This window comes from Myodes glareolus, chromosome 3, assembly GCF_982192425.1.
Source record: "Myodes glareolus chromosome 3, mMyoGla1.1, whole genome shotgun sequence".
NCBI lineage: Eukaryota > Metazoa > Chordata > Mammalia > Rodentia > Cricetidae > Myodes > Myodes glareolus.
Window position 1 is genome coordinate 74,528,612 of NC_142028.1, and position 72,089 is coordinate 74,600,700.

The following is a 72,089-nucleotide window of genomic DNA, read 5'->3' on the forward strand; positions in this document are numbered from 1 at the left end:
CAGTTTTTCAAATATATTTTATATCCAGGGTGTTATTTTTCACCTAAATAACAAATTCCCCAATTAGAAGCTTTTGGATTGTGACTGGAAGTATACCAAAGCTACCAATCACTTTTTCATCATTATCTTGTTTATGACATGTCCCATCATTTGTAGAGGTCTTCAATAATTTATTCAAAGTTTTTTATCTTCATGTCTTTTACTGGATTTATTTCTATATATTTAATTAATTTATTTCATTTGTTATTGCTGTGTGTGTGTGTGTGTGTGAGAGAGAGAGAGAGAGAGAGAGAGAGAAGAGAGAGAGAGAGGAGAGATAGAGAGAGAGAGAGGAGGTGATGCTGTAAAAGTGAGGAGGTCTGAGGACAACTTCCCTGGTGATAGATTTCTCCTTCAACATTTATGTGAGTTCTGGAGATTGAATTCAGAGGTTGGGATTATATGATAAATGCCCTTGTCTGCTGGGTTATCACACCAGCCCATTTTTATTATTTTCTTTTATTTTTAAAAATTTAATGTTGAATTCTTTTTACTTATAGACACTTGCTTATTCATTTCAATTTTTCTTTGTATTCATTTTTTCACCTACACCAACAAAGAATCTACAGATGATGGATTTCTAACATTTAACATTTTATTTCTTTCTAGTGATGTATTTCATTAAGTAAGAACTCTTGTGGAATGTAAATTTATGTTTCTTGATTCATTTCAATATTTGCTGTCGTCTGTTTTGATGAGACAAAATTGTGATCACATCAAGAGAGCATCAGATGTCCTGTAAACAGAGATACAGATGGTCATGAGCTGCCATGTGGGTACTGAGAATTGAACCCAGGTCTTCTGGAAGAGCAGCCAGGGCACTTAACCACTCAACAATTTCTCTAGTTCTGAGTTCAACTAGTATTGTATTTTCCAGTTTTCCAATATGCTTATATGTATAACTGTGTATGGTTTTTGTAATGTTCTTGACATTTTCTGATATCAAATTTATTTTATCACATGGAATGAATTTTTTTCAATATTTTTCCTATTCTTTTGAAAATGTGCTATACTGAGCAATTTTGCTTTTGTAAGCATTGGAAAATTTTACTAAACTACCAAAGAGTTTTCTTTTCATGAAAATTTAAACTTACAGTCTTATTTTAAATGCAGCACTGGGCTCTTCTTTTTTCCCTTCCTCTTTGTCAGTTTTGGTAATTTGTGTTTTGTGAGGACACCTTTTTTTTTTCATTTAAACTGCTCAGCTTGCCAATATTAAGATTTTCTTTTAAAAAAATCATCTTTATTTTTTTTATGTGTGTTGGTGTTTTTCCTGCATGTATGCCTGTGGAAGTGCTGGGTCCCCAGGGACCAGAGTGACAGACCTTTGTGAGCCACCTTGTGACTGCTGAGTATTGAACCTCAGTCTTCAGAAAGAGCAGTCAGTGCTTTTAACTGCTGAGTCATCTCTCCAGCCCCCACCAAAAGCTTTTTGTAGCATTTAATTCATCTTTTAAATGACGGCCAGTTTAATTTTTCATTCTTTGGTTTTGTTCCATTTTTCATTCTTGATGTTGGCAAGTTTAATTTACTTTTTTCTTTGGTATTTGTTGACTATTTCAAAAAACACTTAAAAATCTTACATTGTGAAAAACTGCTTAAAATTTTGAATTACAGGCCATAAAAGTGAATATTAAATGATATCTATATATAAAATATATGATTTTACAACACATGAACATGGGTATAAAAACAACACAGAATACGTGCTAAAGCTAGAAGTGACTAAAGAGGCTAGCCAGTTGTAATAGTGTGTGCTTGTGATACCAGACTTTGGAGCCTAAGGTGGGAGTATCCTGAAATTAAAGACAGTCTGGGATACATAGTCAAGACTCTTATCTCAAAAATACAAACAAAAACTTAAGATACACAAGACCTGTGAGTACAACTTTGAATTTTACAGGAATCATTAGACTGAGACTATATTTCCTTTTAACTACATTAAGAAACCACATCCCACACTTCTTAAACAAAACATGGCAGCAAAATATATCAAGGACAGAAAACTTATTTATAGTATTTTTCAAGAATGTGAAACCAAGTCTGAGACCCCGAAATACAAACTTTGTAGTGAGTTGGTAAAATAAATGCATGCCCTGATAATGATGGTAACATAGAGATGCCCATTTTTTATTCTCTTTGTGAGCATCCATTTGTCTCACGACCATGTTTGAGAACTCTACGTTTTCTTCACTGAATGATCTGTATGTCCTTGACTAAAATGATTGATTTGTTTTGAGCTGTCAGTTGTAGTCTCCTAACTTCCATGTTAGTCTTTATTGCCAATACCATAACTTCCTGGTTTTTGTAGCTCTGTGATAGGTTTGAACTTGGCAGGCAGAAGTCCTCCCACTTTGTCTTTCTTTTTCAAGAATGTTTGGCCTCTTCTGAGTCCCTTGCACTTTCCATTGAACTTTAAGATCCACTTGGGAACCTCAGTAAAGGGGGAACTAGGACTACAATAGAAGCTCATCAAATTAGTTTAGGATGTGTTGGTATTTTAACAAACAAAAGTCTTCTGATACAGGAACCACAAGGCTCCAAAATTCTATGAGTCCTCAATTCCCACAGTGACCTAGGTGTTATCTGATATACTGGGTCACAGAGTGCATGCATAGCAAACATGCACCATCTAATATGAATGTGCACCCAAATATGTCTCTATCAATCCGTGAAAGAACAAGTAGATTAAAAAAGGAAGTGGCCCAAATAGTCTACTCCATACACATTCCTTCCACGACCTGAGTCTGTGGTCCCCATGGACAGTTTCCTATTCTGTGTGGAGGAAGAGGAGCAAACTCATGATGTTTACATATGGCTTTGAGTGACATGCCTGATCCACTTGAAAGTGGACAATGGAGCACAGTGTCCTGTTTCTGGGATGTGCCTGAAAACAGTGGGGAGGAGAAACCCTTTCAGGGAACAGAATACTGTGTATGACATATGTTGTTCCTTTGGTTTAGAAAGAGAAATGTCTTCCAGGAAAGAGTCTATATTGATGAGTGCATTGTGGTCCATGGGTTGGTAACATGGTCATGAACATCCATGAATATAATTTTAAAATTGGATAGAACGAGTATGGAGGAAATTGTGGGTATTCTTAGAAATGAAAAAGAATGTTATGATGTTTTTGTTTCATGTGAATTACCATCAAAAATGTCCTCAACAGGAAAGGATGTGAAGAATGAAGTGAATGGGATCATATTCTCTTTAGACATCTCTCAGCCCCTTCCTGTGCCATATCCTCTCACTGCTTGTCATGGTGATTGTCACTTCCATCTCTAGATACAAAACCTGGAAACTTTTTGCAGTACGCATCTCACCAAATGAACTAATTCTCACATGGTCCATTAATGAGGCATTGCTATCTGGGGGCCAATTAAGGCATCCCTGTTGTGAAAGCTGTGGATCTGTTGTCTTCTCTTCTTGAAACTCATAATCTTCTCCTTAGGTGTGTGGGTCCATCAGGTGCAGAATGAAACCTCTAGAATTGACTTTTCCTTCATGTTGACCTCTGGAGTGACCCCATGACGTTTGAGGAACTGAATGAGCTCTGAGCAGTAGGAACAATTTTGGTTAGAGCAGAAGTACAGCCATTAGCTTGAATTCACACAATAAATCATATAGACTTGGCAGATTCCACCTCAATCAAAAGCAAATAACCAAGCCCTGGAGTTGGTTCTACCACGCACTATCTGGTTGACCATTTTCAAATCACTCATATCTTCTGGGTCACTCTTCATTTACCTGTGCAATGAACAGATGGGACCATGCTTGACAATTTCTTGTTGCTAGAGTCATTTTAAAAAGCAGGATGTGAAGGCACTTGGGGAAATAATAAGGCTCTGTAATATGCCTACCTTTTTGAATCCTCACACAGAAAGATGTAACAATCCTCTACTTTGGTTTATATTTTTTTCTCTTCTGTCTTTGTCTTTTGTCAAATTCCAAATGCCCTTTCTGTGGGACATTGGACTAGTGCACGTCTTCCAAGTTCTGTCCCCATCAGGAACTGCTTTTCTGCCATGTTGCTGACATACATGCCTAACTCAAATGGTGTGGGGTTTGTGGGGTTTGGGTGTCTTCTCTTGTCCTTCTCCCTATGAATCCATAATAAAATCTCCATGAATAAAACAAACGGAGCCAAAGTGACACTATCATTCTATATGTGACTCAGTTTTGTCTGCTTCTCCCTGAACCTGCTTCCTTATCTATCCTGGTGGAGAAGAATCTCTGTCTGGACTCAACTGCCCCACAGAAAAGATGTGGATCAACAACATGAGTGAGGAGAGTCAGAGTCAGAGCTGTGGAACTAGGCTTAAAAACAGCACTGGAGGGGCTAAGGTGCTGCTGATTAGTGCTGATTGCCAATTACTTAGGTGTAAATACACCCATGATGGCCAATGTCATGGTTGCAATACATGCCACTGAGCAACAGTTGCAATTACATGTCATTATATAGTGTTTCAGCCAGCAAATGCACCACCCTAAACAACTGCCAGAACACAGAGCACAGGAAAATGGAGTTACTCTTCAGGATTTGCAGAGTTCAGAGTTTGTGCTGCATTTATGGTGTGGAAGGTCCTTTTGTCTGTGTGTTGATTTTCTTGGTTAATGAATAAAGATACTGCCTTGGCCTGTTGATAGGGAAGACTTAATGTATGCTGGGGAAAAGAAGGGCAGAATTAGGGAGATTCCATGGATTCGCAGCCAGAGATAGACATGCTAAAACTTTGCTGGTAGGTCACAGCCACATTGTGATACACAGATTAATAGGAATGTATTAAATTAAGATGTAAGAGTTAGCCAATAAGATTCTAGAGCTAATGGGCCAAGCAGTGGTTTAATTAATAGTTTCTGTGTGGTTATTTTGGGGCTAAGCTAGCCTGATGGCTAGGAACTAGGCAGCGGGACAAACAAGAAACCTCTCCTCCTACATATGTACATTGTTTAATGCTATGATTCAACACTAGCTCCAATCATTCTACTCAGGTGCTATACAGCTGAGTCACATTCCTAGACACTCTAGTTTGCTTCTAATACAATTTAATTGTCATTTTATAATTAACATTTGCTATGGGCTTGTTTAAGGAGCAGCTAACAGGAATTCTAATCCCTTATCAATCAATCACTATCAGTAGGAAGCCTTTATAGTCCAGCCTTCTCACTTTTAATCCTTAGGAAACCAAAGTTCAGACAGAAGGCAGGAATAGAGATGAGAGGTCATGAAACACTGGTCAGGACTCGTGAGAGGGGACTGACATCCACACATTTTATTCCTCTGGACAGCTGAGAAAGGAAGAGGTTACTATTGGAATTGTACAGAAGAGGCAACCAAGACAGAATAACATCAAGTTCAAGAGAACATGCTCCAGAGTTTGATATATTTGGATTCAAGTGCTGATTTATATCCAAGAGACACAAGCTCCTCAGAGAGTGACATCATGGGGATGTCACTGCTGACTTCCGTGTTACAATTTCATGGTTGACTGCTTTTGTTTGTTTGCTTATGTGTATCAGTATATTGCCTACATTTATGTCCATATATGCATACATACACACGTACACTCATATGCACGTACACCATATCTATGTCTGGTCCCTGGTAGCTCAGGAGAGGATCCTAGATCCTCTAGAACTGGACATAAAGATGGTTGTGAGCTGCCATGTATGCTCTAGCAAGCAAAGTTAGTGTTCTGTAAGAGCAGTAAACGCTCTTTTTCTCATAAGCATCCTCCAGTTCTCATTATTGTTATATCTTCATTAGCACTAGAGGTTCTGGGTGACTTGCTCAGATATTACATGGCAGAGAAGGGAGGACTATGATTTCCCTAAACTAGTTGAGAAAGGAGGAGGACTATGACTCTAACATGGTCTCACTAAGTGTCAGGGTTCAGGGTTTGTGCAGTGAATGAGGAGTCAGAATGAGAACTTACATCCCTGACCTGTGTATCAGGTGACACGGACACACCTTCTCTTCTTTGAGCACCTATTATTGCCCAATTATTCTAGAAAAGGGAACAGGTAGATCATCACTCCACCTCCTGTGGGTTGTTTCCTCCTGCTCTTCTCCCCAGGGTCTCCCTGTAGTGCTCTTGTTGACAACATCCAGGAATCATTCCTACTGGGAACAGAAATGGCCCCTTCTCAGCTCTCCTGAGGAATCTCAGAGAAGAGGCAGGCTTATCAAATCCTCAGAATCTGGTCCCACTGGGAAGAGGAGAAGATGTCTGAGCTTGCCTTTGTTAAGCAGATTTAATAGGTTTCTGTCTTCAGGAGCCAAGACTGCCCTACTTACAGAGAAAATGAAGATTCAGTTGCTCAAACACTACAGCAGCTTGGAATTCTTTTGGAGACTGAGCTGCCTAGATTTCCATCCCTTTGAACTCAGTTGCGTTAGGACACTGAGAAGATAAAGAAATGGTCACTTGGTAACACATTCCTTATCTTTACAAGTGGTAAGATACTGATATTTGATTGTGCACGGGACTGAGGTATCTTTGGTACTAGAAATGAGAAGTAGACAAGCCAACCATCTCCAGGTCCTCTGTGCATACATCTCAAACTCCCCAGACCTCTTCCCTCATTGCCTCCTCTTCTTCCCTCTTGTTTTCAACCTTATGTTTTTGTTTCCATCTATTTATTAATTTAATAAATACTCACAGGCAGTTTTTTGCTTCCAATCATGTTGACACATAAAGATATGGAGTCCTAAGTCAAATGATCCCAAGTAAACAGAAATCCATATACCTGAGAGCAGTGATGGCCAATGTCTTTGAAGAAGTCTTCCCAAACAGTCACAGCTTCATACACTTTGTTGGAGAGAACCATAATTTTTTGTTTCATTTTGTTTATCCTGGTTAGTCCTCTGTAGCCTAGCTTGGCTTAATCTTGTTACATAGTTAAATATATCCTAGAACCCTGAAACCTAAACTCTCTAGATTCAGGCATTTTAGGTTGTGGCTTTTTGTAGCCTGGAACTCCATCCTGGTGTCTTTATCTGTGAGTCCTAGGCTCATAGAATTGGGTCACCAACCTGCTGGCACATGGTAAGCAAAATCTTAGGTCACTGAGCTGGGAAAATGTAACAGACCATGGATCAATAAATGGTGTCCCCATGCCATATATATCATAGAACAAATATTCTTTACTTGGCTCTTTCCACATTCAGTACATCCTAGGGCCTCCCACATTCAGATAGGAGGGGAAATCTCAGCAGGGGAGCTGTTTTTGGATAGTCATTCAGCTCAGTCCTAGGAGGGCTCTGGCCTATTCTAAATCTCAATAAGTTCAGCTTGATGAACAATGAGCTTTGCCTTCTTCACCTCCCCTCCTCAGAGCCTATGTGACAGGAGAAGAGAAGGTGACTGAGAGGCAGGCTCTGATGTCTCACCCCTAACTCACTTCCCCCATCCTGAACTTGTAATCTGAAACACACTGCCTATTCCATGCCTTAGGTTTTCACATATAACATACAGGCAAAATCACATCCTACAGTAAACTGTTGTGATGTTGAATTAAAGGTAGTGAGATATTGTTTGGAATAATTAAATTATCTAAAATAAATACTAGCTGATTTTATTATTAGATAGTTCAAGATATCATGTATGCAGCCTTACTCCATCAGAGATTATTTTTCCTTAGTGGTTGGGGTTTCAGTTAACAAGAGAGAAATAAAGGGTTTGTCCAAGTGTTTGGGGGAGTCAAAATTGATATCAGAACCTCCAAGGTTCTTCAGATTGCAATCACCCAGTGAACAAGAAATGCAAGTTATATCTTTTGTGTGTTAAAGTGAGAAGTTGTAGCACAACAGGGAAAGCTCCCTGGAATATCTGAGTCCTGATGTGGCCACTATTTGGGCAATACTGTGGAGATAGCAGATCACCCTCCATGATAAGAAGCTTGGGACTTCTTAGTGTATGAGAGCAGCAGAGTCATGCAGAATACTGGGAGGGCTTAAATGAGAGTATGTGTGTATAGAGAGGAGAAGGAATAGATGGTTCTATGCTGAGACAATTCTGCATGGGGCAAGGGTTTAGTAATGACCATCCAACTCAAATGACAGGCATGAGAGATCATAAAAGTCTTTCAGGAGGGGCCAGGAAAGAAGAGTGTAAAAACTTTGTAAAACCACTGCAGCAGTCACATGATGAGCAAGCTGAGGAAGACAAACACATAGCACTGAGAAAGGGAAATGGACATAAGGTTCTGCCCCTAAACAAGAACTTATTGGTGAAATAAACCAGTTTCCTTCAATAAACTGTCACAGTGCCTATCAACTATAGTCTGTGATGGTTATATGCTCAGGAGTAGTTGGCCAACAGGAGACTGACTCTAAGGCTTTGTTTTTGGTTTGGTATTATTTTTCTTTGATTATCTTTCTTCAAGCTTTTTAAAAATTCTGTAGTTTTGTTTTAAAAGCCAATGTGAGAGGAAAAAGAACATAAAGTTGGGTGGAGAAGGCCTGTGATAAGTTTGGGGAGGGCAAGGATATGATCAAAGTATATTGTATGATAATACATTTTAAATATTAAAGAAAAAGAAAAGACTGTATTTAGGAGGAAAATGTAAAGGCAAGGTACACATAGAGACACTGATGAAGAAATGCCAGGAGAAATGGTGGACTCCTGACCTGGGTGGAAAGGAAGGGCAGCTGTGAGGTTCTGAGCAGTAGACTGGTCAGGAGAGGGGATGGGAACAGGGAAAGAGAAGACTGAGGATGTCTAGGAGTCTCTTTCATATTTCTACTCCCATCAGAGCAATTCCTGCCTTAACCATTGCCTTGCTGATTAACATGTTTTTGCTGAAGTTCAGACTCTTTTGAGCAGTGTTAGGAAATTTCCTTTACATGTCTTTCCTTGAGCCTATGTTTGTAGGAACCTTTGTGTTACATATTGTTTCAGAAATACGGTTTAAATTTGCATTGCTGGGCAGTGCATCAACAGTTAGGAACATTACAGAACAAGACAGACACACAGTAAAGGGATCGTTTTAATTCACTCTCCCACTGGATCCAGTTGCTCTTGTCAGCACTAGAATCTGTTATTGTACCCAGGCTGGTAGGTGTGTGGTGATGTGAGACTGAGAAGAGTAGGTGGGCACTGGTGCTGTGCTGTTCTTTTGTAGTTTACAGATGTGTAATGGTGCTGAGAACCAGCACAGCCTCCTCAGGGCTCACTAGACAGCTGCCTGTGAAATGCCCTTTAAATGTGGTTCACTATTGTATGGGAGCATATGCTGCTATGCTTTTGGTTTTTTTAGTTCTCTCTATAAGTATATTTGAGTCCTCTATTTGCTCATTCTAGTTTACCATTATTTTTCCCTTCAAGGAAAGTGGTATTTTAAAGAAATCTTACCTTTGCTTCTCCTAAAATGATAGATACATAGATTAATCGGGTTTGAATCTAAAAAGTTGGTTGCCTTAAATTTACCACTTAAAGTTATATTGCACATGGAATTGATTGTTTATGTACATCAGAAGGTAAGTGTAAAAAAAGAAAGAAATTACTTTTCTGCTTACAGGTACACATGATCCATCCTTGTTCCCTGAGTCAGTGCATTGTATGCATGAACTTCTGTCGTTACTCATAGGAACATATTTGGGGATGTGTATCACTGACATTTGTTCTCTTTTCTTCATCTACTTGTTTATCCTCTTTTGCATGTATCTGGTGCCCCCCACCACCACGTGTGTCTCAGGTCACAAATTGACATGGGTTCTTCTTCAGCTGCACTCACCTTATTCCTTGAGGCAGGGTCTTTCAGTTGAATTCAGTGCCCCTCATTTCATCTTGTGTAGCTAGCTTTCTTAAGCTGGGGATGCCATGTTTCTGCCTTTCAGAAATGGAATGAGAGTCTGAGGACTGCACATAACGTGTCAAGTTTTTTTCTGGTTCCACTAGTTTTGTGAAATGCTTTAGATATTCATCATACTCCAGAGACATTTTCTTTTCATCAGCCTCATTTGATAGATGAAGAGACTGAGACAGTGGGAGGTTCTGTAGCTTTGGAAGATTCACAGAAACTGAACAGTTTGCTTAGAACCCACATCTCAGGTTTTTTTTCTTAATTAAAATTATTATTTTTTTATTTTATGCGTATGGGGTTTTGCCTACATACATACAGGTGCCCATGTGTGTGTGTGTGTGTGTGTGGCCTGTGGAGGTGAGAGCAGGGAATAACATTGCCAGGAAATGGAAGCGCAGAAATCTGTGAGCAATCCATCCACAACATAGAAGTGTTCTTAAACTTTGTGTCATCTCACTAGACTGTTTCTCTCCTTTCTGCCCATATAGCTGGCATGTCTCAGGTGACACGTAGATGAATATGATTCTCTTACAGGGACCATCATGTGGATGATTCCAGGACAGAACCAAACAAGGGTTTCTGAGTTTATACTGCTTGGCTTCTCCAGAGACCCCTCAACCAACAGCATCCTCTTCACTGTGTTTCTTCTCATTTATCTGTGCTCAGTCATGGGAAATGGACTCATCATCCTGCTGATCTGCCTGGACTCACATCTGCACACTCCCATGTACTTCTTCCTCTGTATACTTGCCCTGTTGGATATGGGCTATGTCACTACCACTATGCCCCAGATGTTGGTGCATCTTCTTGCTCACTCCCAGACCATCTCCTTTGCTGGCTGCTGGATGCAGATGTATGTGTTTGATGCCCTTGCTGCTTCTGAGAGCATGTTGTTTGTTGTCGTGGCTTATGACAGATATGTGGCCATTTGCTACCCACTGCATTATACTGTCATTCTCAACTGGGGACTGTGCATTCAGTTGGCAGCTGGTCCTTGTGTCTGTGGTTTTTTCTCTGCTTTGTTACATACTTTCTTCACCATGAGTCTGCCATATTGTGGGCCTAACAGGGTTAACCACTACTTCTGTGAAGGTCCTTCAGTTCTTAGCCTGGCCTGCATGGATACCCACATCATTGACGTAGTAGACCAGATCTTGATTGTTCTTATGTGTCTTATTCCAATTTCCCTCATTGTGGCCTCCTATGCTCATATTGCCAAGGCTATTCTCAAGATCAAATCCACCCAAGCCCGTTGCAAGGCTTTCTCTACCTGCGCCTCCCACCTGACTGTGGTCTCTTTCTTCTATGGTCCAGGCACTTACATCTACATGAGACCCAACTCTAGCTACTCTCCTGAGAGAGACAAGCAAATATCGCTCTTTTACAATTCATTCACAGCCTTGCTCAATCCCTTGGTCTACAGTCTGAGGAACAAAGATATCAAGAGGGCATTACTCAAAGTGATGAAGCATGGTAGGATGTAATAGTAAACAAGGATCCAGGAGATGTTGGAGTATATTATCACTTTTTGATAAAGGATATGATTTTTATTTTATTTTGGTAATTTGGTATTTTATTTAGCTATTCTATGCATTTGACCAACATAGTACTTGGTGACTGAGACAAACCACTGTGAAATCAATGTGACTGTCTTGATTGACAGCTACTACCAAAACTCCAGAAGCACCCGGGCTATCTCCACTGTGGGTTGTGGGCTCTCCCTGAAGAACCCCGTTCTCTGTTTGCTGCCAAACTAGGTAGCTGCCTTGAAATCCAGTCAGACATTTACTGTTCTATGCAGCATCAATAAACCTCAAGATCATTGGTAGATTTGGTAAGAGATTCGTGAATTCTTAAAGGGACGAATTAGTTAAAAGAGAAGTTTTTTTCCCCACATTAAAAAAAAATGAGAAAAACATTACAATGGAGAGATTTGGGTCTCTGTATGAAACATGCCTAGACAGTTTGAAAATGGAGTGATTAAATGAGAGAATATCTAATTTCCATGGGATTTATGTAATGTAATTGTAAACATTATCAGCTTTGACATATTTGCGTTATCACTAAATACATTGGTTAATCTGAGTGCTAAGATACAGGCCTTAGAATAACCTAATAAAATAGATCACAGAGATATTCATATCCAAACAGGAATTTAGTGGAGAGTCAATTTCTACATTGCATTGTAAGAATAGAGAGGAACAGTATAAGGTTTTCAGACAATTAAACTTAATATGTCCAGTAACCTTACAGGAATTGTCAAATGGCAGAAGCATGTTTTGAGATCACTGGACTCCTGTGCTAATGTTATATTTAAAGAGATTCAAGGAAGCAATAGTCTCATATGTCATACATTCACCTTTTGTGAAGTAAATGCTAAACTTGTGGCCAGTTTGTAATAGAATTAAACCCAATGCATGGACAGAATTGGTTAAAGGTGGTTTAGAACCTGTTCCACAACTACAATGGAGTACCTCATTCAGAAAAGAGACTAAGATTATTGAACAACAGAGTAAAGGTAGAGGTAGGGACATCTCCCAAGAGCAATCTCTTTGAAAAATAGACTATACCACAATAGAAAGGCAAACTGTATATGATGACCTCACCCCAAATTCATGCCAAGCAGCAGCTTTGAATGCTTGGGACAAAATTGGAGAAATAGGAAAGAAAATTGAGTCATTTACTAAAGCTATATGGGGCCCAAAGGAAGTCTTTACAGATTTCTTACAAATATTGACTTCAGCAATAAATAGAACTGTTGTAGGAGGTAACTTACTTGTTCCCAGTTGCTTGGCCCTTTAATAACTACAAGGAAGTGTATAAATTAAATCCCTCTTTGGCCTATTATCTCTAGCTTCTTATTGGTTACCTCTTACATCTTAATTTAGCCCATGTATATTAATCTGTGTATAGCCATATGGCTGTGACTTACTGGCAAGGTTTTAGCTGGCAGCTCATGTCTTTCCCCACTGGTGGCTACATGGCATCTCTCTGGCTCCACCTTCTTTCTGCCAGCATTCAGATTCATTTCCCCTACCTAGCTCTATTCTATTCTATCCCAGGCCAAGCAGATTCTTTGTTAATTAGCCACTATAAGAAACACACAAACAGAAGGACCTCCCACACCATTTCCCCTTCTCTGTTTAAGTAAGAAGTGGTTTAACTTAATATAGTAAAATTACATATAACAAAACAGATATCAAGCAAGAAGTAAAGTTACATTTATATCTACTTTATCTTTTATTATATCTAAGGAAAGCTATAATTATAACTATATATTCTTCAACTTCATCAAAGACTCCAGAAGAATATAGTATTACCTAAGCCAACAGTAAGTGCATTGTAAGCAACTTGCAAAACTCTAGAATTGATAGAGACATCTTGCTGCCTAGACAGTTACCAAAAGTTCTTCTGTATCATTGTGGGCACCCATCTTTAGCCTACTAGCCCATAGTATCTGGCAGACTTTTCCATCAATCAGGAAATTTCAAAGACAGTTCTGCTTATAATTGGTAGTTTGTTAGTCATTTTCTTCTGTGTCCTTAAGAATTTCTGGCAGTCTCTTTCATGAAGCAGGAACCCAGAAGGATCACCTCACCTTTAGGCAAATTGAATAGTCATCTCTCCATGGGTCCTGCATGTCTAGCTCATACAGTGTAACATCAAGCAATCCAGGAATGAGTAGTTTCTTGCTCAAATGGCTAACAAACTCCACAAGGAGCCTCTTTGATGTTAATCATCCTCTTGAAGTTGATTGGTGCTGCCAGGAGCATGTGTGCCTCATGTCATGGAAAGTACTATGTTCTTAAAACATTTTAAATGGCATATTATGAAGGTCTCTGAAAGATTTGAAGAATACATCTCTAACTGAAATATATCTCTATATATCTAGAAAACCTAACTAACATGACTAAAAGCTTGACTATTATAGATGATCATCTATGACCCTGTATTTCTTAATTATACATTATATTTTCAAATGAGCTGCACAAACACAATACCTTAATCAAGAGCAGATATATAATAGAATTGACCTAAAATTTGTATCAATAAACCAAGACTCATACCAAGGAAAATTATTCATCTCTGTGGAATATCCCCCTTTAAATATAAACAAACATTTATAAACAATATGTGAGAATTTGGGCATATTTCTTATCTAACTACTTCCTGCTTTTTCTTGGGTGAAATATTTTTGGGAGTGTACATGGCAACCTTTTGTGGGATCTTGGTTCATCAAACGACATTAGACTAGAATTAATCCATAGGTTCTTATCTTCTGTGGAAACAAAAGAAGAATCTCTTTTCCTAAGCAACATATTCTTAGACCCAAATTCTAAGGTAAAGATACCTTTATGTTGTTTGATCTAAGCAGCCCATACACTGAAATATCTCTCTGTACTTAGCTCCTTCACAGTTAAAAAAAGTCAAAGAAATCACAATAATATACCTAATCCAGACTCTAGGTATATTCCATCTTTACATGGCTTGTTTTTACTCTATTACTTTTTAATGTTCATTTTATTATCTTTATTGCTTTAATATATGACTGCCTGTACTCTGTCTCTTTAAAGACTTTGTTTAATAATTTTTTAAATGGTTTGTTTCTTTTTGTAACTCTATAATCTCTTTTTTGTTCTCTTTCTCATGATTATGTACATTTATCCAAAACTCTGACCAATTTAGAGGTCTTTTTCATATGTATTTGTTTCATTGGTTATATGTAATCCTTTTCTGACCTGAACTACTTTTTTAATGCTAAACAGGCATGGCTGGGGCCAACTGAACCCTGCCTACTTGCTCTACCCAGTCCAGCATGGTGGAGGCATGTTCAATACCTCTGCAAGCCGTACATACCACCCCAGTCCCAAGTATGCAACAGGTCTACATTGAGCCATTAAACAGTTTGTAACATGTTGTTCACAGACCACATCTAAATGCTCTGTAACCAGACCTCCCAAAAGAGTCAGAGCTGCTCATGCTGGTGAACCAGCAAGCTGCTGGTTTAAAACCAACAGTTTTTGGTTCCTTTTTTGTTTTTGTTTTGCTACCATTGAATCAGAAAGACCTCACTTAAAGGAGTCACATCTCTGCTTGCCACCAGCAAACATAGCAAGAAGCTGCATTAAACTCTGTTTTTGTGTGTGTGTCTAGAATTCCTTTCGAAGCTTTTTCAGCTTTTATGTGGATTTAGCTAGAACACATTGGCATGCCAATCTATTGTAGGAAGTCACTTGTTTGTTCCTGACTGTTTGGTCCCGAAATAACCACACAGAAACTATATTAATTAAATCACTGCTTGGACTATTAGATCTAGCTTCCAATTGGCTGGCTCCTACATCTTAATTTAACCCATTTCTATTAATCTGTGTATTGCCACATGGCTGTGGCTTACCAGCAAGGTTCCAGCTGGCAGCTTGCAGCTTTCCCCTCTGGCAACTACATGGTGTCTTTCCAACTCTACCTTCTTTCTCTCAACATTCAGTTTAGTTTTCCCCACCTAGCTCTATTCTACTCTATCACAGGCCAAGACAGATTCTTTATTAACTAACAAATAAAAGCAACCCATATACAGAAGGACTTCCCATACCATAGAATGATACCAAATTCAGAAGTGAGACAAATAATGATTGAATCTCTGGACTTTGAAAATATCAATTCTCAGTGCAAAAGGATAACTAGGGCATGAGACAAGCCCTGCACTTTCCCATTACACATAAACTAGACAAAAAATGATACAGCTACCTCTCCCAGGACTTGACAAATAACCCAAATTTTTCTTTTCAGGATTTCCTAAATATACCATCATCCCCAGGCAGCAGAAGTGTGGTGGGTGGTTTTTGGTTCTTCAGTGGATTATGGATATTTGTCATTATTTAGAGGGGTTGGTTACAAGTTATTATTGGTAATGGTCAAGTTAAACAAAGAAAATTAGATTCAAGTTTCTTGTTTTGAAAAGAAAAAAGAGGGATGTAGATATGATAGAATAAATGGGTAGACTATTGAATCTGCTCTGAAAAGAAAAAAGGGAGGATATAGATAAGATAATAAGGTAGATTATTGAATCTACTTTTAAAAAGCGACTACTAGTTTTAAATGTTTTATATTGGATTAGACTTTTGTATATTGTATACAGATTTTGTATATTGATACAAATTTGAGATTAATTTTGTTAAAACATACTATACATATGTTTCTAATCTTGTTCAAGATATTGTATCTATACAGCTCATTTAAAAATGTAATGCAAATTTCTAGTCTTTGAAAGTTATTATTATCAGCTGTCTAGGATAATAAGAAAATGCAGGTTAGTAACTAATCACCTACTATAATTGAACTTGTTGTCACATTAGGTATGTTTTCAAAGATATATTTTAGATAGACAGGTCATCTTCAAAAACTTCAGAGATATATGGCATTCAAGATGTTTTAGTAACATAGGCTATTTTTTTATGACAATGAGGCATGTCTGCTACTGGCAGCACCATTCTACTTCAGAGAAAATAATGGACTTTGAATAAACTCCATATGGAGTTTATCTTTTTGTGGCAAAAGTAAGACACTGGGCAAGAAAATGCTCTTGCCTTAGCTGCTGACAGTATGCTGTCCTAATAGGATGAGCAGGACACAAAAGAAAGTGACTGCTAAACCTTGTCAGCACAAGGAAGGCCAAGTCCCTCAGAATATCCTGCTTCACAGAAAAGTCTGTTGGATATTTTGAAGATGGATGACCCAATGTTGCAGAGGAACATTGAGTGACAGTCTAGGAAGCCAGTTGTTTTTGTAATTTCTTACATGTTTTTGGAAGTTGCTTGCTTTCACTTTCTACCTACCTAGTTAATATTATTTCCTTCTTGGATCTCTGAGGGAGATGAAGACTAGATAGTTATAGTTTTCCTTGTTTATCTGACACAGAAAGCAAGTTATGATAGAAAGTAAATTAGGTACAAAACTTTGGACTCACTAAGATAGAATAGATAGGGAGTATTTTCTCTGAATTTGTCAAATGCAAATGGACTAGACATTGTTGATATATGTATTACCTGTATATGTTATATATAGTCATTGTACTTATCATATATAGCTTTTCTTATATTAGTTATACCTTCTTTTTATTTTAGACAAAAAGTGGAAATGTAATGAAATTTAATTTCTACTTAAATAAATGAAGCTTGCCTGAATATCAGAGAGCAAAACAGATGTACAGGGCAGTCTTACAGACCAGACAAAGGAGACATACACATTTAATCCCAGTAACAATGTTAGTCATAGAAATCAGGTGGTAGTGGTGTACGCCTTTAATCCTAGTACTAGAGAGGAATATAAGACAGGAGGAGACAGCTTTCAGGCAGTCTTATTCTGAGGATTTCTGGAAGCAAGGTCACCATTTTGTACTGAGGTATAGCAAAGAACCAGTGGCTGGCTCTTCTGCTTTTCTGGCCTTCAGGTTGAACTCCAACATCTGTCTCTAGGTTTTTATTACTCATTCAACAGCACTGCATCCTGTTTCTGGAAATCCCTGAAGACTGAGGTAATAAGAAACCCTTCCAGGGAATAGAACACTGTCCATGACATTTGGTTTGGAAGGAGAAATGTCTTCCAGGTAAGAGACTATAATGATGAGTGCATTGTGGCCCATAGGTTGGTTACATGGTCATAAACATCAATGGAATATAATAGTAAATTGTATAGACGCAATGTGGAGAGATCTGTGGGTAGCCTTCTTAGAAATGGAGATAATGTTAAGATGTTTCTGTCTCATGTGGATCCCCATCAAAGGTGTCCTCTACAGAATAGGATATGAAGAATTAAGTGGATAGGATGGCATTCTCTGCAGACACCTGCATGTCCCTTTTGCTGTCCACCCCCTCACTGATTGTCATGGTCATCATCACTTCTGTCTCCAAATACACAACCAGAAAACTTTCTGAAGTATTCATTTTACCAAATGAGCCAAATCTCACATGGTACTTTAATGAGGTACATGAGTGATGGCTCTGTGGTTAAGAGTATTGCCTGTTTTTCCAAAGGCCTCAGTTCAATTCCCAGCACTCAGATGGTGGTTCACAACCATCTCTAATGAGATCTGGTGCCCTCTTGAGAAAGAGACCTGATCAATCGTCCTCATCAACTTAGGTCCTGAAACCCAATATGGATAAGTTCAACAAAACCACCATATATGGGCTACCCATGCATGCTTCAGCATTGCCAGGGCATAAATTTCAATTTCTTTTTTTCAATCCATTAATAAGGTATAGTAGGAGGCTGCTTGTTTTTTCCCAGCTGTTCAGACCCAAAATAATCACTCAGACACCATATTATTTTGATACTCTTTGGCCAATAACTTAAGCTTATTGCTAGCTAGCTCTTACATCTAGAATTAACCCATTTCCATTATTTTATATTCTATCATGAGGCTCATGGACTACCAGCAAGGTTCCAGATGGCTTCTCATGTCTTTCCCCTCTGGGGGCTACATGGTATCTCTCAACTCTGCATTCTTTCTTCCAGCATTCAGTTTACCCCCTGCTTCACCCGCCTAGCTCTACTCTGCCCTATCACAGGCTAAGCCAGCTTCCTTATTTGTTAACCAATGAAAGCAACACATATACAGAGAAACTTTCCACACCAATGAGGCATTGTCAGCTGGGAGCCAATTAAGGATTCCCTGCTTGTGGGAGCTGTGGATCTGCTGCCTTCTTTCTCTAAGCTCACCGTCTTCTTCTTTAGGCCTGTGAGTCCTTCTGGTGTTGAAAGAAATCTCCAGAGTTTGACTTTTACTTCCTGCTGTCCTCTGGGGTAGTCCCATGACAATTATGGAGTAGGCTTGGCTCTAAGCAGCAGAAACAGTTTTGGTTAAGGGAGAAGGACAGTCATTACCTTGAACTCACACACTAAGCATGTGATAGACATGGGTGATTCAGCCTCACCCAAGAGGTAAGTGGCCAGGCCATGGGATTGGTTCTACCAATTACTAGCTTGGTAACCTTTGCCAAAAGTTAATGTCTTCTGTGTCATTGTTCATTTTCCTGTGCAATCATCAGGTAGGACCATGTTTGACAATCTCTTGGGGCTATATTTACTTAAAAAACCAAGACGTATAGTCATGAGACTTGAATATTTCTGCCTATATTTTGTGTCCACACTCAAAAAGTATAATGTTCTCCTCACCCTCATACATTTTTTTTATCTCCTCTGTGCTTTTTTCTTTTGACAGATCCCAAATATGCCTTCTGTGGTGCTACGGACCAGCTCAGGGGAGCCACTCAGACCGTGGGGGAATCAGGGAGAAGGCACAGGAGAAATCAGAATACAGTGAGGAAAGTGACAAACAGACCACTCTCAATGTATTTGAGACATGCTGTTGCAACTATACTTTTTCAGTGCGAGGTTTTTATATTTTTACAAAGAACTTGGCAAAGGCATACATCATCAGATCATAAAAATGTATAAAACAGTTTATAAAAAGAATCTTTGAAAATGCTTTGACTTGGGCACAAGGACTTTCACCCAGTCTGTACCAGGTGGCTGGCTGGGCTAAGTGACCTTGTGTCCAGAATATCTTGGGGTGTGAGAGGAGAAGGCCACTATCTTCCTGGGAGAACTTTCTGCTAGGAAATTTTAAAGATATGATCTCAAACTTGTCTGAAACCATAAATCTCAACTTTCTTCCCTCCCTGACTCTCAGGGTCAGGTGCTGTAATTAGCCTAGGTTTATTCTGGCCATAATGAAGGCTGCCTCCTGCACGTAATTCTCAGGCAAACATCTAGTGTTGCTGCAGCTGTTTTCCTACAGAAGGCTTCTAAGGTTTTTCCTAGTAAAATTAACTCCTTTTGTTCCACATCATCAAGGAATTGTCCTATTGATGACCTTGCCAATTCCCAGAACTGGCTACTTCTTTTAAGGCTTTAATTAATAGTGGAGCAGAATTCAAAAGTGTCCTCAGCAGTCTTGTTTGTATCCGCAACTGCCTGGAATAGTTTGATCTGTTAGCAATATGCAAGGATCACAAAGAACACAAAGACAAAGAAAAAGACACACATATGGCTTCCAAGGACAGTCAGGTCGAGTCAATACAAATGGCGACTCAGGTGGCATTATACCACAACTGATTGCCAAGGGACAGCCTGGGACACATCTCCGTGGAGCGCGGATCCCAATCCTCCAGCAATATTTGCCTGCCTAGTCAGCATTTCTGCTACACTGGCGAGACAGCCATGGATGTAGCACTGTGGAACTTTGGTCTTTTTCACTTTCCCTAAGATCTGCCCTAAACATATGAATGCTTTTCTGCCAGGATATCCATGCCTAACTCAAATAGTGTGTGTGTGTGTGTGTGTGTGTGTGTGTGTGTGTGTGTGTGTGTGTTCTGAGTTTCAATCAATAAATCTGTAATAAAATATCCAAGACTAAACCCAAAAGAGCCACTGTGTCATTATACATGTGACACTCAATGGGTTCTGTCTGCTTCTCTCTGAACCCCTTTCCCAACCAATCCCGGTGGAGAAGAATCTCAGACTCAACTGCCTTTTAGACATGATGAGGATCAACAACAGGAGTGAGAATAGATGGAGTCAGAGCCATAGATCAATACTTAGCAACAGTGCTGCAGGACCCAAGATTAGTACTGACTGCCAATCACTAAGATGCAAATACACCCAAGATGGCCAATGTCATGGTTGCAGCACATGCCACTGAACATCAATTGAGATTGTATGTCATTATATAGTTTTCCAGCCAGCAAATACATCACACTAAACACTGCTGGAGCATAGAGCCCAGGAAAATGGGGTTGTTCACTAGGATGGGAAGAATTCAGAGATTTTGTTGTCTTTATTTATTTACTTATTTATTTATTATGTATACAATATTCTGTCTTTGTGTATGTCTGTAGGCCAGAAGAGGGCACCAGATGTCATTACAGATGGTTGTGAGCCACCATGTGATTGCAGGAATTGAACTCAGGACCTTTGGAAGAGCAGGCAATACTCTTAACCACTGAGCCATCCCTCCAGCCCTGTCTTAAATTTTTTAATGCTATGATTCAACTCTAGCCTTAAACATTCTATTTACTCAGGTGCTATACAGCTGAACCACATTCCTAGGCACTCTGTCTTTGTTTCCAATACAATTTATTTAATAGTCATTTTTTAATTAACCTTTACTATTGGCCTTATTTAAGGGGCAGCTCACAGGAATTCTAAACCTTTATCAATCAATCACTCTCAGGAGGAAGACTTTATTGTCCAGTCTTCTTCTTCTGAATCCTTAAAAGATCAAGACAGAGACAGAGGCAGGGATGGAGATACAAGGTCAGGAAACACTGGCAATTATTTATTGTAGGGGCTGACATCATCACATTTATTTTCTGGCCAACCAAGAAGGGAAGAGGTGACTGATTATTGTAATTCAACAGAAGATGTAACTGAAGCACAATGACAAGTTCAAGTGAACAAGCACAGAGCTTGATATGTTTGGACCCAAATTCTTGCTTGCATCTATAAGGCAGGAGCCCCATGGAGAGTTTTCTCACTACACTTTCATGGAGATGTCACTGCTGATTTCCATGTTACTATGTCACTGTTGACTCTGTTTGTTTCACCTGTGTATCATCAGAAGGAGGCACCAGAACCTCTAAACCTGGAGATATAGATTGTTACGAGCTGCCATTTTGTGTGATGGAAACAAAACTAGCTCTTAACTTAACCCATGTCTTTCTGTCTATGTGCTGCCACATGGCTCATAGCTGTCACCTCTCCTCTTGTATATCTTGCTTGTTCTCCATTTCTCAACATCTCTGCCCTTCTTTATCCCAGTGTCCTCTCTGCCCTAAAAATTCTTCCTAGATGGTGGCTGGTGAGCTTTTTATTAAATCAATCCAAGTGACACACCTTCACAGTGTAAATATGGTTGTTCCACAACAGATAACTTGCTCAGATATTACAGAGCAGATTAGGGAGGACTTTGATTTACCCTGAGGTAGTTAAAGAAGGAAGAGGACTGTGACTCAAATATGATCTTATGAGTGTCAGGGATCTGGGTTTTGGGAGTAAAAGAAGTATTAGAAAGAGAACTTAAGTCCTTGACCTGTGTATCAGGTGAGCATGTTCCAGCTCCTCTTCCCTGAGCTGCTCTTACTTGCAAATTAGTCTAGAAAAGGGAACAGGTCACCACTCCCCCACCTGTGGGTTGCTTCTTACTTTTCTGACTCCAAGGGTCTCCCTGTAGTGCTTTTGTTGACAGCATCCTGGGATCAACTTTGCATCCCTACTGGGAACAGAAATGGCCCTTTCCCAGTTCTCTTGGGGAGATTAAGAAAGGAGGCAAGATCATAAAACCTCAGCTTCTGGTCCCACTGGGAAGAGGTGAAGATGTCTGAACTTGCCTTTGTTAAGTAGGATTTTATGGGTAAACTCTTCAGGAGCTGGACCTGGCCTATTTCAGAGGAAGTGAAAGATTCAGTCCTTCAAACTCTACAGCACCTTGGAATTTTTCTGGAGATTGAGCTACATGAAATCCCAACTCTCTGAATTCAGTTGCTTTATGGGGCTTCCTCATAAGAGCCACTCAGTGATACATTCCCTGAATTTACAAGTGGTAAGGTGGTCACTGGTGTTTGGCCTGTGGGTATGGTTCAGGCAGCTGTGGATCTAGAGATTATCATTAGTCAAGCCATCCATCTACAAGTCCTCTGCCTATATATCTCAAACTCCCCAGATCTCTCCCATCATTGTCTTCTCTTCTTTCTTCTTTTTCTCAATATTGTGTCATTTCTTTCTTTTTCCTTTCTTTGTTTATTAATTTAAGGAATATTTGCATAGAGTTAGTCTGTTTCAAATTGTGTTTAGAAATAAAAATCTATGGAGTCCTGAGCTCAAAAGTCTCAAGTGAAGCAGAAGCCCATATCCCTGAAAGAGCAGTGATGGTGTCTTTGAAGGAGCCTTCCTACACAAAGAGTCACAGCTTGTTGTACTTTGTGGGCAGAGAAATCATGGTTTTGATTAGGTGTTTCCTTTTGGAAAGGGTGTAAGACTGCTGTAGGATAGCTTGGCCTCAAACTCACTATAAAGTGGACTCCTCACCCTCAACCTCCCAGATGCTGGCTTTCTATGTTGGGGCTATACTGTCTAGGTTTTTCTGGCTTGGACGTTGTTTGTGGTGTTGGGTTCACAGAGCTCGGCCAGCAGGCCTCGTGGAACACTGTGAACAAAATCAGAGGCCACTGTGCCGGGAAAACATAACAGGCTGTGGATCGCTAAATGGTTTCCCTGTGCCGTAGCTCTAATCCTCTTTCTTTGGATTCTTCTAATTTTAGTCCAGCCCAGGGCCTCCCACATTTATCCAGGAGGGGAAATTTCCTCAGCAGAGCTAGTCTTGGGCTAGGCTTCAGGCTCTCTTCTAGGAGGACTCTGGCCTGTGCTGAATCTCAGCAAGTTCGAACTGACGGACAATGTGAAGACTTTGCTTTCCTCACCTCCCCACTTCAGAGTCTGTGTGCCAGAAGCAGAGAAGCTGACTAAGAGACGGGCTCTGGTGTCACACCACCTAAACTCACATGTCCTCTATGCCTTGTAATCTGGAACAAGGGCCCTATCCAGGCATTAGGTGCTCACTTATAACACACAGGTAAGAATACTTCCTTCAACGAATTGTGATGTTGTACTAAAGTTAGGGGAACGATGACAGGAACATAAAAACTACTCAGTAAAGGTTAGTTGATCTTGTTATTACAAAGGCTAGGAAATCACCTATACAGCCACACTCTATTAGAGATATTTCTTTCTTAGTTGTGTCGAGTCTCAGTGAACAGGAGAATAAAGTTTTTTCCACGTTGTTTGCTCTCCAAACTGATATCAGACCCCTCTGGGATTCTGGAAAACTACACCAGTACTGTTCTGTAGGCTTCACACTACATGCTACGGGAATTGGCTTAAGATTTAAAAACACACAATGATAGACAGAGACAGACAGACAGACAGATACACAGAGAGACAGACAGACAGACAGAGATGGGGATATCTTTGCAACAAGAATGACAAGAATGCCCACTTTATTGTGCTCAGGGGCAGCTTATATAGGGCTCTGACCACACTCCAGCTCTCGGATCTTTCAGTTGCAGGCTCACCAGAAACCACTCGCCTGTCATCAGAGTCTCAGGCTCATAGAAATTGCAGGCTGCCCAGAGCAGGGGGGGAAAGCTGTTTACAAGAAATTTAGGGTCTGGGGGTCCACAGCCCCCAACAGGATTCTTCAGATTGTAACTGACAACTGTGTTAGGGCAGATAGTAGTAGCATAACAGGGAAGGCTTCCAGGCTGAGCTGAGTCCTGCTGTGGCCTCAGTGTGGGCAACACAGTGCAGGTGGTGTTTCCCCTTTTATGGTGATGATAAAAAACAAGACGATTTCTTAGCATATGAGAGAGGCAGAGGCATGCAAGATACCAGGAGTGTTTTCATGGATATTTGTGAATGGGAAGAGGAGATGGAGGTGACAGTTTTGTACTGAGGCTTAGTGTCCACAGAGCAAGCAGGTTAGGAATGACCTCTGCACCCTCCTCAAAGGACAGGGCACAGGAGGTCTTAATTGGTCCAGATAGCACCAATGTGAAATTTTTGAAAAATTCCAGCAACAGTCCCATAGAAAATGTGTAGATGCAGACAAAGGACCAGACAGCACTCTCTTTATTGCATGTATCAGAGGTGTGTGTGTGTGTGTGTGAGTGTGTGTGTGTATTTAGAAACTGATGTAATCCTTCCTCAGTTGCTCTCACATTATTCATTGAGGCAGGGTCTCACAGTTGACCAGGTGCCCATTATTTCATCTAGTATTACTAGCCTTCTTATTCTGGAGAACTCCTGTCTCTGATTTCCCAGACCTGAAATGAGACTGTGAGACTACATATGACATATCATGTGTTACATGTTATTTCCAGGAGTTCTGTGAGATGCTTTTATATACTCATCATAATCCTGAGATATGAGTGTCATCAGCCTTATTTGATAGATGAAGAAACTGAGGCATTAGGAGGTTTAGTACTTTGAGAAGGTTACATAGAAACTGAATAGTGTGCTCAGAGCCCACACCCCAGCTTTTCTTTTCTTAATTAAAAAGAACTTTTATTTTATGTGTATGGTTTGTGGCTACATACATGTTTGTGTACCATGTGTATGTCTTGCCTGTGGGTGTGAGAGGATAGAATCAGATCCCCTGGAACTGGAGTCACACAGCCCTGCGATGTCTGGTCCACTTCGAAAGGAACAACAGCAGTCAGCCTTCTTAACCTTTGAGCCATCTCACCAGCATTTGTCTTCCCTTGCTGCCTCTATAGCTGGCATGTGTCAGGTGACACACAGACACATGTGATTCTCTTACAGGCCCCACCATGTGGATGGTTCCAGAGCAGAACCAAACTTGGGTTTCTGAGTTTATGCTGCTTGGCTTCTCCAGTGACCCCACAACTAATAGCATCCTCTTCATTGTGTTTCTTTTTATCTACCTGAGCTCAGTCATGGGAAATGGGCTCATCATCCTGCTGATATCCATGGACACATATCTGCACACTCCCATGTACTTCTTCCTCTGTATACTTGCCCTGTTGGATATGGGCTATGTCACCACCACCATGCCCCAGATGTTGGTGCATCTTCTTGCTCACTCTAAGACCATTTCCTTTGCTTGCTGTTGGCTGCAGATGTATGCGTTTAGTGCTCTGGGTATAACAGAGGGCATCTTTTTTGTTGTCATGGCTTATGACAGATATGTGGCCATTTGCCACCCACTTCATTATACTGTCATCCTCAACTGGAGACTGTGCATATATTTGGCAGCTGGGTCTTGTGTCTGTGGTTTCCTCTCTGCTTTCTTACATACCTTCTTCATCATGAGTCTGCCATATTGTGGGCCCAACAAGGTCAACCACTATTTCTGTGAAGGTCCTACAGTGCGCAGCCTGGCTTGCATGGATACCCACAACATTGAGATGGTGAGTCAGATCTTGAATGTTTTTATGGATCTTATTCCAATTTCCCTCATTGTGGCCTCCTATGTTCATATTGCCAAGGCTATTCTCAAGATCAAGTCCACCAAGGCACGTTGCAAGACTTTCTCTACCTGTGCCTCCCACCTGACTGTGGTCTCATTCTTCTATGGTCCATCCTCTTATATCTACATGAGGCCCAGTTCCAGCTACTCCCCTGAGCTAGACAAGCAGGTCTCACTATTTTACAATGCCTTTACCGCCTTACTCAACCCTGTGGTCTACAGTCTGAGGAACAAAGACATCAAGAGGGCATTTCTCAAGGTGATTGGGCATAGTAAGGTGGACTGCTGAACCAGAGTCTAGGAGAACCTGGAGTGCATCATTCACTATTTAAGAACAGGGCAGTTTCTTTATTGTATGTAACTGACCAGTGCATATGAACCAACATTGTATTTTGTAATTGGAGTAAACAACTGTGAAAGCAAGGTGGCTATCCTGATTGACAGGCTACTCTAAGGTAAAATACCAAAGACCTCAGTAATCGTATTAGCTCATAGTTGCAAAAATTCATACCTGGCTCATCTTTGTAGGTGTAGGTTGGAAGAGACCTCCTCTCATCTCACATCCATCCTGAAAGAGAAATCTTATATCCAACATGTAGTTCTAGAACAGAGAAAAAGGAACAATGAACAATTTCATAGTGACTCAGCTTCTCAAAAGTGACTTGCTTCTCTGTACACACATTTTTTGGTCAAAGCCATTATCGTGGTATTATGGAATATTATTTTAATTTGGCAAAAATGTGTTACATTTGTTTATGCTACATTTGTTTAAGATGTAAGGATTTGTGCTTATTTGTGCCGCATTTATTTAATTATGAACAGATGTGTTGCATTTGTTTCCCCTGCCTGCCTAAAGCTCCTGATAGAGCGAATAAAAAGCTAAATGGCCGAAAGTTCAGTAGGAGAGGGATAGGAAAGGCTGGCAGGCAAGAGGATTAGTGAGAGGAGAAATCTAAGAATGAGAGAAGAGAACAAAGAGAAAGAGAGGGACATACCAGTGGCTTGAAGACAGGCATCTGTCAGACAAGAGAAGCAGTGAAACTAGATATGTAAGAGAAAAGAAAAGTAAAAATCCCTGAGGCAAAAAGTAGATATGAGGAAACAGGTTAATTTAAGTTGAAAGAGCTAGACTCAAATGAGCCTAAGTTAGGCTGAGCATTCAAAACTAATAATAAATCTCCATGTCATGATTCAGGAGATAGTTGGTAACTCAAAATAAAAATATGGTAAATTTAGAGTTTCAATGTGAGGCCTGAATTTCTACATAGGGCCTGAGATAGCTTAAAAAATTAAAAACAAAAGGTCAGATGTTAAGTGCAAAATGCAAGCTAAGTAAAATAAATGAATAAACAAACGAATAAATAAAAATAAAGCCTCCCTCAGGGCATTTCATAGCTGGGGTGGTTGAATGCAGTTCCAGTCAAACACACCCCCATTCTGGACCAGATGAATTCTCACAGATCAGAGGAGTGGGGCAGAGCAAGCCACAAAAGCCCCATGGATGACCCAGAGGTAGTTTAGGTGTTTAAGGTTTTGCTCATGAAGACATGTAAAGAAAAGAGATACAAAGTAAATCATGTTTAGATGATAAAAAAAATCTCTAAACGTGTTACAGTGTGTTAAAAATGTGTGTCGGCTTAAGAAAAGAAAGATAAATGTATAGGTACTAATAGAAAAATAGTTTAAAAATAATAAATTCTTTATGGGAAGAGTAAATTAATATAAAAATAATAAGCCACATAAAGATGAAAAATACACAGGGAGTCTGGACCCTGTATGGTGTTATGTTGAATTTGAAATATTTGAATGTTGATAAACAACATACAGCTGCTGAGAGACGTAGGATTGTAAAACAAACTGACAAATTAGACCAGCCTAGATACTTTAGGAATGTCACAACGTTAAAATGGAAGACAAAATATGCATTGCATTGGGAAAGGGATTGTGCTTCTGTTTCCACAGGAAATGAAAGGCTGTGGATTCCTTCTAGGTTAGTAATGGTCAGCTTTGGACAGGGAAAACCCCCTGAAAGTCTTGACTACAGACATAAATAAATAAACCTAAAAAATCTATAAGACAGTTGATGCATATTTTACCTGTTCAAACATAATACAAAAAAAACATCTTTGACTGACTTGCATACAACATACAGTCCATATTCATGTTAATGCAGATGTGTAAGTTACCTTTGAACATTTGTATGTTTTCAGAGCAAAGGGAAGAGACTCCAGTGAAAATCGGTGACCCAGGTAATACAGCCTCTCAGAGTACCTCTGTTGTAGCTTCTTCAGTGTTTTGCATCCAGAGCAGCTTCAAGACTGCTGACTAAGATGGTCCAGTCTCATAAACTAGTCTAGTCAGGACTATAGAAAAGCCTTGTGCTTTCCCATGGCACAAAGACTGGACCACAAATGTTATGGCCAGTTTTCCTAGACTTGACCATTATCTCAATTTTCTCAGGTTCCCAAAGGATACTGTCATCCACAAACAACAGAAAGCAGTCCTAAGAACACAATGCCCACATTTCTAAGAGATGGGGTGGAACCTTTTTGTTATTTAATTAGTTTCAGATGTTTGTCATCATTCAGAGGGGAATATAAGATTATAGGATAAAAGACAACTATTAACTGAAAATATATTACATTGGTATGGATTTTACTATATTGATACTAATCTAAAGTTATCTTTTGTATGTATACTCTATGTATGTTTCTACTCCTATTTGTGGTATTGTAACTGTGCAACCCATTTAAATATGTAATATGTAACTAAGAAATGCAGGTTAATAGTTAGTCATCTATAATAAACACATGTGTAGTTGTGTTAGGTCTGTTTTCAATATCACACAGGGATTTGTTTTAGAAAGAGAGATGGTCTTCACACACTTCAACAACCTAGAAAATATGGCATTTAAAATGTTTTGTTCACATAGGACTTTTCATGAAAGTGAGACACATTTGCTCCTGATAATACCAATTTATATCAGAGAAGAATATGGGCATTGAAGAAACTCCATATGGTGTTTGCTTTCATCGTGGCAAAGTTAGCCACTGAACATAGAAGCTTTTGCTCTTGCCTTAACTGCTGACAGTATGCTGTAGAAACTGGAAAAGCAGGACAGACTGTCAAACTTTGCACAGAAAAGGGTGGGACAGTCCTTCAACATTCCTGCTTTATAGAAAAGTCTTCCAGACACTCTGCAGGAAACATAGAAAAATGACAGCTGAGCTTTGCTAATGCTAGGTAGGACAATCCTTCAAAATTCTTGCTTCATAGCAGATTCTGTCAGCTATTCTAAGCCTGTAGGCTGAATATGGATGTCCCAATTTTGCTGAGTAATCTGGAGTGTCAATCCAGGCAGCCTAATATTGATGTCACTTTTGGAGTGCTTTGCACTGCACTTCCTGTTTCCTCAGGTAATATTATATCATTCTATGATCTTTGATGGAGTTGAAGACTAGATAGTTAGATCACAGGTTTCCTTAGTTATGACAGAAGATAAATTAGGTACAAACCTTTTGACTCACCAAGATAGGATTATTAATGGAGTACTTTCTCTGAATTTCCCAAATACAAAAGGACTGGATACTTTATGTAATTCTTATTTGATAACTGCTCATATTGTATAAGTCTTACTAGGTTAAAGTCAAAGTATTTCATTTTATTTTTTTAAAAAAGGAGAAAATATTGTGAAATATTATTTTACAGGGTACAGATGTATAACATTTGTGTATTCTGTGGATTATTTATCTGTGTAAAGGCTTGTTATATTTTTATGCTGCATTTGTTAAATGATATAAGAATGTGTTACACTTGTTTGCCCTGCATTTGTTTAATTAGGTAAAGATGTGGTGCATTTGTTTTACCTTGCTTGCCTAAGGCACCTGATTGGTCTAAATAAAAGTTGAATGGCCAATAACACGGCAGAACAAGGAGAGGCAAGGTTGACAGGAGCTGGTTGCTAGCCCAAAAGAAAAATCCTGGTATAGTATGGTCTAGCATGAGAACAGGAGATGGGAAGTTTTATGTCTAGAGAGAAATAATACAATATCTGTGGTCATGGTCTGATATGTTGGTTCCTCTAGTTCAAAGGTAGCAAATAACATGCATTATGTACCCTGGCATAATTCCTATGAAACAACAGCATACCTATAAACTACCACAACACATGCCAACTGTGGATAGCATGACACTATAGAGAGCAGAAGGCTGAGACAGTATATGCTAAGTAGCACACAGTATATGTTGCTGGGCAGAAGTAAGCTAATAGATTGTGGAACAGAGCCAATACAACTCAGAGAACAAACCTCACATGTAAATTCAGTGTGGTCTGAATCATGATGGGGTTTAATTAGGTAAAGATGTGGTGCATTTGTTTTACCTTGCTTGCCTAAGGCACCTGATTGGTCTAATTAAAAGTTGAATGGGGAAGCATGATGACCTCTTCTGTCAAGTGACGCAGTGTTGGAAGTGAAGGGAGCCATGGTCTCATCAGAACCTTCCAACATATACTTGAATTTCAGGTAGCAGGCCAGGGTACTTTCCATTGTTGACTTCTGACTGTAGGCTCCATTTCTACCCTTTGATGGTGGTGGTATGGATTGCCTCTCATCTTCAGAGTAGCTCTGACCTGACCAATCAGCAGATTCCTCTCTGATTGAGTGCCTGAACTATTTTTTCCTAAGGAGGCCTCAGACTCCAGGTTTATTCTGTGGTCACATATTTTTGAATGATGTTTGTGCTTTATTTGCAATTAATACTCACTACAATTGTTTACCTATATATTTATTTTTTGAGAATTTTCACATATCCTGGGCTAGGCTGGAACCTTGTACATTCCTGAAGGCAACCTTAAAGGTTTGATCTTCCTGCCTCTACCTACCCAGTGCTGGAACTGTAGGATGGTCCTCTATGCCTTCATGAGTGTTGGTTTCTTTAACAATGTGCTTTGTATTTTAAAATTTTTTACTTAAATAAAACACATTAAATACACTGGGGTGTTTTTGCTTAAGTTTTTTAGAAAGATTCACCCTGGGTATCCCTGTTGTTCAGGAACTTACTATGTAATCCAGCCTGCTTCAAACTGACAGAGATTCTCCAGCCTCTGTCCTAGTAGTGCTGGGATTAAAGGACTACTCCACACCACTTTTATCTCTTGTCATTTTGCAATAGATCTAAGAAATTGTTTCTTGATCTAATTGTTTGGGTAGAAGTGTCACCCCAGCATTTGGGTGAAAGTGTCACCTCATCCCCTGGCATCCAGATATCCAAAGAGTCTGGGATGTTTGGGTGGAAAGTTCCATATCGTTCCCCCGTCCCCTGAAAGTTGCCTCAGTCCAGACTCCACCCCCAAGAAAGCCTGCTAAACAGTGATTCCTCCTCAGAGATGCTCAAGAACACTCCCACGGGGTAGTTTAACAACAACCCAGAACACAAACATGTGGCTTCCTGGTCTTCCTTGCCCAGCCACCTGGGATTAAACCTAGGATTTTTCTAATTCAGTTGGATTTGGATTATTGCATTGGTGTAGAGGTTTGTCAGGCCACAAAATCTTTTCACCAATGTCTTGAAAATTTACTCCTGTGATTTGTTTTTTCAGGTAAGAAGAGTCTATATTGATGAGTGCGTTGTAGCCCATAGGTTGGTTACATGGTCATGAACATCAATGGAATATAAAAATAAAATTGTACAGAGTCAGTGTGGAGAGATCTGTGGGTAGCTTTTTTAGAAATGGAAAGTATGGTAAGATGTTTCTGTCTCATGTGGATCCCCATCAAAGGTGTCCTCTACAGAACAAGATATGAAGAATTGAGTGGATGGGATGGCGTTCTCTGAAGACACCTGTATGCCCCTTTTGCTGTCCATCCCCTCACTGCTTGCCATGGTCATCATCACTTCTGTCTCCAGATACAAAACCAGAAAACTTTCTGAAGTATTCATCTTACCAAATGAGCTAAATCTCACATGGTCCATTAATGAGATGCTGGAGAGATGGCTTAGTGGTTAAGAGCACTGCCTGTTTTTCCAAAGGCCTCAGTTCAATTCCCAGCACTCAGATGGTGGTTCACAGTCATCTGTAATAAGATTTGGTGCCCTCTTGAGGAAAAGAGCTGATCAGTCATCCTCATCAACTTAGGTCCTGAAACCCAATATGGACAAGTTCAACAGAACCACAATATATGGGCTGCCCATGCATTCTTCCACATTACCTGGGCATAAATTTTAATTTATTTCATTCATTCTATTAATGAGACACTGTCAGCTGGAAATAAATTAAGGAGTCCAAATTCTGGAGCTGTGGATCTGCTGCCTTCTCCTTTCTCCAAGCTCATCATCTTCTTCTTTAGGCTTGTGAGTTCTTCTGGTGTGACAATAAATCTCCAACAGAGTTTGACTTTTAAGTCATGCTCTCCTCTAGGGTTGCTCCATGACCACTTTAGGATAGACTCAGGTCTGAGCAGCAGGAGCATTTTTGGTTAGAGCAGAGGAACAGCCATTACCTTGAACTCACACACTAAGCACATGATAGACATGGCTAATTCATCCTCACCCAAGAGGCAACTGGCCAACCCTGTGGTTGGTTCTAATAATTACAACCTTGGTGTCCTTTCTAAATTGCTCATATCTTCTGTGTCACTGTTCATTTTCCTATGCAATTGGCAGGTAGGACCATGTTTGACAATCTCTTGGGGCTACATTCACTTAAAAAAATTGAGATATACAGTCACAAGGCTTGGATATTTCTGCATACATTTTGTGTCCACACTCAAAAGAAGTGTAATGTTTTCCTCTCTCTCATATATTTTTAAATCTTTTCTGTGTTTTTTCTTTTGAGAGATCCCGAATATGCCTTCTGTGGAACTTTGGTCTTTTTCACTTTCAGTAAGATCTGCCCTAATCATGTGAATGCCTTTCTGTCAGGATATCCATGTCCAACTTAAATGGTGTGTGTGTGTGTGTGTGTGTGTGTGTGTGTGTGTGTGTGTGTGTGATTTCAATCAATAAATTTGTAGTAAAATATTTAAGACTAAACCCAAAAGAGCCACTGTGTCATTCTATATTTGACACTCAACAGGTTCTGTCTGCTTCTCTCTAACCTGTTTCCTAACCAATCCTGGTGGAGAAGAATCTCTTCTGGGTTCAATTTCCTCTCAGAGCTGAAGCTGATGAGGATCAATAACCAAAGTGAGAAGAATTGGAGTCAGTGCTGTAGAACAAGGCTTATCAACAGTACTACGGAGCCCAAGGCGTTTCTGATTAGGGATGAATGCCAATTACTAAGGTGCAAATACACCCACCATGGTCAATGTCATGGTTCCAGCACATGCCACTGAACATCAGTTGAGATTGCATGTCATTATACAGTGTTTCTATCAGCAAATGCATCACACTAAACATTGCTAGAGCACAGAGCACAGGAAAATGGGGTTGTTCATCAGGATGTGAAGAGTTCGGGGATTTTGTTGCCTTTATTTTTTCCTTTTTTATTGAAGTTTTAAAAAAGAAAACAAACCTGAATGTGTGTGGGTGGACTTCACCATATGCAGACACTAACATATACAGCCATCTGAATATATGAAAGGTGACATTTACCACAAGTAGATACTAACATATATAGTCTTCAGAATGTATGAAGTATGATCCTCATTATGCATACACACTCACTTATATAGTTATTTGAATCCATACAGTTCCAAAACTTGAGCATTATAATATGACTTGGCCTTGCATCATCCTCTAAAGATTAGATCCATCAGTGAAATAGCTGTGAATGCTTAATTTATTACAATTTGTAGATTTTGAATAGGTTTTGTTGTCACTGTTTGCTTTTATTGTTTTTGTTTATAACTGTTAAAATAGCAAGAGCAGTTCTCTCACTATTAATTGGTTACCCATGGGACAATTTTTTAGTACAGGGATGTCTATAGTCAACCGAGTCAATGAAAATCAAAAAGAGAACCCAGGAAATTCCCTAATACTTGACTTTTCTCTCAGAGCTATGTAGGAATCCTTCTGTGAACCATAGAAATAATAAATGCTGAGCCCATTGAAACATAATCTCAATCAGCAAGATGTCACTGCTTTCCAGATTTCCTCACAGGCTCTGCTAATTTCATGCCAAAACTAGCTATGAATTTCTTCCTTTTAATCTCCCTTAATGCCTTAGTTAATTATTGTCATTGTTCTGACTCTCCATTTCTCAACTGAACCTGTCAGAGGAGGCTGAATATCTGCAGGACTTAATCTAAGACCACAAACGACCCTACTCCATTTGAAAAGGCAAAAAATAAGACCAAAAGAATAAAAGGAATTACTAACAATTTCCTGGCAACCCCTTAATCTACTGAATTGCTGACTGGACATAGACCGGGATGAGGGATATGAAGGGTCTGGAAGATTTCTCAAGTTGATTGTCACAGGACTATATGTGTGACTGTCTACATGAAATGAAATCTCTCCTCAATTCACTCCTCTAAGAATTGGGCCAACAAGACCTATGAGCAGCTTTTAATTACACTGTCAATATTTCTGTGGATACAACAAGAGAAAAGAAGTCAAGGACATGAAAATGGTGATGACTTCAGGAAATATCTGAGTATTTATTTAGCATTTTGACTACAAATCAAGCATCAGAACTCCCCTAACAGAGACAATTTCCTTCTCTTGGACAGCGTGAGAATATGTATCTGGCAACTATCTATGTCCATCTCTTCCTTTGGCGGCTACTTGTTTTTTTTTTCTTTTTGCTAGTAACAAATTTAAACTCTCATTCTTAGCAATATGACATCAATGTACTAGAACTTTCAGAAAAAAATATATTCTCTTTCTACCTAATATTTTAGCTTCTTGAGTGATCACACTGGCACAATTTTGTGCATTAGAAATGTACTATAACAGACTATGAGCAATTTAAAGAAATATTACAAAGAAAGAAAGACCTGGTACTGAACACAAATAGCATTTCTCAGATACAAAATGATCAACATACATATATATGAACACATATATGCATGCATACATACATAAAAATAAAATATTCAATATCTAAATAAGTTGTATCTTCAGCAACACATACTTCTTCTAACTATACCTCTCCATGGACCATTCAAACCAAAATACAGCAAGTTCTGGGAATGTAGCTCAGTTGGCCGAGTGCTTGCCTAGCATGCACAAAACAATGAATTTCATTTCCAATACTAAATGAAATGTGGAATAGTGATAAATACAAGTAATCCTGGCATTAGAGAATTAGAGGAAGGAAGGTCAGAAGTTCAAAGGGAATCCCTGACCTCATTGTGAATTTTAGGCTAGCCTATGATACCTATGACCCATATTTCTGGAATAAATGATAAAACACAACACATTTTGAAAGAAACTAGAGAAATCCATAGAAGGCCCTGATTAGAAATGTATAAGCTGATTGCTATTTTATATTTACCTAATAAATAAATAGTAGGTGATCTGAGCTGATCTAAGAGTATTTGATTCTTTATAGGTTGCAATAAAAACATGGTCAAGACTCTAAGAGCTCAGTACAGTGCTTAGAGGGTCGTGATGGGGGAACAGATGGCCTAAGCTCGCCAGAACTCATGACTAATGGACCAATAGTTAGGGAGCCTGAATGGGACTGACTTAGGCCCTTGGCATGTTTATAACAATCAGGTATCTTGGTCTCTAAGTAAGGCTTCTAGTAGTTAGAACATGACCTCTCCCTGGTGCTTAGCTGGCTTTTGGTAACTTGTTTCCCATTCTGGTTTACCTCACACCACCTAGCATAAAGGGAGGAACATGGTCCTGTCTCAACTTGATATGCTATGCTTTGTATAAGCCCATGGGAGGCCTACTCCTTATGAATGGAGGTAGAGGAGGAGCAGATGGAAAGGGGATAGATGGGAAAGGGGCGGGAATGGTAGGAGAGAAGGGAGGTGAAACTGGTTGATATGTAAAATAAATGAAAAAATGTTGTTTAAGTAAAATTTTAAAAAGAGATGAAGGGTCAAAAAAACAACAAAAAAAAGAAAACAAACTATCTTTTTTTCCATTATACATATCAATCCAAGTTCCCACTTCCTTCCCTCCTCCCATTCTCTCCACATACCCTCCCACCCCATCCCCATCCAATTCTCAGAGAGAGAGTAAGGCACATTGTTTTGGGAAAGGTCCAAGGCCCTCCTTACTATGTATAGGCTGACCAAGGTATCCATCTAAAGAGAATAGGTTCCCAAAAAGCCAGTACATGCAGTGGGCAAAATCCTGGTGCCACTGCCAGTGGCCCCTCAGTCTGCCTCAGCTCTGCAACTGTCAACACAACCAGAGGGATGCGTTTGGTCCTATGCTTGTTCCTTCCCAGTGCAGCTGGAGTTGGTGAGCTCCCATTAGCTCAGGTAGACTATTTCAGAGGGTGTACCCTTCATGGTCTTGATCTCTTTGTTCATATTCTCATTCCTCCCACTCTTCAACTGGAATTTGGGAGTTCAGTCCAGTGATCTCATGCAGGTCTCTGCCTCTGTTTCTATCAGTTACTGCATGAAGTTTCTATGGTGATATTTAAGATATTCATCAGTCTGACTACAGGGCAAGTCAAGATCAGGCCCTCTCTTCTGTTGCTTAGGGTCTTAGGTGGGGTCATCCTTGTGGATTCCTGGGAATTTCTCTAGAGCCAGGTTTCTACCAACACCATAATGGCTCCCTCAATCAAGATGTCTCTTTCCTTGCTCTAATCTCTGTCCTTCCTCCTTCTCAATTATCCCATTCCTTCAAGTTCTCCTAACCCCTCCCATTCTGCCTTCCTCTTCCCCTTCTGCCCTCTCTTCTTGCCCCACACCCATGCTTCCAATTTTGTCAGGCGACCTTGTCTGTTTCCAATTTCCAGGTGGATCTATATATGTTTTTCTTTGGGTTCACCTTATTACTTAGCTTCTCTAAGATCATGAACTATAGGCTCAGTATCCTTTGTTTATAGCTAGTATCCACTTTTAAGTAAGTACATACCATATTCATCTTTTTGGGTCTGGATTACCTCACTCAGGATAGTGTTTTCTAATTCCATCCATTTGTATGCAAAATTCAAGATATCATTTGTTTTACAACTGCAATGCGGCGCACTACGCCTGTCTGTGCTCTATGCGCCACCATACAGTTCACAGGCCGGGCAAGGGGCTGAACACTGAAACACACAAAGACTCACAGACAGAGAGACAGAGAGAGACACAGGTCATCCTTGATGCCAGAATGCTCCAAGAATGCCCCCTTTATTGTGTTCGGTGGCAGATTATATAGAGACAGCCATGCCCCAGCTAAAGCACCAGAAATGATGCTCCTGCCATCAGGAACTCCTGAGGGTCTCATGCTCAGAGCAGCTGTAGGCACACAGATCAGGGCGAAACAAGTCGTTTACAAGATATTCAGGATCTGGGGGCTCACTGCTCCCAACACTGCATAATACTCTAATGTGTAAATGTGCCACATTTTCTTTATCCACTCTTTTGTTGAGAGGCACCTAGGTTGTTTCCAGGTTCTGGCTATTACAAATAAAGCTGCTATGAACATAGTTGAACAAATACCTTCATAGTATGATTGAGCATCTTTTGGGTATATGCCCGAGAATGGTATTGCTGGTTCCTGAGGTAGGTTGATTATCAATTTTCTAAGAAACGACCATACTGATTTTCAAAGTGGTTGTTCAAGTTTGCATTCCCACCAGCAATGGATGAGGGTTCCCCTTACTCCACATCCTTTCCAGCATAAGCTGTCGTTGGTGTTTTTGATCTTAGCCATTCTGACAGGTGTTAGATGGTATCTCAGAGTTGTTTTGAGTTGTATTTTCCTGATGGCTAAAGATGTTGAATTTTTCTTTAAGTATCTTTTGACCATTTGAGATTCTTCTGTTGGGAATTCTCTGTTTAATTCTGTACCCCATTTTTCAATTGGGTTATTTAGAATTTTGATGTCTAATTTCTTGAATTTTTTCATATTTTGGCGATCACTTCTTTGTCTAACTTGGGGTTGGTGAAGATCTTTTCCCATTCAGTAGGCTGCCGTTTTTGTCTTATTGACTGTGTCCTTCGCTTTACAAAAGCTTCTCAGTTTCAGGAGGTCCCATTTATTTATTGTTGCTCTCAGTGTCTGTGCTACTGGAGTTATATTTAGGAAGTATATATGGTCTCCTATAACCATGCATTGAAGACTGCTTTCCACTTTCTCTTTTATCAGGTTCAGTGTGGTCGGATTTATATTGAGGTCTTTAATCCATTTGAGCTTGAATCTTCTGCATGGTGATAGATATGGATCTATTTGCATTCTTCTACATGTTGACACCCAGTTATGCCAGCACCATTTATTGAAGATACTTTTTTCCATTCTATAATTTTAGCTTCTTTGTCATAAAATCAGGAGTTCATGGGTGTGTGGATTAATATCTGGATCTTGAATTCGATTCCATTTGGTCCACCTCCTTGTTTTTATGCCAATACCAAGCTGTTTTCATTACTGTAGCTCTGTAATAGAGCTTGATGTCAGGGATGGTGATCCCTTCAGAAGTTCCTTTATTGTACAGGATTGTTTTGCCTATTCTGGTTTGTTTTCAATATGAAGTTGATTATTGTTCTTTCAAGGTCTGTGAAGAATTGTGTTGGGATTTTGATGGGGATTGTATTGAATCTGTAGATTGCTTTTGGTAGGATTGCCGTTTTTACTATGTTGATTCTACCTATCCAAGAACATGGGGAATCTTTCCATTTTTGGTATCATCTTCAATTTCTTTCTTCAAAGACTTAAAGTTCTTGTAGAATAGGTCTTTCACTTCCTTGGTTAGAGTAACCCCAAGATATTTTATGCTATTTGTGGCTATCATGAAAGGTGATGTTTTTCTGATTTCTTTCTCAGCTTCTATGTCATTTGTATATAGGAGGGCTTCTGATTTTTTTGAGTTGATCTTGTATCCTGCCACATCAATGAAGGTACTTATCAGGTGTAGAAGTTCCCTAGTAGAGTTTTATGTATATAATTAGATCATATGCAAATGACAAAAGTTTGACTTTTTTCCCCATTTGAATCCTCTTGATCTCCTTTTGTTGTCTTCTTGCTCTAGCCAGAACTTCAAGAACTCTGTTGAATAGATATGGAGAGAGTGGGCAACCATGTCTTGTTCCTGATTTTAGTGGGATAACTTTGAGTTTCTCTCCATTTAATTTGATGTTGACTGTCGGCTTGTTCTATATTGTTTTTTATTATGTTTAAGTATGTCCCTTGTAGGCCTGCCTGCAGCAAGGTAAGACTGCAGGCAGGGAGATTTCTGACCAGCGAGTGGCACTGATCCAGGAGCAGAAAATACAATGGAGGGGCAAGTGTATTCCTGACCGCCACACAAGCCTGGTAAGGGAACACACAATTTTCCTGCCATCCTTATCTCCCTGGGTATTCCAAAGGGGTGGCTTCCCCCAGCTAAACCCTCTCTCCTCCTACCCCATCCCCGCTTTCAGCTAGGAGCCCCTACCCTTCCTCCCTCCTTTTTTCGGGGCTTAAAATCCTCCAACTCAGCCAGTGTGGGCACCGCAAGGATGGGGCAGTGAGTGCAAATGGAAGGGAGTTCCTTTGTTTTAATAACCTGCCTGCAGCAAGGTAGGACTGCAGGCAAAGTGATTCCTGGCCAGCAAGGGGCACTAATCCTGTAGCAGAAGACCCAGTGGAGGGAAGAGCCATTGGAGAGCATCTGAAGGAAGAGATGGGCAGGCGCCAAGGCAAGAATTCCTCCAACAATCTGAAAAACAACATGAAAACACCAAATCCGAGCGATCTTATGACAGAAGGACTTGAACACCCTATTCCGGAAGAAGTGGAAAACAGTGTCATTATGAAAGCAATAGAGTCTCTTAAACAGGGTATGAATAACTCACTTAAAGAAATAGAAGAGAAATATAACAAAAAGTTTGAAGAAATAGGTAAATTCGTAAAGGATACCCTGGAAAACCAAGAAAAAACAATCAAACAGGTAATGGAAACACTTCAAGAATTGAAAACTGAAATGGAGGCAGTGAAGAAAACACAAAACGAGGGCCTGCTGGATATGGAAAATCTAGGTAAACGAATAGAGACTACAGAATCAAGCATAACCAAAAGGATACAAGAGATGGAAGACCGAATCTCAGAGTCTGAAGATACCATAGAGAAAATAAATGCTCTGATCAAAGAAAACAGCAAATCCAACAAATTCTCATCACAAAACATTCAAGAAATCTGAGACACAATAAAAAAACAAAATCTAAGAATAATAGGGATTGAAGAAGGAGAAGAACTGCAGATCAAAGGCCCAGAAAATATTTTCAACAAAATTATAGAAGAAAACTTTCCCAACCTAAAGAACGATATTCCTATGAAGGTTCAAGAAGCATACAGAACACCGAATAGACTTGATAAAAAAAAATCCCCTCGCCATGTAATAATCAAAACACAAAACATACAGATTAAAGAAAGAATATTAAGAGCTGCAAAGGAAAAAGGTCAAGTAACTTATAAAGGTAAACCTATCAGACTTACACCGGACTTCTCTATGAAAACCATGAAAGCCAGAAGGTCCTGGATAGAGGTACTGCAGAAACTAAGAGACCATGGATGCAAACCCAGACTACTATACCCAGCCAAGATATCATTCATTATCAATAGAGAAAACAAAATATTCCAGGATAAGAACAAATTTAAACAATTCGTAGCCACAAACCCAGCCTTACAGAAAGTAATAGAAGGAAAATCGCAACCCAAGGAATCCAACATTGCCAACACTGCCTACAATAACTCAGACATCTAGCGACCCTTCACGAGCTTAACTCAAAGAAGGGACACATACAAACTCTATTAAACAAACAAACAAAAAATAATAATAACCGGAGTCAAGAACCACTGGTCATTAATATCACTTAATATTAATGGACTCAATTCACCTATAAAAAGGCACAGACTAAGAGATACGAAAACAGGATCCAACATTCTGCTGTTTACAAGAAACACACCTCAACCACAAAGACAGACATTTACTCAGAGTAAAGGGCTGGGAAAAGGTTTTCCAAGCAAACAGACCTAAGAAACAAGCGGGTGTGGTCATTCTAATATCTAACAAGGGGAGGAAGTGGAAATTCTTTTTTTTATATTTAAATTAAAAGTTTATTAAATTATAAAAATTTCCATTTCCGCCACTCCTCCCAACACCCTCCCACTTCCCCCATTCCCCCTCCTCCTCCCTCTCCATCCCTAAGAGCAGTCAGGGCTTCCTGCCCTGTGGGAAGTTCAAGTTCCTCCCCCCTCCCTTCAGGTCCAGGAAGGTGAGTATCCAAACAAACTGGATCCCCAAAATCCAGTATATGCAGAGGAAACAAGTCTCAGTGTCATTGTCAATGGCTTTTCAGAAAGACTCCAGGCCAGCCACATTCAGAGAATCCGGCCACATTCAGAGAATCTGGTTGGATTACATGCTCGTTCAGTCCCAGTCCAACTGGCCTTGGTGAACTCTCATTATATCAGTCCCCTTGTATCAGTGGGTGATCACACCCTTCGCGGTCCTGATTTACTTTTTCATGTCCTTCCTCCTTCTGCTCCTCATTTGAACCATGGGGGGACTCAGTCCGGTGCTCCAATGTGGGTCTCCGTCTGTATCGCCATCCATCGTCGGATAAAGGTTCCCTCTGGTCTTGCCTTCTTTGCGCACGTTTTCTCTCCTTCTGCTTCTCATTTGGACCTAGGGAGTTAAGTCCAGTGTTCCAATGTGGGTCTCTGTCTCTCTCTCCATCCAACGCCAGATGAAGGTTCTATGGTGATAAGCATAATATTCATCAGTATGGTTATAGGTCAAGGCCGGTTCAGGCACCCTCTCCTCTGTCCAGAGAACAATCTAGGGATCTCTCCATGGACCTGGGATCCCATTTATAATCAAGTCTCATGTAAACCCTTCCTAGGTAGAACCCCAGTAGCACAGACAATAAGAGAATCAATGAATAAGTGGGACCTCCTGAAACTGAGAAGCTTCTGTAAAGCAAAGGACATTGTCAGTAAGACAAAAAGGCTACCTTCGTACTGGGAGAAGATCTTCACCAACCCTTCATCAGATAAAGGCCTGATCTCCAAAATATACAAAGAACTCAAGAAACTAGACAATAAAACTCCAATTAACCCAATTAAAAAATGGGGTGCTGATCTGAACAGAGAATTCTCAACAGAAGAACTTCGAATGGCCAAAAGACACTTAAGGTCATGCTCAACATCCTTAGCGATCAGGGAAATGCAAATCAAAACAACTATGAGATACCATTTTACACCGGTCAGATTAGCTAAACTCAAAAACACCAATGATAGCCTATGCTGAAGAGGATGTGGAGAGAGGGGAACACTCATCCATTGTTGGTGGGAAGGCAAACTTGTGCAGCCACTGTGAAAATCAGTGTGGCGGTTTCTCAGGAAACTGGGAGTCAACCTCCCTCAAGACCCAGCAATTCCACTCTTGGGAATATACCCAAGAGATGCCCTATCGTATCACAAAAGCATTTGTTGAACTATATTCATAGCAGCACTATTTGTAATAGCCAGAACCTGGAAACAACCTAGGTGCCCCTCAATAGAAGAATGGTTAAAAAAAGGTGTGGAACATATATACACTAGAGTTTTACTCAGCGGTAAAAAGCAATGACATCTTGAATTTTGCATGCAAATGGATGGACATAGAAAACGCTTTACTGAGTGAGGTAAGCCAGACCCAAAAAGAGGAATATGGTATGTATTCACTCATAAGTGGATTCTAGCCATAATTAAAGGTCTTTGAGCCTATTATTCGTGATCCTAGAGAAACTAAATAAAAAGGTGAACCTGTAGTAAATCATGTACTTATCCTCCTGGAGATTGGAAATAGACAAGAGTCCCAGGTAACCTCGGGTGCATGGGGGGGGTGGGAGGGTTGTTGGAAGGGGAGAGGGTTAGAGAGAAGGGAGTAGGGGAGGAATGGGCAAAACTCGGGGGACTGGGATGGGGGGAGGGAGGAAGGATGGATATGGGATCAGGGAAGAATATATCTCAACTAAGGGAGTCATTTTAGGAAATTCTTTAAATAAGTAAATTATGGGGAAAAAAGTATGTCCCTTGTATCCCTGATCTCTCCAAGACTTTTATCATGAAGGGGTGTTGGATTTTGTTGAATGCTTGATATGATTATATGTTTTTTTCTTTCAGTTTATTTATATTATGGATTATTTTGATAGATTTTCATATGTTGAACTAGCCCCGTATCTCTGGGATGAAGCCTACTTGATCATAATGGACGATTTTTTTTATGTGTTCTTAGATTTGGTTTGCCGGTATTTTATTGAGTATTTTTGCATCGATGTTCATGAGTGAGACTGGTCTGTAATTCTCCTTCTTGGTTGAGTCTTTGTGCAGTTTTGGCATCAGGGTAACTGTAGCCTCATAGAAAGAGTTTGACAATGTTCCTTCTGTTTCTGTTATGTGCAACACTTTGAGGAGTATAGGTATTAGCTCTTGGAAGTTATGGTAGAATTCTGCACCAAAAACCATCTGGTCATGGGCTTTTTTGGTTTGGAGGTTTTTGATGACAGGTTCTATTTCCTTGTAGTTTATAGGTCTATTTAAATTGTTCAACTGGTCCTAAATTAATTTTGGAATATGTTATCTGTCAAGAAAATTGTAACTAAGACATGATGAAAATAAGTTCAAGAGAACATGCACACAGCTTGATATCTTTGGACCAAAATTTTTCTTATTTGTATCTAAAAGGCAGGAACCCCACAGTGAGTTTTCTTACTACACTCTCATGTAGATGTCACTGTTGATTTCCATGTTGCTATGTCATGGTTGACTCTGATTGTTTCTGTGTATCATATATATGTGACACATCCTCACAGTGTAAATATGGTTGTTCCACAACAGATAACTTGCTCAGGTATTACACAGTCAATAAGAGAAGACTTTGATTTACCCCAAAGTAGTTGAAGAAGGAAGAGGAATATGAGTCAAATGTGGTCTCATGAGTGTCAGGGCTCAGGGTTTGGGGAGTAAAAAAAGTAGTAGAATGAGAACTTGGGTCCTTGACTTGTTTATCAGGTGACCAGTTTCCACCTCCTCTTCTCTGAACTACCCTTATTCCCCAATTAGTATAGAAAAGGGAACAGGTCACCACTCCCCTACCTGTGTGTTGTTTCCTCTTATTTTGCCCCAGGAGTCTCCCTGTAGTGCTCTTGTTGACAGCATCCTGGGATCAACTTTGTATCCCTCCTGGGAACAGAAATGGCCCTTTCTCAGTTCTCCTGGGGAGGTTAAGAGAGGAGGCTGGGTCATAAAATCCCAGCTGCTGGTCCCATTGGCAAGAGGTGAAAATGTCTGAACTTGCCTTTGTTAAGCAGGATTTTATGGGTAAAGTCTTCAGGAGTTGGAGCTGGCCTGCTTCCAGAGGAAGTGAGAGGTTCAGTCCTTCAAATTCTACAGCACATTGGAATTTTTCTGGAGATTGAGCTACATGAAATCCCAACTCTCTGAATTCAGTTGCTTTATGGAGTTTCTTCAGAAGAGCCACTCAGTGACACATTCTCTGAATTTACAAGTGGTAAGGTGGTCCCTGATGTTAGGCCAGTGGTTGAGGTTCAGGCATCTGTGGATCTAGAGATAATCATTAGTCAAGCCATCCTTCTACAGATCCTCTGTCCATATATCTCAAACTTCCCAGGTCTCTCTCATCATTGCTTATTCTTCTTTCTTCTTTTTCTCAATACTATGTATTTACTTCCCTTTTTTTCTTTCTTTGTTTATTAATTTAATAAATATTTGCAGGGAGTTTGTCCATTTCAAATTGTGTTTAAAAACAAAAACTATGGAGTCCTGAGCTCACAAGTCTCAAGTGAAGCAGAAAGCCATATCCCTGAGAAAGCAATAAGGGTTAATGTCTTTGAAGGAGCCTTCTTACACAAAGAGTCACAGCTTGATGTACTTTATAGGCAGATAAATCATGATTGTGTTTTGGTGTTTCTTTTGGAAGGAGGTGTAAGTCTGCTGTATTATAGCTTGGCCTCAAACTTCCTATATAGTTGAGTATTTCCTCAGATTCCTCATCTTCAACCTTCCAGATGCTGGCTTCCTACGCTGGGGACACTGTGTAACATTTTCTGACTTGCAACTCAGTCATGATGTGTTAGTTTTTGGTGTTGGACTTACAGACTTGGGCCAGCAGGCCTTGTGGGACATTGTAAACAAAGTCAGAGACCACTGTGCTGGGAAGCCATAACAGGCTGTGGATGACTAAATGGTGTCTAATGCCATAGACATCACACCTCAAATCCCCTTTCCTTGGCTCCTTCTACAGTCAGTACAGCCCAGGGTCTCCCACATTTAGATGTAAGGGAAAATCTCATCTGTAACTAGCCATCCAACTTCATTTTAGGAGTTCTCTGGTCTCTGCTGAGTCTCAATAAGTTCAAATTGATGGACAACGTGAAGACTTTGTCTTCTTCACCTCAGCACTTCAGAGCCTGTATGCCAGATGTAGAGAAGGTGACTGAGAGCCAGGCCCTGACATCACAGCACCCAAATACCCATTTCCCCATGCCTTGTAATCTTGAACAAACAGCCCTCTCTAAGTCTTAGGTGTTCAGGTATAACATATAGGTAAGTCCTTCAGTTAATTGTGATGTTAAGCAAAAGTTAGTGGAACTATGTATGGAATATGCAAACTACTAAATAAATGTTATTTTATGTTTTTATTAAAAAGGTTAGGAAACCACCCATGCAGTATTACTTTCTATCAGAGACAACTTTTCCTTAGTTGTGTGTGGACTCAATTGACAGAAGAAGAAACATTTGTCCTTATTGTTTGGTTTCAAAATTGATATCACACCTTCTAGGACTCCTCAGATTGCAACTGGCCAATGAATAAGAAATGCAGAATGTATACTACTTGAGTTAGGGGCAGAAGGTGGTAGCGTAACAGGGAAGGCTTCCAGGCCCAGTTGAGTCCTTCTGTGGCTACAGTGCTGGCAACAGAGTGCAGGTGGTGGTCCTCCCTTCATGATAATGATAAGAAGCTAGGTGATTTTGTAACATATAAAAGAGGTAGAGGTATGCAGAATACCAGGAGTGCTTTCATGGAGATTTGTGAATGGTGGAGAGGAGATGGAGGAGACAGTTGTCTACTGAGGTTTAGTATCCACATAGCAAGCAGGTTAGGAATGATCTGCACACTGGCTTCAAAGGACAGGACATGGAAGATCATCATTGATTCAGATAAGACCAATGTGAAATTTTTGAAATTTTGCTGCAACAGTACATGTCTGTGTTGATGCAGACAGAAAGACAGCACTGAGAAAGGGAAGTGAACGAACTCCTGATCCCAACACTGAAGGTGTTTGCCGTTGAAACCTGTTATGAAAGGAAGAATCAGCTGTCTCCAATAGAATGTCACCACACACACACACACACACACACACACACACACACACACACACACACTCCGGGGTAAGACACATGCCAGGAGTAGCTGGTCAACCAGAAACTGACTCCTCATTTCAGTTTTGTTCTATTTTAGTATTTTTTTGTTTTTATTTTCTTTTTTATTTAGTTTATTTAAATTTTGTTGTTTGTTTTGTCTTGAAAGAGAGAGTGGGAGAAAAGAGACCGTGAAGTTGGGTGAGTAGGATCTGGGAGGAGTTGAAGGAGGGGAAGAATATGATCAAAGTATATTGCACGAAAACAGTTATTTAAATTAAGGTAAGTAAGACTGTATGGAGGGGAAAATTCAGAAGCATAGGTGCATGGAGACACTGATGCAGAAATGTTGAGAGAGATGATGGGTTCCTGACCTGGGTGGAAAGAAAGGGCAGCTGTGAGGGTTCTGAGCAGTAGACTGGTCAGGAGAGGGGATGGGTACAGCGAAAGAGAAGACTGAGGGTGTCTAGGAGTCTCTTTCATATTTCTACTCCCATCAGAGCAATTCCTGCCTTAACCATTGTCTTGCTGATTAGCATGAGTGGTGACCTAGATTAGAATGTTTTGAGCAGTGTTCAGAAATTTCCTTTACATGTCTTTCCTTGAGCATATGTTTATATGCACCTATGTGTTTACATATTGTTTCAGAAATATAGTTGATAATTTTATTGCTTGACAAAGCATTAAATATATACAATGTTAGGAAACACAGTCAGACACACATTATCCTTCAGCTGGATCCATTTACTCTTGTCCATATTAGATAATTGTTACTGTAGCCATGCTGGTAAGCGTGTGGTGAAGAGAAGGGAGGGCATTGCTGCTGTGCCGTTCTCCTGCAACTCCCAGCTGAGCAATGGTGCTGAGAACCTTAGCCTCATCAGTGCTCACCAAACAATTCTCTTGTGACCTTTAAATATTATTAACTACTCCATTGTAGCATCTGTTTATATGTTTCTGTTTTTTTTTCTGAGTCATTTTATAAATCTTTTGAGTACTTCTTTTTCCTGTTGTTCTAGCTTACAGTTATTTTTTTCCTGCATGGAGAGTGGTGCTTTAAAGATTTCTTACCTCTGCTTGCCCTAAGAGGATAAATATATTCATCAAACTTGATGTTAAAAATTGGGTTGCAGCCATATGGTGATGCTGCACTTCTATATTCCCAACACTCAGGAAGCAGAGATGGGCAGATCTGTTGAGTTTGAGGCCAGCCTGTTCTATAAAGTGAGTTCCAGAACAGCCAGAGCTCTTAAACAGAGAAACCCTGTCTCAAAGAACCAAAGTATAAAACAAATTTGGTTGCTATAAGTTTACCACTCAAAGCCACAGTACACCTGGAATCGATTGTTTGTATGCAGAGGGAGGTAAGAGTTAAAAAGGAAGAAATAACTTATCTTCTCCCATATCCACGTGACCTACTAGCATTCACCAGGAAGACTACAGTGTCTCCAGTGCACTGCGCACAGGACCTTCTGTCGTTATTCATAGGACTACATGTGTGAGGGTCTGTGTCTGACTGATGTTTGTTCTTTCTTCTTCATCTGTCTTTTGACTCTTTTTATTGTATGTGCCTGTGGTGTGTGTGTGTGTGTGTGTGTGTGTGTGTGTGTGTGTGTGTGTGTGTGTGTTTTGGGGGGAGCAGAATACAGACAGAATGGAATCCTTTCTCAACTGATATTGCCTTATTCACTGAAGCAGGTTCTTTCAGGTGAACCCAGTGCCCATCATTTCATCTATGGAACTAGCACTCTTATTCTGGGGATCCCCTGTCTCTATGTCCCAGACCTAGAATGAGAATGTGGGACTGCATATGACATATCATGTGTTACATGTTGTTTCCAGGAGTTCTGTGAGATGCTTTAGATATTCATCATAATCCTGAGGCAGGAGTGTCATCAGCCTCATTTGATAGATGAAGAGACTGAGGCATTTTAGGAGGTTCGGTAACTTGAGTGCACAGAAGCTGAGAGTGTGTTCAGAGCCCACACTCAGCTTTTCTTAATTAAAAAGAACTTTTATTTTATGTGTATGGTTTGTGCCTACATGCACATTTGTGTACCATGTGTATGTCTTGCCTGTGGGTGTGAGAGGATAGAATCAGATCCCCTGGAACTGGAGTCACACAGCCCTGCGGTGTCTGGTCCCCTTCAAAAGGAACAACAGCAGTCAGCCTTCTTAACCTTTGAGCCATCTCACCAGCATTTGTCTTCCCTTGCTGCCTTTATAGCTGGCATGTGTCAGGTGACACATAGACACATGTGATTCTCTTACAGGCCCCACCATGTGGATGGTTCCAGAGCAGAACCAAACTTGGGTTTCTGAGTTTATCCTGCTTGGATTCTCCAGTGATCCCACCACCAACAGCATCCTCTTCATTGTGTTTCTTTTTATCTACCTGAGCTCAGTCATGGGAAATGGGCTCATCATCCTGCTGATCTGCCTGGACACACAGCTGCACACTCCCATGTACTTCTTCCTGTGTATACTTGCCATGTTGGATATGACTTATGTCACCACCACCATGCCCCAGATGTTGGTGCATCTTCTTGCTCACTCTAAGACCATTTCCTTTGCTTGCTGTTGGCTGCAGATGTATGCGTTTAGTGCTCTGGGTATAACAGAGGGCATCTTTTTTGTTGTCATGGCTTATGACAGATATGTGGCCATTTGCCACCCACTTCATTATACTGTCATCCTCAACTGGGGACTGTGCATATGGTTGACAGTTGGGTCTTGTGTCTTTGGTTTCCTGTCTTCTTCATTGCTTACTTTCTTCACCATGAGTCTGCCATACTGTGGGCCCAACAAGGTCAACCACTACTTTTGTGAAGGCCCTGCAGTGCGCAGCCTGTCTTGCATGGATACCCACATCATTGAGATGGTAGACCAGATCTTGATTGTTGTTATGGGTCTTATTCCAATTTCACTCATTGTGGCCTCCTACGTTCATATTGCCAAGGCAATACTCAAGATAAAGTCCACCCATGGACGCTGCAAGTCTTTCTCTACCTGTGCCTCCCACCTGACTGTGGTATCATTCTTCTATGGTCCAGCCTCTTACATCTACATGAGGACCAATTCCAGCTACTCCCCTGAGTTAGACAAGCAGGTCTCACTATTTTACAATGCCTTTACAGTCTTGCTCAACCCTGTGGTCTACAGTCTAAGGAACAAAGACATCAAGAGAGCATTTCTGAAGGTGATTGGGCTTAGCAAGGTGGACAGCTGAACCAGAATCTAGGAGAACCTGGAGTGCATCATTCACTATTTAAGAACAGGGCAGTTTCTTTATTGTATATAACCGACCAGTGCATTTGAATCAACATTGTATTTGGTAATTGGAATAAACTGCTTTGAAACCAAGATGGCTGTCCTGATTGACAGGCTACTCTAAGGTCAAATACACAGCACAACAGAAATCTTACTGGGTCATAGCTGCAAAAATTTGTCTCTGGCTCATCTTTGTAGATGTAGGTCGGAAATAACCTCCTCTCATCTCACATCCATCCTGAAGGAGAAACCTTACAACCAACATGTAGCCCTAGCACAGAGAAAAGGGAACAGTGAACAATTTCAAAATGACTCAATGTCTCAAATGTGACTTGCTTCTCTGTACACACATTTCTTGCCCAAAGCCATTATCATGATATTATGGAATATTATTTTAATTTGGTAAAAATATGTTACATTTGTTTATGCTACATTTGTTTAAGATGTAAGGGGTTGTGCTTATTTGTGCCGCATTTATTTAATTATGAACACATGTGTTGCGTTTGTTTCCCCTGACTGCCTAAGGCTCTTGATTGAGCTGATAAAAAGCTCAATGGCCAAGGAGAGGGATAGAAAAGGCTGGTAGACAAGAGGATTAGTAGAGGAGAAATCTAAGAATGAGAGAAGAGAACAAAGAGAAAGAGAGGGACATACCAGGGGTCAGAAGACAGGCATCTGTCAGACAAGAGAAGTGGTGAAACTAGATATGTAAGAGAAAAGAAAAGTAAAAATCATAGAGGAAAAAGGTAGATATGGGGAAACCGGTTCATTTACGTTGAAAGAGCTAGCCTGAAGTGAGCCTAAGCTAGGCTGAGCATTCAAAGCTAATAATAGGTCTCTATGTCATGATTCAGGAGCTAGTTGGTGACTCAAAAACAACAACAACAACAACAAAAAAAACCCCAAAAAACTCCTGGTAATTTTGGAGTTTCAGTGTGAGGCCTGAATGTCTACATAGGGCCTAAGATAGCTTAAAAAGAAAAAACAAAAAGACAGATGATAAGTACAAACTGCAAGCTAAGTAATAAATAAATAAATAAATAAATAAAAAGAAAGTTTCCCTCAGTGGCTGAGTTAATTGAAAGCAGCTTTAGTCAAACACACCTCCAATCTGGACCAGATAAACTCTCATAGATCAGAGGAGGGTACAGAGCCACCTACAAAGTCCCAGTGGATGACCCAGAGGTAGCTTAGCTGCTTGGTTTTGCTCATGCAGACAAGAAAAGAATAGAGATACAACATAAAGCAGGTTTAGATGATAATAAAAAAAACCTCTAAACACGATATGGTGTATTCAAAATGTGTGTAGGCTTAAGAAAGGAAATAAAAATATATAGATAGTAGTAAAAATAGTTTAAAATAATAAATTCTTTAAGGAAAGAGTAAATTAATATAAAAAATAATAAGCCACATAAAGATGAAAAATACACAGGGAGTCTGAACCCTGTATGGTGTTGTGTTGACTTTGAAATATTTGAATTTGATGCACAACATACAGCTGCTGAGGTACATGGGATTGTAAGAGGGATTGCCAAATTAGACCAGCCTAGATACTTTACAAATGTCATATGTTAAAATGGCAGTCAAAATATGTGCTGCTTTGGGAAAGGTGTTGTGCTTTCGTTTCCACAGGAAACGGAAGGCCGTGGATTTCTTTCATGTTGGTAATGATCAGCTTTGAATGAGAAAGACACCCTGAAAATCTTGGCTACAGACATAAATAAACCCAGAAAATCTGTAAGACAGGTGATACATATTTTACCTGTTTAAACGTAATAAAAAAAATCATCTTTGGCTGTCTAGTGTGCATATCCATGTTATTGCAGATGTGCATGTTGGCCCAGGTGATATAGCCTCTCAGAGTACCTTTGCTGCTTCCTCAGTGTTCCGCATCCAGAGCAGCTTCAAGGCTGCTGACTAAGATGGTCCAGTCTCATAGACTAGTCTAGTCAGGACTATAGAAAAGCCTTGTGCTTTCCCATGGCACAAAGACTGGACCACAAATGTTATAACCAGTTTTCCTAGACTTGACCATTATCTCAATTTTCTCAGGTTCCCAAAGGATACTGTCATCCACAAACAACAGAAAGCAGTCCTAAGAACACAATGCCCACATTTCTAAGAGATGGGATGGAACCTTTTTGTTATTTAATTAGTTTCAGATGTTTGTCATCATTCAGAGGGGAATATAAGATTATAGGATAAAAGACAACTATTAACTGAAAATATATTACATTGGTATGGATTTTACTATATTGATACTAATTTAAAGTTATCTTTTGTATGTATACTCTATGTATGTTTCTACTCCTATTTGTGGTATTGTAACTGTGCAACCCATTTAAATATGTAATATGTAACTAAGAAATGCAGGTTAGTAGTTAGTCATCTATAATAATCACATGTGTAGCTGTGTTAGGTCTGTTTTCAATATCACACAGGGATTTGTTTTAGAAAGAGAGATGGTCTTCACACACTTCAACAACCTAGAAAATATGGCATTTAAAATGTTTTGTTAACATAGGACTTTTCATGAAAGTGAGACACATCTGCTCCTGGTAATACCAATTTATATCAGAGAAGAATATGGGCATTGAAGGAACTCCATATGCTGTTTGCTTTCATTGTGGCAAAGTTAGCCACTGGACATAGAAACTTTTGCTTTTGTCTTGACTGCTGACAGTATGCTGTAGAAACTGGAAAAGCAGGACACATGGGAAAATTACTGTAAGACTTTGCGAAAGCAAAGTGGGGGGACAGTGCTTCAAAATTTCTGCTTTATAGAAAAGTCTGACAGACACTCTCTCAGGTTACATAGGAATACGACAGTTGAGCTTTGCTAATGCTAGGTAGGACAATCCTTCAAAATCCTACTTCATAGCAGATTCTGTCAGCTATTCTAAGCCTGTAGACTGAATATGGATGTCCCAATTTTGCAGAGTAATCTGGAGTGTCTATCTAGGCAGCCTGATATTGATGTCACTTTTGGAGTGCTTTGCACTACACTTCCTGTTTCCTCGGGTAATATTACATCATTCTATGATCTTGATGGAGCTGAGGACTAGATATTTAGAGATACAGCTTTCCTTAGTTATGGCCAAACATAAATTAGGTACAAACCTTTTGACTCACCAAGATAGAATTAAAAATGGAGTACTTTCTCTGAATTTCTCAAATACAAAAGGACTGGATACTTTATGTAATTCTTATTTGATAACTGTTTATATTGTATTAGTCTTACTAGGTTAAAGTCAAAACCTTTCTTTTTATTTAAACAAAAGGAGAAAATGTTGTGAAATATTATTTTAACAGGGTATAGATGTATTACAGTTGTTTATGCTGTAGAATATTATTTTACCTGTGTAAAGGTGTGTTACATTTGTTTATGCTGCATTTGTTAAATGATATAAGGATGTGTTACACTTGTTTGCCCTGCATTTGTTTAATTATGTAAAGATGTGGTGCATTTGTTTTACCTTGCTTGCCTAAGGCACCTGATTGGTCTAACAAAAGGGTGAATGGCCAAGTCAGGACAGGGATAGACAAGTTGGCAGGCAAGGTTGGCAGGAGCTGGTTGCTAGCCCAAAAGAAAAGCCTCATACGGTATGGTCTAGCTTGAAAACTGGTGATGGAAAGGTTTTGTCTAGAGAGAAATAATATAGTTTCTGTGACATGGCCTGATATGTTGATCACTCTGCTTCAAAGGCAGCAAATAGTGTGTATTATGTAACCTGGTATAATTCCTAGGAAACAATAGCATATCTATAAAGCACCACAAAACATGCTAACTGTGGATAATATGACACCATAGACGGCAGAAAGCTGTTGGAAGGAAGGCTGCTTGTTTGTTCCGGCTGCCCAGACCTGAAATAATCACACAGAAACTGTATTATTTGAATCATTGCTTGGCCCATTATCTCTAGTTTCTTATTGGCTAACACTTACATATTAATTTAACCCATCTCCATTCATCTGTGAATTGCTGTGAGGTTGTGGCCTACCAGCAAAGTTTCAGCACATCTCTCTCTGGTGGTGGCTCCATGGCTTCTCCCTGACTCTACCCTTCTTCTTTCTCCCAGGATTTAGCCTAGCTTTCCCTGCCTACCTAAGTTCTGCCTTGCTATAGGTCCAAAGCAATTTCTTTATTCATTAATGGTAATTACAGCACACAAAGAGGACTCCCACATCAGAAGACTGGGGCAATATATGATTAGTAGCACACTGTTGTATGGGTGAGGGACTGCTTTTTGTTTCTGGCCACATGGCTTTTTTGGCCCATAATAATCACACAGAAATTGTATTAATTAAATCACTGCTTGGCCCATTAGTTCTAGCCTCTTATTGGCTAACTCTCACATTTTGATTTAACCCATTTCTATTAATCTGTATATCACCACATGGCAGTGGCTTACCAGGAAAGATTCTAACCAGCGTCCGTCTCAAGCAGAGGATCCATGGTGTCTCTCTGGCTCTGACCTTCTTCCTCCCAGCATTTAGTTCTGTTTTTCCTGCCTACCTAAGTTCTGCCCTATCAAAAGGCCAGGGCAGTTTTTTTTTTTTTTATTCATTAACTAATGAAAGCAACACATAAACAGAAGGAACTCCTATACCAGCACACAGCATGTGCTGCAGGGCAGAAGTAAGCTGAAAGATTGTGGAACATAGCCAACACAACTCAGAGAACAAACCTCACATGTAAATTCAGTGTGGTCTATGCGGAAGCATGATGACCTCTTCTGTCAAGTAATGCAGTGTTGGAAGTGAAAGGAGCCATGGTCTCATCAGAATCTTCCAACATCTACTTGACTTTCAGGTACCAGGCAAGGGCACATCCCATTGTTGACTGCTGACTGCTGGCTCCATTTCTACCCTTTGATGGTGGTGGTATGGATTGCCTCTCATCTTCAGAGTAGCTCTGACCTGACCAATCAGCAGATTCCTCTCTGATTGAGTGCCTGAATGCTTCTTTCCTAAGGAGACCTCAGACTCCAGGTTTATTCTGTGGTCACATATTTTTGAATGATGTTTGTGCTTTATTTGCAGTTAATACTCACTACAATTGTTTACCTATATATTTATTTTTTGAGAATTCTCACATATCCTGGGCTAAGCTGGAACCTTGTACATTCCTGAAGACAACTTTAAAGTTTTGATCTTCCTAGTACTGAGACTATAAGATGGGCCTCCCTACTTTGGGAGGTTTTGTTTCTTTAATGATGTGCTTTGTATTTTAAAATTTTTTACTTAAATAAAACACATTAAATGCATTGGGGTGTTTTTGCTTAAGTTTTTTAGAAATATTCACCCTGGGTATCCCTGTTGTTCAGGAACTTACTATGTAATCCAGCTGGCTTCAAACTGACAGAGATTCTCCAGCCTCTGTCCTAGGAGTGCTGGGATTGTAGGAATACTCCACACCACCTGGCCAAGTGCTTTTATCTCTTATCATTTTGCAGTAGATTTAAGAAATTATTTATTTATCCAATGTCATGAAAATTTACTCCTGTTATTTGCTTTTAAAATTTCTTTTAAATTTTCATCCTTTCTGAATTAATTTTGTGTGTGGTATGTGACTAAGGCCTAATTAATTCTTTTTTATATGGATATCTATGTGTCTCATCCACATTTTTGGAAAATATTATCCTTTCCCCTCTGAACATTCTTTATGTACCTAACTGAAATAGTCAGTCAATACATTTTAGTGCTTGTGCCTGGAGAGTCAATCCTAGTCCATTAAATTCCATCTCAATCTCTGGCCATCACCATCCTTTTTGTTTGCGATGTCCTTGTGGATGTTTTCAAAGTGGAAAATATGAGTTCTTGTACTTTCCCATTTTTCTTGAAGATTGTTGGCCTTGTCTTAGTCACAAATTTATTGTTGTGAAGAGACACTTTGTCCACAACAACACTTTTAGGGAGAGAAGCATGTAATTGGAAGCTTGCTTGCAGTTTCAGAGGTTTAGTCCATTTTTTATCATCAATGTCAGGAATATGTTGACACTTATGTCATTAGGCCAATATCTAGAGTTACATCCTGTCCACTGACAGAAAGACATTGAACTTGGAATAGGTTTTGAATCCTCCCTCATATCCCACCTTCAGTGACACAGTCCTCTAACAAGGCCACACCCCTTAATCCTTCTAATCCTTCCAAAGAATTCAACCCTCTGATGACTAAGCATTCAAGTATATATGGAGCCATTCTTATTCAAACCACCTCAGGCCTCTTCTGAGTATCTTGCCTTTTCCATTGAACTTTAGGATCCATTTGGCAATTCCAAAGATTGACTGCTAGACTATGATCAAGGCACATTTAATCTGCATATCTGTTTAGGGTATACCGACACATTAATAATATAGTCTTTTTTTTTAGTAAATTTTATTAAATTATAAAAGTTTCCATTTCCGCCCCTCTTCCCAACACCCTCCCACTCCCCCCACTCCCTCTCCTCCTCCCTCTTCGTCCCTTAGGACAGTCAGGGTTTCCTGCCCTGTGGGAAGTTCAAGTTCCCTCCCCCTCCCTCCAGGTCCAGGAAGGTGAGTGTCCAAACAGACTGGATCCCCAAAATCCAGTATATGCAGAGGAAACAGGTCCCAGTATCATAGTCAATGGCTTTTCAGAAAGACTTCGGGCCAGCCACAGTCAGAGAATCCGGCCAAATTCCGAGAATCTGGTTAGATCACCTCCTCGTTCAGTCCCAGTCCAACTGGCCTTGGTAAACTCTCATTAGATCCGTTCCCTTGTATCAGTGGGTGATAGCATCCCTCGCAGTACTGATTTCGTTTTTCATGTTCTTCCTCCTTCTGCTCCTCATTTGGACCTCGGGGGGCTCAGTCCGATGCTCCAATGTGGGTCTCCGACTATATCGCCGTCCTTCGCCAGATGAAGGATCTATGGTGATAAGCAAAATATACATCAGTATGGTTATGGGCCACGGCCGATTCAGGCACCCTCTCCTCTGTCCAGAGAACAATCTGGGGGATCTCTCCTTGGACCTGGGATCCCATATATAATCAAGTCTCCTGTAAACCCTAAAATGACTCCCTTAGTTGAAATATATTCTTCCCTGATCCCATATTCATCCTTCCTCCCTCCCCCTCATCCCAGGCCACCGAGCTTTCCCCGTTCCTCCCCTACTCCCTTCTCTCTAACCCTCTCCCCTTCCATCAACCCTCCCACCCCGCCATGCACCCGAGGTTACCTGGGACTCTTGTCTATTTCCTACCTCCTGGTGGATAGCTAAATAATCTTCATCAGGTTCATCTTCTTATTTAGCTTCTCTAGGATCACGAATAATAGGCTCAAAGACCTTTAATTATGGTTAGAATCCACTTATGAGTGAATACATACCGTGTTCCTCTTTTTGGGTCTGGCTTACCTCACTCAGTAAAGCGTTTTCTATTTCCATCCATTTGCATGCATCCATTTCCAATGCATGCAAGATGTCATTGTTTTTTACCGCTGAGTAAAACTCTAATGTGTATATGTTCCACACCTTTTTTAACCATTCTTCTATTGAGGGGCACCTAGGCTGTTTCCAGGTTCTGGCTATTACAAATAGTGCTGCTATGAACATAGTAGAACAAATGCTTTTGTAGTATGATAGGGCATCTCTTGGGTATATTCCCAAGAGTGGAATTGCTGGGTCCTGAGGGAGGTTGACTCCCAGTTTCCTGAGAAACCGCCACACTGATTTCCACAGTGGCTGCACGAGTTTGCATTCCCACCAACAATGGATGAGTGTTCCCCTCACTCCACATCCTCTCCAGCATAGGCTATCGTTGGTGTTTTTGACTTTAGCTATTCTGACAGGTGTAAGATGGTATCTCAAAGTGGTTTTGATTTGCATTTCCCTGATCGCTAAGGAGGTTGAGCATGACCTTAAGTGTCTTCTGGCCATTCGAAGTTCATCTGTTGTGAATTCTCTGTTAAGTTCAGTACCCCATTTTTTAATTGGGTTAATTAGAGTTTTAGTGCCTAGTTTCTTGAGTTCTTTGTATATTTTGGAGATCAGACCTTTGTCTGATGAGGGGTTGGTGAAGATCTTCTCCCAGTCAGAAGGCAGCCTTTTTGTCCTACTGACAGTGTCCTTTGCTTTACAGAAGCTTCTCAGTTTCAGTAGATCCCATTTATTCATTGTTTCTCTTATTGTCTGTGCTGCTGGGGTCCTACTTAGGAAGAGGCCTCCTGTGCCTATATCTTGTAGACTACTTCCCACTTTCTCTTCTATCAGGTTCAAAGTGGACGGATTAATGTTGATGTCTTTAATCCATTTGGACTTGATTTTTGTGCATGGTGATAGATATGGATCTACTTTCATTTTTTTACAGGTTGGCATCCAGTTATGCCAGCACCATTTGTTAAAGATGCTTTCCTTCTTCCATTGTATACCTTTAGCTCCCTTGTCGAAAATTAGGTGTTCATAAGTTTGTGGGTTAATATCTGGGTCTTCTATTCGATTCCATAGGTCGACTTCTCTGTTCTTATGCCAATACCAAGCTGTTTTCAATACTGTAGCTCTATAATAGAGTTTGAAGTCAGGGATGGTAATGCCTCCAGAAGTTCTTTTATTGTATAAGATTGTTTTGGCTATCCTGGGTTTTTTGTTTTGCCATATAAACTTGATAATTGTTCTCTCAAGGTCTGTGAAGAAGTTTGATGGGATTTTGATGGGGATTGCATTGAATCTATAGATTGCTTTTGGTAGAATTGCCATTTTTACTATAGTGCTTGAAGTTCTAGCAATAGCAATAAGACAACATAAGGAGATCAAGGGGATTCGTATTGGAAAGGATGAAGTTAAACTTTCATTATTTGCTGACGATATGATAGTTTACATAAGTGACCCCAAAAACTCTACCAAAGAACTCCTACAGCTGATAAACACCTTTAGTAACGTGGCAGGATACAAGATCAACTCCAAAAAATCAGTGGCCCTCCTATACACAAAGGATAAAGAAGCAGAGAGGGAAATCAGAGAAGCATCACCTTTCATGATAGCCACAAATAGCATAAAATATCTTGGGGTTACTCTAACCAAGGAAGTGAAAGACCTATTTGACAAAAACTTTAAGTCTTTGAAGAAAGAAATTGAGGAGGATACCAGAAAATGGAAAGACCTCCCCTGCTCTTGGATTGGGAGAATCAACATAGTAATAATATAGTCTTATGTTACATAAAACACAACCTTCAAATGACTATGTAAACTCAAATTCAATCTTCCCATGAACACATATACATATTTTACAGATAGTATATATATTTAGATACATACATGAAATATAAATTTTGATGGGTGAAATGCTTTTATTTATTTTCTCATCATTTTTGACGGTTCACATAATTAATTGAGCACCTCTGCACTAGTTTGAAAAGCTGGAATCATTAAATTTCAATGTATACTCACAGATATCTTTAGTAGTCCATGAAGCTGTTACACGAACCAAGTAGCCCAAGTGTTCTATTCCAGCTACATCCCTTCCACAGCCTGAGACTGTGGTTCCCAAAGGCAATTCCCTATGTTGAACTAAGGAGGAGGAACAAACTTATTGTAGTTATATATGGTTTTAAATGACATGCCTGTCACATGGAAAAATGAACATTAGACATTTCTGGATATTCCTGAAGACAGTGGTCAAGAGAAACTGTTTCAGGGAACAGAACACTGTGTGGGACAATTGTTTGTTCCTTTAGTTTGGAAGGAGAAATGGCTTCTAATGTATTGCAGTTTATATTGCTGAGTACTTTGTGGTCCAAGGGTTGGTTACATGGTCATGAACATCCATGGGATATATTAATAAAATTGGAGAGAATTAGTGTGGAGAGATCTCTAGATAGCCATCTTAGAAACAGGAAAGACTGTTAAGATGTTCCTGTTTCATGTGGATCCTCATCAAAGGTGCCCTCAGTAGAAAAGGGTATGAAGAATTGAGTTGACAAGTTGGCATTCTCTGCTAACATCTCTCAGGGCCTTTCCTTGGCCATATTCTCACTGCTTGTCATGATCATCTTTACTTCTCTAGACATAAAACCAAAAAAACATTAGAAGTACTCATTTAATCAAATGAGCCAATTCTCACGTGGTCCATTAATGAGGTATTATCAGTTGGGGCCAATTAAGGCATCCCTGTTATGAGAGCTGTTGATCTGCTACCTTTTCTTCTTGAAGCTCACATTCCACTACTTAGGTCTATTGGTCAACCTGGTACAAAATGAAACCTCTAGAGTTTCACTTTTCCTTAATGTTGACCTCTGGGGTGGTCTCATGACCATTGGGAATTGGCCCAGCTCTGAGCAGCAGAAGCATTTTGGTTAGACCAGAGGTACAACCATTAGTTTGAACTCATACAACGAAGCATGTGATAGACATGGCACATTCAGCATCACTCAAGAGAGCAAATGGCCAGGCCCTACAGTTGGTTCTACCATTCACTAGCTGGTTGACCTTTGCCAAATCACTCAGATCTTTGAGTCGCTATTCATTTATCTGTGCAACAGGCATGGAGGACCATGCTTGTCAATCTCTTGTTGCTAGAGTTATATTTTTAAAAAACAGGTCATGAAGTCTTTGGGGCAATAATAAGGCTCTGTTATATCTGCCTACCTTTTTGAGTCCTCACCCAGAAAGATGTAACAATCCTCTAATCTGGCTTTTATTTTTTCTCTTCTGTTTTTGTTTTTAGCCAAATCCCAAATGAGCTTTCTTATTGGCCTAGTTTCTTATTGGGATGGTGGGCTAGTTCACTTCTTCCAAGTTCTGTCTTCATCATGTGGTTGCTTTTCTGCCATATTGTTGACCTCGATGCCTAACTAAAATGGTGTGTGTGTGTGTGTGTGTGTGTGTGTGTGTGTGTGTGTGTGTGTGTGCATGTGTGCATAGTGTGTGTCCTCTTGATTTCCTCCCTATAAATCCATAATACAGTCCCCAAGACTGAATCCAACAGGGCCACGGTGGCTGCTTCTATATGTAACACTCAATGGGTCAATGGGTGTTATCTGCTTCTCTCTGAACCTGTTTCCTTATCAATCCTGATAGAGAAGAATCTCTGCCTGGACTCATCTGCCTCTCCAGTGCTGATGAGGATTAACAACAGGAGTGAGAAGAGCTGGGGTCAAAGCTGTGGAACAAGGCATAGCAATAGCATTTCAGGGGCCAAGGTGCTTCTGATTAATGTTGGTTGCCAATTACTAAGGTGCAAATACACCTATCAGGGTCAAAGCCATGGTTGCAATACATGCCACTGAATAGCAGTTCAGATTACATGTCAGATAAGGTGGTTCAACCAACAAATGTTTCACAGTAACCAACTGGTAGAACACAGAGCATAGGAAAATGGAGTTGTTCATCAGGATGTACAGAATTCAGAGCTTGTGTTACCTTTATTTTTTTTTACTGCTATAATGCAAACTCTAACCTCAAGCACTATATTTATTAGGTGCTATACAGCTGAGTACATTCCTAGGCACTCTGTCTTTATTTCCAATACAATTTATTTGTAATTTCATAATTAAAGTTTACTATTGAATGTGTTTAATGAGCAGTTCACAGGAATTCTAACCCCTTATCAAACATTACTCTCATCAGGAATATTTTATAGTCCAGTCTTCTTCTGAATCCTTAGGAAACCAAGACACAGACATAAGACAGGGATGGAGATTCCAGGTCATGGAACACTGGCCAGAATTTATGACAGGGTGCTGGCATCATGACATTTTATTCCTCTAACCAGTCTAGAAGGGAAGAGATTACTATTGAAATTCTACAGGAGAAGCAACTGAGGCAGAATAACACCAGGTTTAAGAGAACGTGATCCAGAGCTCGATACATTTGGACCCAAATTCTTATTTGCATCCAAGAGATATGAGTCCCTTGTACAGCATTCTTACTCCAGTGTCATGGAGACGTCACTGCTGACTTTCTTGTTACCATGTCATGGTTTATGGCTTTTATTTGTTTATTTATGTGGATCAGCATTTTGCCTATATATACATATAATACATACATACATAAGTATGTATATACAGCACATGTATGCCTGGTTCCTGGTAAGTCAGAAGATAGTACTAGATCCTCTAGAACTGGAGGTATAGAAGGTTGTAACCTGCCATGTATGTACTGGGAATCAAACTCAGTGTTCTGCAAGAGCAGTAAATCCTCTTTTTCTCATGAGCATCCTTCAGCTCCCATTATTATTATTATCTCTTCATTAGCACCATAGGTTCTGGGTAACTTGCTCAGATACCACATCAGAAAAGGGAGGACTATGATTGATCCAAGGTAGTTAAGGAAGAAGAGGACTGTGACTCAAACATGGTCTCATTGAATGTCAGGGTTCAGGGTTTAAGCAGTAAAAAAGGAATCAGATTAAGAACTTAAGTCCTTGACCTGTGTATCAGGTGACCAGGTCGCACCTCCTCTTCTTTGACCTGCTTTTATTCCCCAATTAGTCTAGAAAAGGAAACAGGTCACTACTCCTGTGGATTGTTTCCTCCTGCTCTGCCCACAAGGGTCTCCCTGTAGCACTCTTGTTGACAGTATCCAGGGACCATCTTGGCATCCCTACTCAGAATTGAAATGACCCTTTCTTAGCTCTCCTGGGGAATTTCAGAGAGGACCCAGGGTCATAAAGCCTCAGCATCTGGTTTCCCTGGGAAGAGGTGGAGATGTTTGAGCTTGCCTTTTAAAAGCAGGATTTAATAGGTGCCATCTTCAGGAGCCAGTGCTGCTCTACTTTCAGAGGAAATGAAGATTCAGTTGCTCAAACTCTACAGCATCTTTGAACTTTTTTGGAGATTGAACTATCCAGAATCCCATCTCTCTGAACTCAGTTGCTTAAGGATGCTCAGAAGACAAATAGGTACTCGGTGACACATTCCTTGTTTTTGCAAGTGGCAAGATACTGGTATTTGGCTTGTGGTTGGGGCTAAGGTTTCTTTGGTACTGGAGATGAGAAGTAGACAAGCCATCCATCTACAGGTCCTCTGTGTATATATCTCAAATTCCCCAGACTTCTTTTCATTGCTCCTTGTTACTAACCTTTTGTCTTTGCTTCTATCTTCCTCCATTTATTAATTTAGTAAATATTTACAGTTGTTTTTTTCTGTTTCCAGTCATGTTGACACATAATTAATATGGAGTCCTGAGCTAAAAGATTCCCAACTGAAGCAGAAAGTCTTATCCCTGAGAGAGCAGTGGTGGTCAATGTCTTTGAAGGAGACTTCCTAAACACAGAGCCATAGCTTCAAGCACTTTGTTAGAGAGAAACCATCATTTTTATTTTGGTTTGTTTAATTTGGTTACTTTTCTATAGCCTAGCTTGGATCAATCTTGCTATATAGTCAAATATATTCTACAACCCATGAACCTAAACGTTCCAGATTCAAGCACTGTATGTTGGGGCTAATACATGTATCTTTTCTGGCCTTGAACTCCATCCGTATGTCTTTATCTTTGAGTCCTGGTCTCACAGAATTGGGTCACCATCCTGCTGGGACATGGCAAGCAAAATTGAAGACCACTGGGCTAGGAAATCATATCAGATCATGGATCAATAAATGGTGTTCCCATGCCATAAAAATTATACCACAAATCCTACTTACTTATATCCTTCTACATTTAGTACATTTTAGGGCCTCCCACTTTCAGATAGGAGCAGAAATCTCATCAGGAGAGACTGTCTGTGTCTAGACATCCAATTCTGTTGTAGGAGGGCTCTGACCCATTCTGAATATCAATAAACTCAACTTGATGGGCAATGAACTTTGCCTTCTTCATCTCCCCAGGTCAGAGTCTGTGAGCCAAGAGCAGAGAAGGTGACTGAGAGGCAGGCTCTGATTGCACACCCCATAAACTCACACTTTCCCCATGCTGAGCTTGCAGTCTGAAACAGTGTGCTCTAGGCCTTAGGTTTTCCTATCTCACACACAGGTAAAAATACTTCCTTCAGTAAATGGCTGTGTTGTGAAACTAAAGTTAGTGGAGCGTTGGCTGGAATATATTAAATTATCTAAGATAAATATTATTTGATTTTATTATTAGAAAATTTAGGAAATCACCCTTACAGGCATACTCCATCAGAGATAATTCTGCCATAATTGTGTGGGGTTTTGGTTAATAGGAAAGAAACTGTGAGGCCCCAATATGTGAGCCTATTGCCACCTTGTCTGATAGTCAGAGAGTTTGGAGATTGATCAAAATTGTTGACAAGTGTAGCTACATGTTCCAACTCAGGATGTGTTTACTTGGTTCTTTTGACATTAATATGGCTCATACAAGGAGCTCCATTCCGTCCTGACAGATGGTCAGGGTATGCAAGTTACCTTTGCTCCTTCTTTTGTAATAGGAGGTTACCTGGAAAATGGCTGCCTTCAGTATACTTGATCTAGTGTGACTTCACTGCCTAAACAACAGAATGCTAAGGACTTGATGCTGTTGATGACACCTTTGTTGGGAATTATTAACATTCTTTTCCATTTCTAAGAAGGCTACCCCCAAATCTCTCCATACTCATTCTATCCAATTTTACTATTGTATTCCATGGGTGTTCATGATCATGTAACCAACCCATGGGCCACAATGCACTCATCAATATAGACTCTTAGCTGGAAGACATTTCTCCTTCTAAACCAAAGGAACAACAAATGTCATAGACAGTGTTCTGTGCCCTGGAAGGGTTTCTCCTCACCACTGTCTTCAGGGATTTCCAGAAACAGGATACAGTGTTCAACTGGCCACTATCAGGTGAGTATGCATGTCACACAAAATCATGTGTAATCAGTATGTTAAGATGTTTCTGTCTCATGTGGATCCCCAACAAAGGTATCATCAACAGAAAGGGTATGAAGAATTAAGTGGATGGAATGGCATTCTCTGCAGATATCTGTCTGTCCCTTTCCCTGTCCATTCCCTCACTGTTTGTTATGTTCATCATCACTTCTGTCTCCAGATATAAAACCAGAAAATGTTTGAAGTACTCATCTTACCAAATGAGCCAATTCTTACAAGATCCATTGTAAATGGAGACTGCACTTTAATTTTCCAACCACCCATATCTGAAAAATCACATAAAACTATATTAATTACAACGTTGTTTGGCCATTAGCACAGGACTATTCCTTGCTAGCTCTTATATATTAAATTAACCCATTTCTATTATTTTATATTTTACCACGAGGCTTGTGGTCTTTTGCCTCACATTTTGTTTCTTGGCAGCAACAAGGCATCTGCCTGACTCTGCTTTCTTTCTCCCTACATTCAGTTTAGTTTTCCCACCAGCTATATTCTTCCCTGCAATAGACCAAAGCAACTTCTTTATTAACCAATGGTAATAAAACATATTCACAGCATACAGAGGGGAATCCCACATCACTTCCCCTTTTCTATATAAATAAAAAGGAAGGCTTTAACTTTAGTATAGTAAAATTATATATAACAAAATAGGTATCAAGTAAGAATTACAGTTACAATATTTAGTCTATTTGTATTAGGCAAAAATTAAAGAAATTACTTTATCATTTACCGAATCCTTGTGAGCCTAAAATTTTATATTTAATTTATCTCTTATAACTAAGAAAAAACTATAACTATAACTATCTGTCTTCAACTCCATCAAAGACCCCAGAAGAATACAATATTATTTACATAAACAGGAAGTGCATTGTCAACAACTTCCAAAACTCTAGAATTGACAGAGACATCTCGCTACCTGAATAGATATTCAAAGTTCTTCTGTAACATTCTTTTAAGCATCCATATTCAGCTTACAGTCCCATAGCATCTGGCAGACTTTTTCATGAAGCAGGAAATTTAGAAAACTATTTTGCCTATATTGGCAGTTTGTCAGTAACTTTCTTCTGTGTCCTGTAGAATATCTGGCAGACTCTTTCATGAAGCAGGACTGCTGAAAGACTTGTCTTACCTTCTTTAGGTAAGTCCAGCAGTCATGTTTCTGTGTGTCCTGAATTTCCAGTTTATACAGTAAACTGTCAATCGGTCTAGGCAAGAGCATTTTCTGGCCTAAATGGCTAGCCTTGTCACCTTAAGGCAATTTCCATAATGAGTTTCTTCAATGTCCATCAACCTTTCTAAAATAATTGGTGCTACCAGATACAGACATATCTCACTACCAAGAAGAGTCTAAGTTCTTAAAAATCATTTTAAATTCCATATTCTATAGGTCTTTGAAGTGTTGGAGATTATCTAATTGAAATATATCTCTTAATATCCAGAAAACCTAACTAATGTAATTAAAAGTTTGATTATTATAGATGACTATTAATCTGCATTTCTTCACTATTCATTATATTTTAAATGAGCTATATAAACATAATACCTTAAACAAGAGTAGAAATATACATATATCAGAATTGACCTTAAATTTGTATCAATTAACCAAAGTCCATACCAATGTAAAGTATAAATTTCTATATCATACCTTTCCTTTTTTAGAAAGAGATTGACTATGACCAATGATCTCTGTAGCGCTTGCACTATGGGATGGTATGCGAGCTGGGAATTAAGCCAGAGACTTAAAAACACACACACACACAGACAGACAGAGACATGGGGACACAGGTCATCCTTGATACAAGAATGCCAAGTTTATTGTGCTCAGGGAAGCTTATATAGGAGTCCTTAACTAATAGCCACACCCCAGCTCTTGGGATCTTTCAGCTGCAGGCCTCACCAGAACCCACTCCCCTACCATCAGGATCTTATGCTCAGAGCAGCTGCAGGCACAGGTAAACAGGTTGTTTTGTTCAGTTCACTTTAGCAGGTAAAGGGTCTGAGGCAGGCAAAGAAAGTCAAGGGGCCAGGGGTCTTCAGCCCCCAACAAACCACTTATAATCAATCCTTTTACGTGAAAACAAATATTGATAAACAATAATTGTTTGAATTTGTGTGTTGTTTTCTCCAACAACAGCTTTCTGCTGTTTGTTAGGTTAAGTTTTCTTAGGATTCATGGAGACCTTTCAGGGAGTTTTATTCCAACAAACCATAGTATCCTTGAAGAAATCCATAGGATCTCATCTTCTATGGAAACAAAAGGGGACCCTATTTTCCAAAGTAACATATGCTTAGACTCAAATTTTGAAGGCAAGATACATTTAAAATGTTTATGTTGGTTTAGCTTAGCAGACTAAATGTCTGTGCTTTGAGTTCTCAGTCACCCAGACCTGAATAATCACACAAAAACTATATTCATTACATCACTGTTTGGCCAATAGCTCAGGTATATTCCTAGCTATCTCTAACATCTTAAGTTAACCTATTTCTATTATTTTATATATTACTAAAAGACTCATGGTTTGTTACCTCACAATTTGCTTCTTAGGAGGCAACATAGTATCTGCCTGCCTGACTTCTTTCTCTCTGCATTCAGTTTAGTTTTCCTACCTAGCTATATTCTGCCCTGCCATAGGCCAAAGCCACTTCTTTTTTAATCCAATGGTAATAAAACATATTCACAGCTTACAGAGGGGAATCCCACATCAGTCCAATAATGAGGCATTGTCTGCTAGGGGACAAATAAGGTGACATTGTTGTGAGAGGTGTGAATCTTGAGAGTCTTTGCCTTTCCCAAGTTTACCATCTTCTCCTTTAGGCCTGTGGGTCATTTTGGTATGGAATGAAATCTCCAGTTTGACATTTACTTCATGCTGTCTGCTGGGTTGGTTTCCCATGACCATTGCAGAGTAGGCTCAGCTCTGAGCATCAATAACATTTATGGTTACAGCAGAGATACAGTCGTTAGCTTCAACTCTTACATTAAGCATTTGACAGACATGGGTGATTTAGTTTTATCTAAGAGGCAAGTGGCCAGGCTGTGGAGTTGGTTCTACCATTCACTAGTTTGATGACCTTTACCAAAATGCCCATGTCTTCTGTGTCTCTGTTTATTAATCTGTGCAATGGGCAAGTAGGAAAATGTTCTCCTGGAACTGCAGTCACTTAAAAAAAAACAGGGTGTGCAGTCCCTTGGGGCAGGCATTAGGCTTAGATAATTTTGCCTACATTTTGTGTCCTCACTCAAAAAAGTGTAATGTTATTCTCACTCTCATATTTGTTCACTCTCCTCTGTCTTGTTCTTTTGACAAATACCAAATATGCCTTCTGTGAAACTTTAAGTTTTTTCTCCTTTCCCAAGACCTGTCCCTGTCATGTGACTACTTTTCTGTCAGGACATCCATGTCTAAGTCAGATGGTGTCTGTGTATGTGTGTATGTCTCTCTCTTTTCAGCTCCAACCCATAAATATATAATAAAATATCCAAGAATAAACCCAAAACAGCCATGGTGGCTATGTCATTCTATATGTGACACTCAATGGATTCTGTCTTCTTCTTTTCAGAACCTCTGTTTCCTTATCATTGCTGATAGAGAAGAGTTTCTGCCTGGACTCGACTGCCTCTCAGAGCTGATGAGGATCAACAACAGGAGTAAGGAGGGTTGGGGTCAGAGCTGTGGAACAAGGCTTAGCAATAGCACTGCAGGAGTCAAGGTGCTTCTGATTAGTGCTGATTGCCAATTACTAAGGTGTAAATACTCCCATCATGGTCAGTGTCATTATTGCAACACATGCCACTGGATACTAGCTGAGGTTACAAATCATGATATAGTGTTTCAGCCAGAAAATACAGCACACTAAAAAACTGGTGGAGCACAGAGCACAAGAAAATGAAGTTGTTCAGCAGGATGTGCAGAGTTCAGGCCTTGTGTTCCTTCAATTTGTTTTTTTACTGATATGATTCACTTTCTAGTCCTAAGCATTCTGTTTACTCAGGTGTGATACAGCTGGGTCAAATTTCTATCTTTGTTTCCAGTATAATTTATTTAATTGTCATTTTATAGCTAACCTTTACTATGATGTGTTTAAGGAGCAGCTCACAGGAATCCTAACCCCAATCACTCTAACCAGGAAGATTTTATCATCCAGTCTTCTCCTTCTGAATCCTTAGGAAACCAAGACATTCAGAAGGCAGTAATGGAGATACAAGATCAGGAAACACTGAACAGTACTCATTGTAGGGGCTGACACTATCATATTTATTTTCTAGTCAGTCGAGAAGGGAAGAGATGACTATTGGAATTCAACAAAAAAAATGTAACTAAGGCAAAATTACAGCCAGTTCAAGAGAACATGCACAGAGCTTAATATATTTGGACACAAATTCTTTTTTTGCTTCCAAGAGACATAAACACCTCAGAGAGTTTTCTCACTCCAATGTCATAGGGATGTCATTGCTGAATTCCAGGTTACAACATCATTGTTGACTCTGTTTGCTTGTTTGTTTCTGTGTGTCAGCATTTTGCATAGATAGGTAGATAGATAGATAGATAGATAGATAGATAGATAGATAGATAGATAGATAGATAGATAGATAGATAGAAGAAAAATTTATAAATACAGTACATGCATATCTAGTCCCTGGGGAGGTCAGAAAAGGACATCAGATCTTCTAAAACTAGATATGTAGATGGTTGTGAGCTGCCATGTTACATGATGGGAACCAAACTGGGTATTCTGAAAGAGCAGCAAACCCACTTTTGCTCATAACTAACCACCCTCCAGCTCACATTGTTGTTGACTCTTCATTAGCACCAAAGTGACTGGGTAACATTGCAAATCTTTCTGTGTCCTGCCAGTCAGCACCCAAATCATGACATAAAGACTAAGTAATAATTATGAAAGCTTGACCAATAGCTTAGACATACTTCTAACTAGCTCTCGTAACTTAACCCATATTGTTCAGTCTGTGTGCTACCACTTATTTTATGGCTGTTACCTCTCTTCTTGTATACCTTGCTTGTTCTCCACCTCTCAACATCTCTACCCTTCTTCTTCCCAGTGTCCTCTCTGGCCCCCAAATCCTTCCTAGATATTGACTAGTCAGCTGTTTATGGAAGCAATTCAAGTGACACATCTTTACAGTGTACAAAAAAGACTATTCCACAACAGACAATTGCTCAGACATTACACAACAGAGAAGGGAGTACTTTGATTGCCCAAGGTAGTTGAGGAAGGAAGAGGACTATGACTCAACATGGTCTCATGGAGTGTCAGAGTTCAGGGTTTTGGCAATAAAAGAGGAACCAGATTGAGAACTTAAGTTTTTGACCTGTGTATCAGGTGACTATGTCCCACCTCCTCTTCTGTGAGCTTCTCATACTCTCAATTAGTCTAGAAAAGGTCACCACTCTTCCTCCTGGGGGTTGTTTCCTCCTGTTCTTCCCCAAAGAGTTTCTATTTAGGGCTCTTGTTGCAGCATCCAAGAATCATCTTAGCATCCCTAGTGGGAACAGAAATGGCCCTTTCCCAGGTCTCCTGGGAAGGTTAAGAGAGGAGAAAGGGTCATAAAACCTCAGCACCTGGTCCCACTGGGAAGAGGTAAAAATGTCTGAGATTGCCTTTGTTAAGCAGGATTTTATGGGTAAAGTCTTCAGAAGCCAGAACTGGCCTACTTTCAGAGGAAGTAAGAAATTCAGTCCTTCAAACTCTACAGCACCTTGGGATATTTCTGGAGATTGAGCTGCCTAAAATTCCATCACTCTGATCTCAGTTACTTTATGGGGTTTTGTCACAAGGGTCACTCAGTAACACAGTCTCTGGAATTGCAAGTGGTAAGATGATCACTGGTGTTCGGCTTGTGGTTGTGGTTCAGGCATCTGTGGGTCTAGAGATAGTAATTAGTCAAATCATCCATCTCCAGGTCCTCTGTGCCTACATCTCAAACTTCACAGATCTCTCCCATCGTTATCTGATCTCCTTTCATCTTATTCTCAATGTTGTGTCTTTACTTTCTTTTTTCCTTGTTCTGTTTATTAATTTAATAAATATTTACAGAGAGGTTGTCTGTTTTAAATTCTGTTTAGAAATAAAAACTATGTCGTCTTGAACTCCAAATCTCAAGTGAAACAGAAAGTTATATCTACTACAGAGCAGTGGTAGTCATTATCTTTAAAGGAATCTTCCCACAACACAGAGTCACAGCTTGGTGCACTTTGTGGGCAGAGAAATTATGATTTTGTTTTGGTGCTTCCTTTGGGAAGGGGTATAAGTCTGCTGTAGCCTAGCTTGGCCTCAAACTCACGATAAAGTTGAATATTTCCTTGGACTACTCATCCTCAACCTTCCAGATGTTGGGTTCCTAGGTTGGGGCTGCACTGTGTAGCTTTTTCTGGCTTGGAACTCAACCATGATGATGTGATGTCTTTGTAATGTTGTGCTCATAGACTTGGGCCAGCAGGCCTTGTGGGACACTGTAGGTGAAGTTAGAGACCACTGGGCTGGGAAACCATAACAGGCTGTGGATCACTAAATGGTGGCCCAGTGCCATAGAAATCACACCTAATAGTCTCTTTTCTTGGATCTGACTAATTTCGGTACAGCCCAGGTCCTCCCACATTCAGAGAGTTCTTCTCAGGAGAGCTGGTCTGTGGCTAGCCATTCAGCCCTGTTCTAGGAGGACTCTGACCTGTGCTCAGTCTCAGTAAGCTCAACTCGATGGACAATGTGAAGATTTTGCCTTCCTCAGCTCCCCACTTGAGAGCCTGTGTGCCAGAAGCAGAGAAGGTGACTGAGAGGCCCTGATGTCACAGCACCCAAACACCCATTTCCCCATGCCTTCTTATCTGGAACAAGTTGTCCTCTCCAGGCCTTAGGCGTTCACATATAACACACAGGTAAGAATATTTCCTTCAGTAAATTGTTATGTTGAGCTAAACAAAGGAACTATGGTTGGAATATACAAACTACTCCACAAATGTTAGTTGATTTTGTTATTGCAAAGGTTAGGAAATAACCTATACAGCCATACTCTACCAGAGATAATTATGTCTTAGTTGTGTGGGAACTCAGCTAACAGGAGAAGAAAGTTCTTCCATGATTTTCGGTCTCAAAATTGATATCAGATCCCTACAGGACTCCTCAGAATGTAACCGGCCAATGAATAAGAAATGCAGAATGTTTTTTTATTTTTTATTTTTTTATTAATTTATAAAAATTTCCACTTCCGCCCCTCCTCCCAATACCCTCCCACTCCCCCCACTCCCTTTCCTCCTCCCTCTCCATTCCTAAGAGCAGTCAGGGTTTCCTGCCCTGTGGGAAGTTCAAGTTCCTCCCCCCTCCCTCCAGGACTAGGGAGGTGAGCATCCAAACAGACTAGGATCTCAAAAAGTCAGTACATGCAGATGAAACAAGTCCCAGTGCCATTATCAATGGCTTCTCAGACAACCCCCATGTCAGCCACATTCAGAGAATCCGGTTTGATCACATGCTCCTTCAGTCCCAGTCCAGCTGGCCTTGGTGAGCTCTCATTCGATCAGTCCCCTTGTATCAGAGGGTGAACGCACCCCTCACGGTCCTGACTTCCTTGTTCATGCTCTCCCTCCTTCTGCTTCTCATTTGGACCTAGGGAGTTAAGTCCAGTGTTCCAATGTGGGTCTCTGTCTCTATCTCCATCCATC

General features: G+C 40.0%; 3 protein-coding genes across 3 annotated transcripts; all 3 read left to right on the forward strand.

Annotated features, from left to right (window-relative positions):
* The first annotated feature begins 10,388 nt into the window (after positions 1–10,388).
* On the forward strand, positions 10,389–11,330 carry LOC148122696 (olfactory receptor 2A12-like). The gene has a single exon (XM_087903866.1). It carries the CDS (start codon positions 10,389–10,391, stop codon positions 11,328–11,330), a length of 942 nt encoding a protein of 313 aa, XP_087759992.1.
* A 13,850-nt stretch (positions 11,331–25,180) lies between these two features.
* Positions 25,181–26,177, forward strand: LOC125410810 (olfactory receptor 2A12-like). Its single transcript, XM_085698112.1, has one exon. The coding sequence runs from the start codon at positions 25,230–25,232 to the stop codon at positions 26,175–26,177; it is 948 nt and encodes a 315-aa protein (XP_085554238.1). The 5' UTR covers positions 25,181–25,229.
* Positions 26,178–48,586: 22,409 nt separating this feature from the next.
* Positions 48,587–49,583, forward strand: LOC125410756 (olfactory receptor 2D3-like). Its single transcript, XM_085698111.2, has one exon. The coding sequence runs from the start codon at positions 48,636–48,638 to the stop codon at positions 49,581–49,583; it is 948 nt and encodes a 315-aa protein (XP_085554237.2). The 5' UTR covers positions 48,587–48,635.
* The last annotated feature ends 22,506 nt before the right edge of the window (positions 49,584–72,089 follow it).

What these genes read in the sequence shown, in the direction of transcription:
- LOC148122696 (XM_087903866.1), top strand. Translation starts at nt 10,389, where the DNA reads ATGTGGATGATTCCAGGACAGAACCAAACAAGGGTTTCTGAGTTTATA.
- LOC125410810 (XM_085698112.1), top strand. Translation starts at nt 25,230, where the DNA reads ATGTGGATGGTTCCAGAGCAGAACCAAACTTGGGTTTCTGAGTTTATG.
- LOC125410756 (XM_085698111.2), top strand. Translation starts at nt 48,636, where the DNA reads ATGTGGATGGTTCCAGAGCAGAACCAAACTTGGGTTTCTGAGTTTATC.